This window comes from Nannobrachium achirus (genome assembly GCF_963921795.1).
Source record: "Nannobrachium achirus genome assembly, chromosome: 5".
Classification (NCBI taxonomy): domain Eukaryota; kingdom Metazoa; phylum Chordata; class Actinopteri; order Myctophiformes; family Myctophidae; genus Nannobrachium; species Nannobrachium achirus.
Window position 1 is genome coordinate 54,946,243 of NC_137814.1, and position 56,932 is coordinate 55,003,174.

The window sequence follows — 56,932 nt, forward strand, 5'->3', positions numbered from 1 at the left end:
AGCTCGGGATTGTAGGTCTGCTATCTTCACTAATTTTGCACGCAATTGTTGTGCGACAAAGTAAATACACCTCAAGAGGTTAATCGATTCATTGATATATATAACAAATAACAAAAGTATCAATGTATTTTAAACCTGGTAGGATAGGCATTCATAAGCTTTTTTAGCTTCAGCCTATTCCTTTTGATCACCTTAAAAAGTGATTATGCTTTTGTGGATGTATGACTTGTATAAATGTATGTTGATCAAATAAACTAATCTAAAAAATCACACCCAATGTGAAGTGAGCGGTGGTCGTGCTTGCATAACGTCTTCAGACTAGGATATAAGTCTAGGATGTACAGGCTACAGACACACACATTGCTATGGCAAAAATAGCTGCCAAAATGGCTACAGACACACACACAGCCACTCTATGGAGCGGTTTACCACCGCTAAAAAAAAAAAAGGTTTTTGAACTATGATTATTTGATTAACCGAGAAAGTAATCAACAGGACAACCGAGAAGAAAACAATCGATAGCGAGGCCCTAAGGTTGCCAGCTTACAGCTCGGGTTAATTCAAAACCAGCACCGTTGCATATTTCGTGCCAGTTTTTTTAAATATTGCTCAGACCTTTCCGTCACACTAGTTATTCTTGGGGCTAAATTGCTTTTAGACAACTGTTTCAGACCTCATAAAACTCAGCCAGTGTGTCCTTTCTTCCTCAACACTCTGCTAATGATGTGTGACCTTATTGCGTTGGCAATAAAAGAGAAAAAGCATGACCCAGTGGTGGTGAAATAATTAACGCATTTAGAACGGGTACACATTATTGTGTATCATTATTTTATGCTTTAACTATTGAAAAATAGCAGATCTACAAGCTCACAGCGCGGCACCGAGTGCCGCGCTGCGAGCTTGTAGATCTGCTATTTTTTTTTAAATCGTGAAAATTTGAGTTACAAACGTTCGCTTTGAAAATACATACAGTCAAAGATTTGCACACATTTTCACAACTTTTTCAAAAATAGCAGATCTACAAGCTCGCAGCGCGGCTCTCTGTGCCGCGCTGTGAGCTTGTATATCTGCTATTTTTCACTGGTTAAAGCATTCAACAATTCTAGACCTAAGTGGGTTAAAGTGTAATGGCTCTATGAATATTATTCCAAAATGAACTAATGAAACAAATCTAATCATATGCGACTACTAGCTGCGAGCGAGCACTGACTTGCAGGCCACGCGGCCGCATTGATTTTGTCTGTGCTCTCCGCGGAATATTTAGACGAGGCAAAATGCATGTTGGCAGAGCTAATTGACTCCTTTGAAATGTGTTATATTTGGCTTCATCGATTCAGCTGTCCTCATGGTCACCTGAGGGCAAACTCTGTAGCAACAGTCTAGCGCTCAAATTATATATGCTATTAATATAGGCCGGCTAGGGGCCTTCGGTGTTTTTGTTTTTTGTTAGTTTTTTCAGGCCAAGGACCCCTTGAGCTGAGAGACAGGGGGGGATGAAGCAGGGACCCCCACTACATAACATTGTGTCGCAGATTAAACTTTTTTTCAAATCGATTTCACAGACTTGTTTGACATCGCTATCATCAGTGTTGTGTAAATTCCTTTTTTAGATTGTGTTAATTTGTTTACTCACTATCTTATATCGCTGTCGTCGGGTGGAAACCTCGTATCTCCAAGTTTCAAATTTGTCCGTTCTTTCGCAAAGCAAAGCCCTGCTTCAACATACAAGGCCGTCGCAAAAATGTAGTGAAAACAGCAGATCTACAAGCAATGCAAAACAAGCGGTTTTGGTCATACAAGGTTTTCACCCGACAAAGACGATATGTTGGATTTGTGTTAATGTGGATTTAAGCACTTAAACCCTCAATACTTTATAAACTTTGGCTCAGTACTTGGTCTGCTCTTTTCCCCTCTCTACAACAAACCTCTTTGTGGAAAAATAGCCGCTCTGTTCTATTGTAGATCCATGAATAGGCAGATTCCCGTTAGGAACGCAAGCCCATCCATCCGGTTATGTAATACCTGTTTCACCTGTTACACATTCCTTTTATGGCCATACTGTATGAAGATCTCTGTATGTATCTGTCTGTCTGCCTGTGCCCCTTCTTATGCCCCTATATGGTGATCCCTGATGCGATCAATATGACATCAAAGTACTGACGTTGGCCGGACGGTTCACACAGAGATATCAGGTCTCAGCAGGTCCTCTGTGATGACGATACAATGATACGGCGATTCTGATGTCGATCAGTAGGATCATGGTTATTGAGACAAGTAGGGGACACGTGGACGGACACACATGCATTGACGCAGATTTCACACATTTATAGATATAAATGAAATGATACCATATGATATATAGTACAGCATGATTTTATGACATGTTATTATATGATATGAACTGCATTATATGATATTATATGATATGATATTAGGGATGTCCGATATTATCGGCCTCCCGATATTATCGGCCCGATATTAGCCTTAAAAAAAGATCACTCTCTCGGCTCAGACACAAGGAGGACCCCAATGTAAACAAGCCATTGTGCTTTCTTGGGGTTCAAATCCTATTAGTAGACCTTGTATCTGCACTGTCCTGTCCTGTCCTGTCCTGTACTTTTCCTAAGCAAACTAATAAAGTATTCAATGCACTGTGTATCATGGAGAGGTAGTCTACTCATTTTTGCACGTAGTTGTCTCGAGATGACGTGACATTAAATTACATACAGTATGAGATCCAATATGACATGACATGTAGACAGTGTCCAGCTTGGAAAGATATGACCGCTGCATCTCAGTGTGGTTCAGACCTGTGTGTGTAGAGATAAGCGTCTTGGTTTTGTTCATTTGCATGTAACCTCTCTCATAAGAGCCACGGTACAGCATTTGAATTGCCAAGAACTTTGAAAGTCATCGAAAATGCATCTCGATGTTCATTGTTTGTTCAAAAACACACGTACTGTATGCAATGCCCGAGTCCCCGACGCACGCACATACGCACACGCACACACACACGCACACACACTCACACTCACACTCTCTCTCTCTCTCTCTTTTCACTCTCTCTCTGGCTCAAACAGAGAGATCACATTTGTCTCCATCTGCTCCAGAATGCACCTGTTCCCTCCCGCTCTCTGCTGTGTCACACCGAGTTTGTCTTTCTCCATTAACAGGCTGATGCTCTGGAAACAGCAGAGGATATAGCTAGGCCCTGCATGGATTGGGCACATCGTATTATTCATTACAATGCATTCCCCTCTCTCTCTCTCTCTCTCTCTCTCTCTCTCTCTCTCTCTCTCTCTCTCTCTGTGCTGGTGTCTCTCTGGCTTAAGCACCCGTTCATTATTAAGCAGTCATGCAACAGTAGGGGTGGGGCCATTATGGATTTTTTATGGTGCGCATAGAGAGAAAATGTCATGATTATCACAATCAATACGCGTACATTTTTGAACGGTGCTAACCTACTGTAGGCTGTACGGCGTGTGTGTTGCTGCTCGCTAGCGAGCCTGGCTCTTTGGCTGACTGGTAACATACATGCCATCGGATATCGGGGACCCGGGTTCCCCTCCCGGTCGAGGCTACACTACGTCTGGCTTTGCGATTCCGTAGGCCCATGTCCGTAGTACGAGACTAACGTCATAGAAAGTACGCAGAGAGATCGACATCGCCACAGCTGATGTCACGGACACAACGGCCCATACAAGGAGATATGCACGTGACGTGGGTCCTGTTTGATAGCATGCGAAGTCGCACAGGTAGCGATTGATAGCATGCGAAGTCGCACAGGTAGCGATGTTTTTCCCATAGAATGTGGATGTATCCTTGAAGGGGTTCCAGGGTTTCATCTTGTACATCTGCTATTTTTTATTGTATTTTAACTTTTTTAACCGGGAAAAAACATCCGTGCAAATCTTTATACATGACAATTTAGTTTGGAAAGCCACTGTGTTAAAAAAGAAAGGAGGAAAAAAAAGAAACAGCCTCTTTGTTGGCACCACTTTCAAACCTCCAACATCCAGCACCTATCTGGAAATGTATGAATGAAGCTGAATTTCTTTTGAAAACCCCCCAAAGTCAACAGGATGTTACTTTAAAACCTGGGAGGGAGGTGTGTGTGTGTGTGTGTGTGTGTGTGTGTGTGTGTGTGTGTGTGTGTGTGTGTGTGTGTGTGTGTGTGTGTGTGTGTGTGTGTGTGTGTGTGTGTGTGTGTGTGTGTGTGTGTGTGTGTGTGTGTGTGTGTGTGTGTGTGTGTGTGTGTGTGTGTGTGTGTGTGTGTGTGTGTGTGTGTGTGTGTGTGTGGTGGGAGGTGGCGGGGAGGGGGGTTTCTCTGTCACTGATGATTCAGTGAACACTAAGTGGTTTCCCCCCCGCGACAGGAAGTTGACAGAAGGCTGGGGCGGAAATCAAACCTGTGAAACGTGCAGCCAATATAAAAGATGAGGCATCGGCTGAACCACTGACGGGTTAAGACCTGGCAATTGTGGCCTCCCTCCACGTAAGCAGAACTCAGAGAGAGAGAGAGAGAGAGAGAGAGAGAGAGAGAGAGAGAGAGAGAGAGAGAGAGAGAGAGCAGCATGGAGACACTGGTATTTCTATTTCCTCAATTTAACTTTTTGGCTCCAAAAGAGGAAGCGTGTTTCAAAGTGCTCGGCCCAGAGGACTTGCAGAGAACGAGAATGAAAGACGACACGACCAGGTATGGATTTCCAAAAAAGCTTGAATCGTTTCCAAATAGTTTTCTGTGCTACTACTGCTATACATTATGTGATGTTGAAGAGAGGAGGAGAAGGTAATCAGCCCAAGTACTCCCACTGTACCGTAACGTCTCTGCGATATGAAGATATCCAAGCAATAGATTTCGGGGCAGCAACATTGCTATGTCCGCCGGTAACTTGGTTATTCTGTCTAAACTAAAGGGCTGTATCATCTCAAATCAAATCATAACCTTACACACAGTGCTGTGGCTGTACGTTTTGTGTGTGTGTCTCCTGTGGAAAGTCAAAAGTGGAAAGTCATTTGAGGTGATTTATTTGCTGGCCCTCTCCCTGGGGTCTGATATTTATCAACACAGAGCTGCTACCATCGCTGATCCTGGATGACCTCTTTTTATGTCTGTCCCTTTTTTAAGGAGAAAAGCCAAGAGTGGCTTATTTTGAAGGTTGCCTCTTTATAAATGTCTTTCCACGCAACTGCTCTTTAAGTCTATTGATTGACTTGGAAACAAGGCTGTGGCAGCCGATGCAGGCAGAGACAGGCCTGCACATGATGCACGGTGGAAAGCATTTTTAACGTTTCCATTTCCATCTCCTTCGCAGGCTCAAAGCTGACAGGAAGAGCCGACTCAGCCTGTTGCTCACCAAGTCGGGCTCTCACGAGAACGTCAGTCCGGTTAAAACCACGAACACAGCAGCAGTCAACACGTGAGCCAACGTTCAACTTTATTTTATGTACTCTGAGTCAGTGGTGGAATGTGCATTTACTTAAGTAGGCTACTGTTAGGAGTGGTTCACCCCAAAAACACTTTTCTATCAATTACACCAGGGGTGGGTAACTTTGATGACAGAGAGGGCCACTGTATTTCCACACTCACTCCAGGGGGCCACATTGCATACTGTTGCTTGCTGTCGACAGAAACCTCTCCATATTTTAACGTAACTTATTTTGTAGATTAATGTCCCACTCCATCATTCTACTGTCATGCAAGAGTAGCACATTGAAACTGAAATCATTAATATATCAATATTGTTCGATATTAATCTGTGGGCCACATTAAGTGAAGGTGGGGGCCTCATGTGGCCGGCAGTTGCCCATGTATGAATTAAACATGGAGATTTCTGTCACATTCCTAACATTCCTGTCCGGGTCTCTGGTACTCAATTGACCTGCATTTGAGTGCCGGTCATCAACCTATTTGGAATGCGACAAACACTAAGAAATGCCCCCCTGGGCGGGCAGTAAGTGGACTGAGCCACGCGTCCCAAGCACCGCGGGGACCTGGTGAACCTGAATGGGGGACCAGTCAGGTACACAGGACCAGGCGCCCCGGCCGGACCTGTGTACCCAGCTTTAAGCACCCCTGGGCGGGACATGAATTCAAGGCTTTGGGGTGTGTAATTCATAGAAAATAAGTAATCTTTTGGGTGAACTACTCATTTGAACGTACAATTTTGATGTATTTTGCACGTTTCTATACTTTATACTTATACTCCACTACACCTGAGAGTCAAATAGTGTAGGCTACTTGATCCCTGTTTTAAACTTCAAAACTTAAACTTCAAGTATACTTTTACTAAGCCTTGCCGAGCCATGAGGCCCATAGGGCAGGAGCCTATCTCCTGTTTCTGTAGCGTGAGGCAGCTTGATGTACAAGTATAACCCCTGGACATGACGCTAGTATATGTCACACGTTTACTAATGGTATATAATATATGTTGTTGACAATACTTTGAACTTTTACTAAAGTAACATTTTGAATTATCACTAGTATGTACTGTATTGTGGTATTGCTACGACATATTTTTTATTTTAAACATGTTACAGCGAGCAGGGTGGGCCGTACCGCTACCATTTCTAAACATACTACTTATTAACTGAGAACCAATGTCAATAATATCAACAATATCTGTCAATTGCATAGTAATCATGTTTTCAAGCTATTCAAAATGGATAGAATCATGATTTATTTTTAACATAAATGTGAAAAATGAAAAAAATAAAATAAAAAAAATATATATATTTTTTTTTAAGCAATAATTTCGCGGACCCCCTGCAGTACCTCCGCGGACCCCCTAGGGGTCGCGGATCCCCTGTTGAAGACCCCTGGCCTATAGGTATAAAATAGGGCTAAAGTGGTTAATGTATGTTTTATAATATCATGATTTACATGTGGAAAGTATAACTAGTAACTAAAGTTTTCAAATAATCGTAGTGGAGTTAAAGTCCAATATTTGGATCCGAGATGTAGTGGAGTAGAATTAAAAGTATTGGAAATTGGAAATAAATATACTTAGTTATACTTGTATTACACCACTGCACACTGCAGGAAAAAAAATGGGGAATTGAAAGTTGTGTGCTGCAGGGATGTCTTTGGGGAGGGCCTCACCAAATCTCTTTGGCTTTTTTTTTTTTTTTTTTTTTTGCAGTATCTCAACGGAGGCAGCTTTGACATGGAGCGACTCCTTTGAAGAACTGCTAAAAGATTCAGGTTAGATTGAAGCCCCAAATCTCTCCATTTGCTGTGTCACACTGGCTTTGCTCCCCTGTCAAGCACTCTACATCACTCGCAAAGGAAGCTGTGTTGGTTTGTTGTGAAGCTGATGGGGGAGAGGGTGTTTAAGGGAACAAACAGGACGAGTTTCACTACATCTTTTCAATGTTTGTGTAGCAGACGGAACACAGAAGCTCTTCAACTTCCTCATATGTCCGTGTTTAGCATCATCATTGCCACATTTCTTTTATTTTGTGCCGGAAAATCTGCAGTATTTGGAGGCTTGGTTATATGGGGGGAAGGTGATTCAGCGAAGAATATCCAACCTACAAGCTCACGACGTGTCGCGACCTGATGAGATGTGAGCTTGTAGGTCAGCACACCCCTATTTTTGAAACTATACATAAATCAGGGTTACAGTACATCTATCTAGTACAGGGTTCTTCAACGTTTCATAGATTCCATATTTCATTGTTTGACAGCACAATCATCAGTGTATGTTGGATTCATGTCAATTTGTGTTTTCAGATATATAAGCACTTGAGCCGTCATTACCTAATAAACTTGACCTTTTACTCTGTACTTAGTCTGCTCTTTTTCCCCTCTACACCAAACCCCTTTGCCGAAAATAGCCTATCTATAAAGCTCAATCTGCTATGTTTGGCTACAGTTCTCAGAATATGGTCACTAGGGTTCAAGTTGTTAATATAAAAAGGATTGGAAGATTTGCAGGACCCCCTGTAGTAACTCTGAGGAGCCCCTAGGGGTCCCGGACCCCCTGTTGAAGACCCCTGAGAAACACAGCCACATGGATGGATGGCTGGGGTGTGCACAGGATGGCATTATTCAATGAAACCTTGTACAGTGGTTCTCCAACGTTTTCATGTCAAAGACCCCCATCTGAAAATATGTTGTGCCAGGAACACTCACGAGAGAAGATTTGTGTTGATGAAAGGTTTTCAATATCGGAAGTAATAAAATGGGGTTAAAGATCTTTAAAACAGTTTTGCCCCCCCTGGGAACGCCTTAAACCCCCTCAAGGACCACTGGCCTGGACAATCTAAAACAGGGGTTCCCAAACCTTTTTGGCTCAGGGCACCCCTATAAATATTACCCCTACATTATATGCATAACTTTCACTCCCAGCACCTTATATTTTATTATAGCATATGTTTTTTACACTATTAGTTCTATTTATAGTGGCTCATAGGAATAGACTATGTGACAACCAGGAATAGTTTGGTGACCACCGGAGACTCGGTTGACGGCCGGAATTTAGACGGCACCCGGGAGCAGGTTGGGTTAGCGCCCCAGCCTGTGTCTTCCGTGAGGAAGAAGCCCAACAAATCCACGGTGAGGCCTTTAGGAGGGCCATTCAACTGCAGCAGCTGAATGGAATGTTTGGATTGGGGTCTGGTGCAACGCACAGGTTCTGAACCTGGTGAGAGCAGGAGAGGACCTGGTAAGACGTAGGAGGAGCCCGGCCAGGAGTCAACCCATAGAGCCTAGTTCTTCCACGCGCCAGAATGGCTCCCCAATCCTGGCAGAGTAGTTCCGGTGCTGCACATTGAGTGACCCTGTCTTTCCCTAATAGGACTGATCGTGGATAGCTACTGGGACGTAAGTCGGGACTTGATCAACCCCGGCTGGGTCACCTGGGCGAGGGTGTATGATGTTGCGAGACCCGAAACACCCGTCGACCCCAGGCTACATCACTGATGATACGTCCCAGCTGCATCCTTGTGATGTTTTTTACACTATTAGTTCTATTTATAGTGGCTCATAGGAATAGACTATGTGACAACCAGGAATAGTTTGGTGACCACCGGAGACTCGGTTGACGGCCGGAATTTAGACGGCACCCGGGAGCAGGTTGGGTTAGCGCCCCAGCCTGTGTCTTCCGTGAGGAAGAAGCCCAACAAATCCACGGTGAGGCCTTTAGGAGGGCCATTCAACTGCAGCAGCTGAATGGAATGTTTGGATTGGGGTCTGGTGCAACGCACAGGTTCTGAACCTGGTGAGAGCAGGAGAGGACCTGGTAAGACGTAGGAGGAGCCCGGCCAGGAGTCAACCCATAGAGCCTAGTTCTTCCACGCGCCAGAATGGCTCCCCAATCCTGGCAGAGTAGTTCCGGTGCTGCACATTGAGTGACCCTGTCTTTCCCTAATAGGACTGATCGTGGATAGCTACTGGGACGTAAGTCGGGACTTGATCAACCCCGGCTGGGTCACCTGGGCGAGGGTGTATGATGTTGCGAGACCCGAAACACCCGTCGACCCCAGGCTACATCACTGATGATACGTCCCAGCTGCATCCTTGTGATGTTTTTTACACTATTAGTTCTATTTATAGTGGCTCATAGGAATAGACTATGTGACAACCAGGAATAGTTTGGTGACCACCGGAGACTCGGTTGACGGCCGGAATTTAGACGGCACCCGGGAGCAGGTTGGGTTAGCGCCCCAGCCTGTGTCTTCCGTGAGGAAGAAGCCCAACAAATCCACGGTGAGGCCTTTAGGAGGGCCATTCAACTGCAGCAGCTGAATGGAATGTTTGGATTGGGGTCTGGTGCAACGCACAGGTTCTGAACCTGGTGAGAGCAGGAGAGGACCTGGTAAGACGTAGGAGGAGCCCGGCCAGGAGTCAACCCATAGAGCCTAGTTCTTCCACGCGCCAGAATGGCTCCCCAATCCTGGCAGAGTAGTTCCGGTGCTGCACATTGAGTGACCCTGTCTTTCCCTAATAGGACTGATCGTGGATAGCTACTGGGACGTAAGTCGGGACTTGATCAACCCCGGCTGGGTCACCTGGGCGAGGGTGTATGATGTTGCGAGACCCGAAACACCCGTCGACCCCAGGCTACATCACTGATGATACGTCCCAGCTGCATCCTTGTGATGTTTTATACACTATTAGTTCTATTTATAGTGGCTCATAGGAATAGACTATGTGACAACCAGGAATAGTTTGGTGACCACCGGAGACTCGGTTGACGGCCGGAATTTAGACGGCACCCGGGAGCAGGTTGGGTTAGCGCCCCAGCCTGTGTCTTCCGTGAGGAAGTAGCCCAACAAATCCACGGTGAGGCCTTTAGGAGGGCCATTCAACTGCAGCAGCTGAATGGAATGTTTGGATTGGGGTCTGGTGCAACGCACAGGTTCTGAACCTGGTGAGAGCAGGAGAGGACCTGGTAAGACGTAGGAGGAGCCCGGCCAGGAGTCAACCCATAGAGCCTAGTTCTTCCACGCGCCAGAATGGCTCCCCAATCCTGGCAGAGTAGTTCCGGTGCTGCACATTGAGTGACCCTGTCTTTCCCTAATAGGACTGATCGTGGATAGCTACTGGGACGTAAGTCGGGACTTGATCAACCCCGGCTGGGTCACCTGGGCGAGGGTGTATGATGTTGCGAGACCCGAAACACCCGTCGACCCCAGGCTACATCACTGATGATACGTCCCAGCTGCATCCTTGTGATGTTTTATACACTATTAGTTCTATTTATAGTGGCTCATAGGAATAGACTATGTGACAACCAGGAATAGTTTGGTGACCACCGGAGACTCGGTTGACGGCCGGAATTTAGACGGCACCCGGGAGCAGGTTGGGTTAGCGCCCCAGCCTGTGTCTTCCGTGAGGAAGTAGCCCAACAAATCCACGGTGAGGCCTTTAGGAGGGCCATTCAACTGCAGCAGCTGAATGGAATGTTTGGATTGGGGTCTGGTGCAACGCACAGGTTCTGAACCTGGTGAGAGCAGGAGAGGACCTGGTAAGACGTAGGAGGAGCCCGGCCAGGAGTCAACCCATAGAGCCTAGTTCTTCCACGCGCCAGAATGGCTCCCCAATCCTGGCAGAGTAGTTCCGGTGCTGCACATTGAGTGACCCTGTCTTTCCCTAATAGGACTGATCGTGGATAGCTACTGGGACGTAAGTCGGGACTTGATCAACCCCGGCTGGGTCACCTGGGCGAGGGTGTATGATGTTGCGAGACCCGAAACACCCGTCGACCCCAGGCTACATCACTGATGATACGTCCCAGCTGCATCCTTGTGATGTTTTTTACACTATTAGTTCTATTTATAGTGGCTCATAGGAATAGACTATGTGACAACCAGGAATAGTTTGGTGACCACCGGAGACTCGGTTGACGGCCGGAATTTAGACGGCACCCGGGAGCAGGTTGGGTTAGCGCCCCAGCCTGTGTCTTCCGTGAGGAAGAAGCCCAACAAATCCACGGTGAGGCCTTTAGGAGGGCCATTCAACTGCAGCAGCTGAATGGAATGTTTGGATTGGGGTCTGGTGCAACGCACAGGTTCTGAACCTGGTGAGAGCAGGAGAGGACCTGGTAAGACGTAGGAGGAGCCCGGCCAGGAGTCAACCCATAGAGCCTAGTTCTTCCACGCGCCAGAATGGCTCCCCAATCCTGGCAGAGTAGTTCCGGTGCTGCACATTGAGTGACCCTGTCTTTCCCTAATAGGACTGATCGTGGATAGCTACTGGGACGTAAGTCGGGACTTGATCAACCCCGGCTGGGTCACCTGGGCGAGGGTGTATGATGTTGCGAGACCCGAAACACCCGTCGACCCCAGGCTACATCACTGATGATACGTCCCAGCTGCATCCTTGTGATGTTTTTTACACTAGTGATTATATGTTGTGAGGAAAACGTTGAGATGATAGCCATTTTCGTTAGAACTGACTGAAAATAACTTTGTACTACAAGTTTAAAAATGATACTAAATATTTTTTCAAGTGTCCGAATAAATTCCATATATCATCAAATTATCTCGAGGCACGCCTGGACTGCCGTCACGGCACCCCAGGGTGCCCCGTCACCCACTTTGAAAACCCCTGATCTAAAACACGCAGTCTGACTGAAAGACATAATTGATGGGGTCAGCTCATCAAAAACACAAGTTCCATTTTCCACTCCTTTGGAGTCCTACATCCTTGAGCACATTTCCAATATTCAGCGAGAGCTCTGTCTGATGAACCAAACCATTTGACATTTCCCCCCTTAATAACTCTTTCCTAAACTCTCCCTCTCTTTCCCTCTTTCTTCTCTCTGAACAGTGAACATGGGTCCGTGCACTCTTTGTCATACCATGCACGTGCACACGTGCCCTACGCTCCCTATCAGGGGTGTCGCACCAAATTCTGGGCCCTGGGTACAAGGATTCACTGTGGGGGCCTCTGTGCTTTAACTATTGAAAAATAGCAGATTTACAAGCTTGTAGATCTGCTATTTTTCTTTTTTTTTAATCGTGGAAATCTTTGAATATTTCAAATCACTCTAAGGTTCATTTCTATGTTTCTATGTCAGGGGTGCTCAAACCTTTTCATGTGAAGGACCCCCAAAATGATATGTATTTGCCCACGGACCCCCATCTCAAAATATTTAGATCCAGGGACCCCCCCAGAAGCAGAATTTAAGTTACAAACGTTCGCTTAAAAAATACATATATTCAAAGATTTGCACACATTTTCACGACTTTTCAAAAATAGCAGATCTACAAGCTTGTATATCTGCAAATTTTCAATAGCTAAAGTATAAAATAATTAAGGCCCCCTCCACCTTGGGCCCTAGTAACTCAGTCCCACTTTCCCCCCTCCCCCCCTTTGTGACACCCCTGCTCCCTAGCAAACTTCCACTTTAATTTTATTAAACCTCTTTTATTTAAACATTCATATATACACTTCTGTCCTTTTAGCCTTTGTCTTTCAGCTGTTTATTTAAACCAGACTCTTTTAATTAAACTTAAACTTAAACTTTGTTTAAACTCTCTCCTGTACGGCAGTAGTAATTAGCCAACATTTATCTTAAAAGGGCTTTCTAATATATCCCTCTGCAGAGACCCTGTGAGATTAGAGACTGTTTCACTCGGCTAGAACAACTAGTCCTTACCCGTTCAAAGATATGAGCTCCGAAATGATGTGCAGTGTGTGGATTATGGGATGTGCACTGTGCACACAGTATATGAGGGATGGAAAGTAACTTTAACTGGTGCTTGCATGCTAATATGTAGGAGCATCAATGTAAGAAATACCCGTTCCATTTAACGGCTACAGAGATACTGTGTACCGATCTGCATGATTTTGGACAACATCTGTAACAGGGCCAGAACCACCCCCCCCCCCCCCCCCCGCCCGCCCGCCCGCCCGCCTGCCCGCCTGCACACACACACACTCCCCCCCCCGTGTGTGTGTGTGTGTGTGTGTGTGTGTGTGTGTGGGTTTGTGTGTGATTGTGCATGGCCTGAACAACAGCGCCCCTCCCTTAACATGTGTGGTCACAAAAGGTACTGTAGGCTAAATAGATATAGATACACCATAAAAATGCAATTATACAGCATACGATTTGTGAAAGTGACAAACGGGCTTCACGGTTATGTCAGGTGTGTTCATATGCTGATGGTGATGCGATTTCAGATCAATTGCTCCAGCCACTGAGGAGAAACGCGGTTTCAGACAGACACTCAGACAGACAGACAGACATTCGGAAAATTATATGTTAGATTAGCTGACAGCATGCTAAATTATATAGAAGCTGGGTGTGTGTGTGTGTGTGTGTGTGTGAGGCACTTGAAAGGGTTCCTATAGTGTCTATAGTGTGTTGTGAGTGCAGACCCCTTTTACTCCGTCTGTCTGTCTGTCTGTATGTCTGTCTGTCTGTCTGTGTGTCTAGGAAACAGGCACGTGCACACATAGACAACAAAGGGGGCTTGAGCCCCTGCCCTTTTACCTGTCTGTAAAAAGTGCCCTCTCCAGACCATGAATGCGGTTTTCTCTATGGTGAAAGAAATGCAAATGCCCTCTTTCCATGCCCTACCTGATTAACCTGTCCTGAAGGCAGCATTCAAGAGAATTGCCTTGTCCAAACTCTCCTGAACCTGAATGCAACATCTTGTGTTGAAAGAATTGCCCTCTCTGTGTAGAAATCCATGCCGGGTACGCCACAACTCCAGTATTGGCACCGAAAATAGCCGACCTCCAAGCTCACAACGCATCGCAGTGTGACACGTTGTGAGCTTGGAGGTCAGCTATTTTAGATATTTTCACCAAAAAGGCCCTTTTTGAAATTTCAGCCCCTGCCTCGCTAACATTCTCTGCACGTCCCTGCTAGGAAAGCAAGACATTATATGTAAATGTGTAAATAAACATGTTGCGTCGACCCGTGACACGGTGTGACCTTGTAGATCTTCTATTTCTTTCGTAGAATGTTCGCAGAACTGGGACACTGTAGGGTTCATGTGGTTAATTAGACGAGCATAAATGTGTTAATTTGTTAATTAAGTGGTTAATTAGACCAAGGATATAAACCCCTTGACATGTATCATCTACGTTGTCAAGGTCCTCTTGTGTTTCCCAAACAATGGCTCAGGACCCATTTGTGGGTCACAGACCCATTTTTACCCATTTTTAGTTGATGTTGATTTCGTCGACAAAAACGATGGTGAAAAATGTTCGTCAACAACCTTTTTTCACAGACAAAAACGAAATAAGAACTAATGATAACCAAGCTATGACGACCAAAACTAAGACTAAAATATTGACAATTTGGTCAACAAATAGAAACTACAACTAGACTAAAATGTTAGGGAGGGACTAGTATAGAAGAGATGCAGTAAAACAAAAAGACAAGCCGGTTTGGTTGCTTCTCGGATCTTACGTCCTGAAAATAGCAGATCTACAAGTTCACAACGCGTTGCGTAGATTGCCTATTTTCAGCATGCAACCAAGTGTAAAATCACTAGCCATTACAACGCCATTAAAGCCCACTAAAATACTTTTCTGTCAACAAAATCAACCTTTAGTCGACTATAATCGTATGATATTTAGTCAACTAAAACTAGACTAAAACTAAAGATTTTCAGATGACTAAAGCACAAATTTAAATCTCTTGTCTCTCTTCCCTTTCGGCCCGGCCTACAGATGGCGTGGAGACCTTCACTCAGTTCCTGCGGACGGAGTTCAGTGAGGAGAACATCGAGTTCTGGCAGGCGTGCGAGGAGTTCAAGACCGTCGACACAGAAACCAAGCTGCTCTCCAAGGCCAAGCAGATGTACGCCGTCTTCATCCAGGCCGACGCCCCCAAAGAGGTACGAGTACGAGTGTGATCGTGCATCACAAACACGTCACACACAACACGAGGTTCACACCTGCCTGCCTTTGTGTGGTTGGTTGATGTGGCAACATACAGTGGCAGATGTTTAGAAATTCACACAAAACTGCGTACTTACAAGGAAAAGCCCACCACTTCCGAAGTCAGTTCAGAAAAAGGTAAGGTATGGCAACATGACTGGTGTCTTGCACGCGCGCCTTCGCGCACGCGCAAGACACCAGTCATGTTGCCATACATTAGCAACAGGCATGATGATACATTTATTTTAAGAAGTACATTTTATTTTTTACCCCCGTTTCTACGGTTTCTTGGGCTGGATAAGGCAGCCTGGAACGGTTGTTCAAGTGCAGCTAAACTTGGCATGTTAGTAAACGTGGCACAATTAACAATAATGCATTGCACCTGTGCAGCTGACCTACGGAACCTGGGAATATACCATCGTGTCAAGATGGGGAGAATACAAGTGTGGAGAATATAATTATAATACCTTATTTAAGTGACCATTTTGTTACATTTTGCATTTGTAGTTATTTTACTGTAATTTAACAACATAATAACCAGCACAGATAGACAAAGAGACATTCATGGATTTATATTTAAAAGTAACTTTTATTTTCCCACCTGCACCCAGGGTATGGCAGCTGCATACCCCTGCCATACCCAATTGACACCCCTGATCTGTATGGCAGAGTATTACAATATAGCTAATGATTAGATGTGGTCTCCCTAATCTTCCAGTGAGTGAGTGGGTGAGCGTGTCACCAGACAAAATGTGACCAAACATCAACATGTGACTTGGGTCAAAACAGTCAAACGTTGACTTTTGGGGAATACATTATCTACAATTCTGTCCCTATCGGGACATAACTCGGACGGCGCTGATTCGGCTCAAGCGGACTTCGCAACGTTAGGCACGGCGTCTCACTCGCCTAGCTCGCTCGGCGGTTTCTGTTTTAAGAGGTTTAAGCTCGCTCTGCACCAAATTCTGGGCCCTGGGTACAAGGATTCACTGCGGGCCCCCCATGAATGTTCTTCATAGGGGAGGGAGTGCATTTAGACCGGGAACGCATTATTACGCATTAGTTTGTGCTTTAACTATTGAAAAAAAAACACAGCTTGGCACCAAGTGCGCCTCTGCAAGCTTGTAGATCTGCTATTTTTGAAAAAGTGGTCAGCGGTGCTCAAACTTTTTCATGTGAAGGACCCCCAAAATGATATGTATTTGGCCACGGACCCCCATCTCAAAATATTTACTTCCAGGGACCCCCCCAGAAGCAAAATTTGAGTTACAAATGATTTGCACACATTTTCACGACTTTTCAAAAATAGCAGATCTACAAGCTCGCAGCGCGGCACTCGGTGCCGCGCTGTGAGCTTGTATATCTGCTATTTTTCAATATAGTGGAGCGGCTAACTGCTTTTAATGGTCAGAATCTTTCAGTTGATGATAAAAGCGTGAAAATTGGCATGAACAGTCTCCATGGGTCACTTAACAAGAAAATTGTCCGAGGCAATTGAAATTTCAAGTTGGCGGCCATTTTTCAAGATGGCCACCACCGCAGTGAAGCAATTAAGTGACATAAGTGTTTATTTGCTGATACAAGCATGAAAAGTGGCATGAGCAGTCTCTGTGGGTCACTTGACAATAACCCACCCACAGCTATATGAAATGTCAAGATGGCGGCCATTTTTCAAGATGGCCACCACCTTAGTGGAGAAGTAAAGTGATATACTGGTTTATTTGGTGATGCAAGCATGAAAATTGCCTTGAGCAGTCTCTGTGGGTCACTTGACAATAAGCCACTCACAGCTACTTGAAATTTCAAAATGGCGGCCATTTTTCAGGATGACTGCCGACCGCCATGTGGATCTTTAAATGAATCATTTCCTCATAGAAGTTTATTGGATTCCTCAAAAGGCTCTGTCAAGGAAGGTTGTTTGACTGTGATTTGTCTGACTCCTCGCCCACGACCTGTCCAGTTTGGTAAAACCTGCCAGGAGTTGCCTCCCACCGGAATAGCTCTCAGGGTTCACTGAGGTACACAAGCTCCCTAACCACGACAAGGTATCAGTCACAAGGGAGGTTTTTTTTATTATTATTTTTGTCTTTTTTAGTTTTTTTTTTAGTTTTTTTTTTACTTTTCTTCTTTTTTTTCTTTTTTTTCTTTTTTTTTACGGGGTTGGGAAAATAATATGAATAAATTAGCACAGTTGTGGTACTGAACGGACAGTGCTCCAAAATAATTAATGAGCAATACTGAATGATGCATACTGAGGAACTAAACTGAAAATGTGCAGTGGAAGCAATGTTACAAAGTAACAACTTAAAGTTTCACAGTAATAGACGGGTGAGAAAGTAAAACACGATGCGCCGATGTGGCGAGGGGAAGCCGAGCCACAGGCCTACCACCTGACAACAACAGGGAATAACTCTGGCAAAAGAAACATGCAACTACGTTCTAGCAGGGGCAACTACATAGGCATGTGCAACTGAGTCCATATCTGAAGCACTTACACCTTCCAGTACATGCCTTGGTGCACCCACATTTGGTCAACTCCCAACAACTCTCCGCAATAGGTGGAAGTGGTGTCCAGAAGACTTTCCACTCCTCGTCCTGTTTCACCCATCCCCAGTTGGATGGGCTCGGCATTTGGGGATGTCGCTTCAATGCCTGTCCCCACACGTATCCAGCCTCATAAGAAGCACGTTTGGCATGCTCTTTGAGTGCTGCTTGGGTTGGTGGGATCATGTCATATTGTCTTTGCTTCCTGGCAAAGAGATCAAGCCTAGCCTCGTTCACAGTTGTGACATCACTGGACCTGTCATACATTAGCACAACAAATTTCTCCAAAGCTTGCAGGTCACTATCCTTAACTGCAGAAGGACATTCACTGAGTGCTGCAAATGTGTTTGAGACCTCATCACACACTTCCCATGTTTTCCAGGCAGACTTCTTCGATTTTCCATTGAAGGATGACACAATGTCACAACCACTGAAGGCATGGAAGAAGAGGATACCACGTGTTTTCTCTGGTCCTATGACTGAAACCACCTCATGTATTGGGATCCATCTTGTCTTCTCTCCTTTGCCAAAAGTCACCCACATATTTTCAAGGCCAAGTTGCATCAAAGAGGGCATAACAGAAGTGGCTATGATTACAATATCGGTGTCATTGGCGTCGATCATCATGGATTTGTGTCCTTGTTTCACTGCATGCTGGGCATGAAGGAAAATACGTGTGTCTGCCTCTTCATGACTACACGGGGCTACTTCATCCAGGTTAGCAGCTTGGTTGCTAACAGCATCTTCCCCCTTCGTAACAATGACTATATTGGTTGTTTTCATTTCCGTAATTTTATCAGCAATGAAATGGAACAATTCCTGCTTGTTGTTTTCATCCCTTAGGAAGCTTTGCCAGTTTGACGGAGTTTTGCCTGTGCCTGTTACTCTCCTCCTGATTGCTTTTCCCCGTTTTGACCTTGCCTCAGACTTCAGACTTGACTTCCAGTAAACATCGAACACAATGTCTGTCCGCCTGTATGTATGGCTGTATGTCTCTATTCTTGGAAGTATGTCATGCATTACATATTCATCAAATGTCTTGATAGAACGTGGTGGCAGTGTATTCACCATAGCTGATCCATCCACTATGAGAACATCTGATTCTGGCTTTTTTTCAGGCAATGTCACTTTCGCTTGTAGTATATCAACCAGGTGTGATTTGGTACAAGTGTGGAGTTTCCCTCCATCACTGAGAGAGGCGGGAGCTGATTGGTTCTCATGGATGAAGAACTCTTGTAAGTCACACTGCCTGTTCTGGCAAGAGATGAATAGTCGGGAGAAAAGTTGGAAGTCATCCTTAAGTTCCTTCATCTTGGAATTTGTTCCACTGACAACTGGCTTGTGCTTGAAGAACGTTACCGTATTCTTCTTGATAGGCTTGTAGAAAGAGCATGGACTGTCGGGGTTCTGGAGATCTGTCATGAAAGTCTTGAACTGTTCTTTGCCTTGTTGGTGATGTACTGCTATCAGCTCAGCTGAACCGGCATCAACAATGTCCTTCGTGTCCAACACAAGCAGATCATCTGATTCTTCCATGAAAGGGTTACCCATTTCCCGCATCACTGATGTGAGTCTTTTCACTTTCTCCAAAAATGCTTTTTGGGCAGCCTCTGTTTGTTCATGGTGATGATTACCTTTCTTCACATCTTTAGCTCCTGACACAGCTTCATAGTTTGCAACTAGACGGCTTACCTCTGGACCTGCTAACATCCATCTTCGCAGTGCTGATGGGTTCTCTGTCAGCCCGACTGCTCCCCCATCACCTTTGATCACAGCATTATGCCATTCATGAGCCTGATCAATTGCCACTGCAGAGAAAGCCCTGTCTCACTTATGTACTACAAAGTTCCCCTTATGGAACTCTGCAGCCACTTCTGGATGTTGCTCCTCAATGCACATCATGTCTCGAAGGTGTATTGGAAGCCATCGAGCATAGTTGACATTGTTGTTAGCAAAAAAGTATGGGACAAGTTCAAACAGTGACTCACGGTACAGTCTGAAGTTACCTTCTCGAAATGATCGGATCAACATGAGAAATAGAAACCAGAACTTGAACTGTGGACTTTTCTGCTCTGTACACCACGCTTCAAAAGTGGTGTTGGTGTCATCAGGTGTCTCTTCCCTGTACGCATTGTATGCATCTTTCATGAGCTCATACAGACTGCATACTGTTACCTGATGTGCGTACCGTGTTCTGGTTACACTTGAGGCTGAAAGAAACGAATCTGCTGTACCAGGTGAGGCTACCCCAGCCTCAACGAGGGCACTAGTCCAGCCACTGTCTTTGAGTAGCATTCCTATAGATTTTAACGCTGTCATTTCAATATGTAGACCTCCAAACATGATCACATATTTATCTTCTCCATATTGCTCAGGCCAGTGCCACTGGATCTGCTTTGCAAGAGCATATAGTGGCTGGTCAGCAGCGATGACTGGCGTTTGTCCTGGATTCAGAAAAGCTACAGTCTCCCTAACTTTGTCCATTACATGCTTTATTGTTGCGACAGAGTGGGCCTGGTCTCTGAAGAGGGGAAGCAGTGATGTAATGCAGACATTAAAACCCTGGCTCCTCCTTTGGGATGCATGGTGGGCTGACCATGTTATAGAGGAAGAAGCATCGACTTCTTGGGTTAGGCTAACCTTCTCCAGCCATTCATAATCAGGTGCAAAGTTTCTGCTAAATACAATGGGGTCTGGCAATGGTAGGTTGGCTACAGGACGGGGCTCTGGGTTTTTCTTATTGAAGAAAGCTGGTTGGATGTTAGAGAAGGATTCAGGAATCTCAGGAACCTTGTTTCGTCTGTTATCTGAAAGTTGGAGTGATGGCCTTATCTCGCCACCATTGTTAAGTGTTGGATGTTGGAACATGGAAATACTTGTACCATGAAAGGAGGTATTTGCTGTTGTTGCTGTGGGATTATGGTCAATGTTGTCCATAGCAGATGTGGTGAAGAGTCCCTTTCGCAGAATCGGTGGGCAGACAACCCCATCTACCACATATTGGTTCACCACAGATTCTCCTAGCAGTGCGGAAACTTCCAACACCCTGTCATAGGAGATGCTAATTCCATTCTCATGAAGCATATCAATAAGTTGTCGCTTTCGTGTCTTTGCATGCACCACCATCCCAATGTATACAGCAAATGGAGTTTCGCGGTCTTTTGAGTGTCTATGGGTTGCTGCACCATCTTTGCACTTAGAGTAGCAATTGTATTGCAATAACTGTGCAATTGCAATGTCTGATTTGAATACCCCATGATTCAAATTTGACTTGATATCTACACCATGCTCAATATTACAGATGAACTGAAGAAGCGTTGGTGGAATGGATTCTTCAACAAATCCCTCATGAAATTTGTTGTCAAACTTTGTCTTGTGATTAAGCATCTCTCTACGTATGATGCTGGCAGCCTTAGCTAAGTGAATGGCTTCAGCATCACTGGATTTGCTTACATTTGAAAGAACAGAGCTAATGTCCTTTTTGAATGCAAGCAGTACATCACGTCCTGCCTTGTGTTCTTCTAGCTCAGGAATGCTAGAAAGCAGCTGCTCCTTTAGTCTGGTTGAATTCACATTTGGTGATTCGACACCAAGTTGCTGCAGTCGTTGCTTGTAGAGAGAGACTAGATCTGCAAGTTTGAATATAACTGGTTCTGTGCCATCACTTGTGGTCTTCATGTCCGTGATATAGATGACAAGTTCTGAAAAAACAGAGGGATACCACTTATGGCTAGTTGAGCATTTGAGGCTCTGCTCATGCTTGAGGGCATTGAGATGGTCTCGCTCTCTGTTGTACAGTCCAACGAGACAGGCAGCGTGGTATTTAAATTCCTGTGCAACAACATCACCAGCAATAAGCTTTGCCAGGAGCTTCTTGTCGCTTAGATTCCTGGCACATTCATTAACCCTTTCATTAAGTTTCATTGTCATTGCGTCATGTAAGGGGGACGTTGCACTCTCATCTTCACAGATAAAGCACAAAGCTTTTGAGGGCTGGGACCTTCTTGGCCTCTTGACATGGATATCTTTGGTATCTTCGGTGTCTTCAGCAGCAGTAGATGCTCTCTTTTGGGCCCTTTCCAGCTCTGTGTTGTTGAACTTAAGTCTACAGCTTGAATGATATTTTGCTCTGTGTCTTATCAATGTGCTTTCTATGCCATCACCTTCATCTAGTCGGGCTGGACTAAGTAAGATAGGCAGAGCATTGATCTTATGAAATAATGGAACATTTCTAGCAATGGTATCATAACCAGTACGATCATGCTCTCTGTTGTATAAACTTGGCTGAACTAGTTTTTCCTTGGTGACCTGCTGACAAATGATACATCTGTCCCAGTTAGTTTTCTCAACTGTTATGATGACTTCTGCCATGTCTTAGGCAGAGGCAGAGGGATTATCCTTTTAACAACTTTTACAAATCACTTTAATGTATGGGATACAACTAAGTTCATGCCTTAACCCTACACTTAGTCCGATCGTTCATCCAATGCCATTTAAATCCCGTGCGATCTGTACACCATCCGGTTAACTAAAACCCCATTAACCTTGGCTCGGCTCTCCCGCGCTGGCACAACCTGTCAATTCAGGTGCGGCTATCTAACTGTTTTGGGGTAAATTAGACAGCATTTGGGATACTAACTTTCAATTAGCTGACATTGAACCCCATTCTGAGTTTAACAGCAGTGATATATCACCAGTGTGCCCTGGTAGTGCAGATATTCACTCTTTTCTAATCTGTTTATGATCAACACAATTGTATTTTGATGTGTTAAAAGTTGTTCTTTAGCATAATCTAAAATCAAATGACACCAAATCATCCTTAATGAAAAATACATACATTTCTATGAGATCTTTTGAGGATCCAGGGGGCGGCCATCTTGAAAATAGAAGTTTCAAGTGGTTGGAAGTGTTTTCTTGTCCTAGAGACTGCTCACACCAATGTGCATGCTTGTGTCACTAACTAAACAACTATGTTACTTAACTGCTCCGTTTAGGTGGTGGCAATCTTGAAAAATGGCCGCCATCTTGAAATTTAAAGTGGCTGTGGGTGTTTTCTTGTCAAATGAGCCTTTGAGACAGCTCATGGCAATTTTCATGCTTGTATCACTAAATAAACCATTATATTACATAACTGCTCCAATAAGGTGGTGGCCATCTTGAAAAATGGCCGCCATCTTGAAATTTCAAGTAGTTGTGGGTGGCTTATTGTCAAGTGACCCACAGAGACTGTTCATGCCAATTTTCATGCTTGTATCACCAAATAAACCATTATATTACTTAACTGTTGCACTGAGGTGTTGGCCATCTTGAAAAATGGCCACCATATTGAAATTTCAATTGCCTAGGACAATTTTCTTGTCAAGTGACCCATGGAGACTGCTCATGCCAATTTTCATGCTTTTATCATAAATTGAAAGATCGTAGCACTTAACTGCTCCGCTAATATCTAAACTAAAGTATAAAGTAACTTATGCCCCTCCACCTTGGGCCCTAATAACTCAGTCCCACATCCTCCCCTTGTGACGCCCCTGACTGCTGTGGTTGTAGATGTTCTCCTGCTCAGTTATATCCTGTGGTCGGATATAGGACCGCTATTGTTCGACAATAAGTGCCATCGCACAAAGCTCAAAATCGACCATCCTCTGCTCAAGGCGGCAGACTTTCTGCGTTAGCTCAGCACTAGAAGTTTTTTACGCTCGCGTGCGCGGGGCACCCGGGTTCAGGACCCGGGCGCGACATAAAAGTAACAGATTACGTCGTTAATATTGAAGAACTAATGTAAAATGGATGTTAATAGTAATGTATAAGTAATGAGTAGCCGAGTACGGGAGTTCAATCAATGTAGCAGGAGTGTACGTTAACCCTTTTTAGGCCTAGAATTATTGAATGCTTTAGCTATTGAAAAATAGCAGATATACAAGCTCACAGCGCGGCACCGAGTGCTGCGCTGCGAGCTTGTAGATCTGCTATTTTTGAAAAATCATGATTTGTTTTTGCAAGTCTTTGAATGAATCTATTTAAAAGTGAACATTTGTAACTCAAATATTTGCTTCTGGGGGGTCCCTGGAACAACATATTCTCGGTGCTGCGCTGCAAGCTTGTATATCTGCTATTTTTCAATAGTTAAAGCACAAAATAATGGTTAAAGTGGTTCAAATCTAACGCGACTCGTGCACGTTCCAGGTCTTTGAAGGTTAAAATCCTCGGTGCTGGAAAGGACCCGCGCGGGTCATTTTTATACTCCAACAGATCACTTAACGCGGGGCATTTCGCTGTGTATAGTCCTGATAAATGATGACCATTATCCGGGGTGACAGTCATGGGTGTTCTGAGCACACGGCCGGGATAGTGCATGAAAGGCTGTTGCATAAGTAATATTGATTATGTAAGTAAAAAGAAAGAGGAAAAAGGCAGATAACTGCACTATACTGTAGCCACAGAAAAAAGCAGGGCTCTGTTTGTCGTCGCGGCTCGGTGAAGTATTGCGTGTTATTGTCTGGGGGGAACAACAGAGGTTGTGGATGAGTTGTGTGGTCGTTAACCGCCAGCAGGCTGACCTTTAATTCTTTAATCTATACTGCGTGGGTCTTCAACAGGGGGTCCGGGACTCCTAGGGGGTCCTCAGAGGTACTACAGGGGGTCCTCCAAATCTTTGTGTGATAGAAATGATTTTTTCCCTTTTTTTATATTAATCATTTGAAACCTAGCGTCCATATTCTGAGGACTTTAGTCAAAAATAGCAGATCTACAAGCTCACAACGCCTCGCGCTGCGAGGCGTTGTCAGCTTGTAGATCGGCTATTTTTGGCAAAGAGCTTTGGTGTAGAGGAAGAGCAGACTAAGTACAGAGTGAAAGGTCAAGTTTATTAAGTATTGACGGTTCAAGTGGTTAAATATCTGAAAACACAAATTGACAAGAATCCAAAATACACTGATGATTGTGCTGTCAAACGATGAAACTATATGGAATCTGTGAAGGGTTGTGGGGGTCCCTGCTTCATCTCTCTCTCAACTAAGCGGTCTTTGGCCCGAAAATGTTGAAGACCACTGATCTATACTGTGTCGTATACAGAGGTCAGCGCGCGGTGAAAACAGCCCCGTCTTACGAGCTGGTAACTTTTGTCGCGTTGCAAACTTGTAGATCAGGGTATAGGCCCTATACTCTCAAGTTTGCAACGCGACAAGTGTGTTCCCCGATACTATAGCGTCCGCAGCCAGTGTGTCCCCCTTTTCTCTCTCTAGTGGGTGCCGTGACGCAATCCCAGAGGTGCCTCAGAATACTTTGATAATATTTGGAATTTATCAATATCACTTCAGTTTAACCACTTATACTTAGTAAAACAGACCAGAGTTGCACGCAGTACTTGTTGCAATATTTTTCAGCCTACAGTACACTGTGTCTCCTCAACAAAAAGCAGATCTACAAGCTCTCAAAGCTTGTAGATCTGCTATTTTTGGCTATTTTTGGTGAATGTTCCCCTCCAGAATGAAGGGATTGCTGGGGTTTGGTTTAACGCAACTGTATCTTAGGGGGAAAGATTTACATACTTGACATAATTGTAAGGTACCGTGAAGTAACAATGTCATTCTGGAGTGCTGTGGATTTTTAAAAAACTGGATGAATCTTCTCTTATGATCTAGTACAAAATAGTTCAAACGGGGCGTTGCATTTGTAAATCAGCTTTTTTTCCAGCCACTACTATAGAACGTAAGTTAAACATATACTGTAAGTGTGCCAAATTAAGATATATGATATATAATCATATAACAATATATCACATAATAGTTTAATTAATATTGTTATCATACTCCTGCCCAGTCCATGGTGACACTCATGCTATGTGGAGCTCTTTGCTATCTTGACTCTCACATGCAAGAGAGTGAGTTGTGTGTGTGTGTGTGTGTGTGTGAGAGAGTAAGGATCATATGTGCGGGAGTACATGCTGTATACGTATGTGTAAAAGAACAAAGAATATTGTATTTCTTACTATTTCTTGCCATCTTACCTTTTGCTATGAGAATGAGCCAGGGTAGGGCTCGATAAGCAGTATGCTTCTCCCTACTCCTTTTTTTGGCACCTTGGACACTTTATCATGTCAAATGAACTCTTGAACTTGAACTTTTTCTATATTTATTTATTATCTTTTGATACTACGCTATGTTCAGATGCACGGATATCAGACTTGTATTTGTATTGAACTGTCCGAAAGTCCTGAAAAATAAAACGAACTGAACTGAACTGAACTGAACACCCAGCCTCATTCCTTGAGGAAATTAAAGCTACAATTTGGGGCTTAACTTAATGAATATATTTATATTTGAACCAATCAGTATGGTAGAACCACTGGTGCGTTAGGCTACCCTGGTCTCGCATGCAGTGGCTGGTGTTGTTGCGAAGCGAGGCGAGTCATTTCGTTTGCAATTTCTGCATGTTCCTCATGCATGCACACACTCAAACACACGTACACATGTGTGTGTACACACACACACACACACACACACACACACACACACACACACACACACACACACACACACACACACACACACACACACACACACACACAATTCAATGTAATTCAAAGGAGCTTTATTGGCATGAGAAAACATATGTTTACATTGCCGAAGCAAGTGTCACAAGTAAAATAAAAACAGTTGAAAATGGGGAACATACAGTTGGGGGGGGTACAGCATTGTGTAAGCAGAGCTATGTCGCATTGTGACATTTTATATATATACAGTATAAAGCTTTTGGAACAAATAACAGCATTATTTTTTCTCAAAATGCATTTACTGTAAAGGTAGCAGCTCTGTCTCATACTGTAAGTGCAGTAGGTTTGGTGTCAATCCATGGTTTGTAGTCCTCAGGGTGCTTGTGTTCCAGTCTCTAGCCTTCTTTTGTCGCAACAGTTCACAAATCCTGCTGTTATGTTCGCACATTGTTGTATTTCTCCCAGTAGGTATGGGAGTTTTTCATCATTGGTCATGTTTTCTAACTCACTTCGGGTGTGTGTAATACACACACAGTACACGCACACGCACACGCGCACGCACGCACGCACGCACGCACGCACGCACGCACGCACGCACGCACGCACGCACGCACACACACACACACACACACACACACACACACACACACACACACACACACACACACACACACACACACACACACCATGGGAAGCAGTCTGAGGGTCCCTGAGGGAGTTACCCAGTGGCGTCAGTTCAGCAAAAGCTAAGGTATGGCAACATGACTGGTGTCTTGCACGCGCGCGAGTCATGTTGCCATACCTTAGCAACAGGCACGATGAAAAGTACATTTTAGTATTTCCCCCTGTAGCCAAGGTATGGCAGCTGCCATATAGCTTGCCATACCCAATTGACGCCTCTGGAGTTAACCGTTGGACCACAGGTTGCTTTTGCAGAAGCACGTGGCTGCCGAAGTGGAAGTAACATTCTCTCAGCCAGCCACCCACGCACGTGCATATGAAGAAAAAAAAAAGCACAAAGCAACTTATTATTACAGCGACATGAAAACGCACGCCAGCTCAAGTGATTTCCAAGAAGATCAAAATGCAAATGACAGTAAAATTGCACATTATACAGACTTTCACGGAGGGGTGGGGCGCTGCACTTTGAATGAACATGAATATCTCATCACTGCATGGCTGCTTTGAATATTTTCGGTGCTGTCGGCTATTTAAATAGCTTCCCTAATGCAAATGTTTTAAAGGGCCCGATCCTTGAATTAAAATGCAATTAAAAAAGAAATGATCTGATCTGTGATCTGTTGGATTAGTTCAGTTCATAATAGGGCATTCACGAATAGTGATTTTTAGTATTCGAATTATTCGACCTCAAAGTATTCGAATAGTCGAATATTCGACAGGACTGGCCAAACTGGCAAATATTAAGTAAGCAAGAGGGGGACATTGTGAAAATAGCCGATCTACATGCATGTAGATCTGCTATTTTCACAATATTTATCTGCAGAACTTAGTGCTTGTCAGGGTGGGGGTCCTCAGTTCATATATGTTTTTTCTGTGGGTCACGGCCTAAAAAGGTTTGAGAACCCCTGGTATAGAGCATGAACACATTCATCCACCAGGGGCATTGACAACTCATTCTTATGACTTCCTATCTAGCCAAGCTTTATAAACTATATATTTCTTAAAGAGAAAACAATCAAACAAATTAAAAAAGCGAATATTCGACTTCGGTGAACAACGTCGAATAGTGACTTTGATATTCGAATAGTTCACAATGAACCGGGTGTTATTTCAGAGATCTGATTGTTTGACATTTCACGCCCAAAATGCAATAGTTCCTGGGAATTGTCTCTGAAACACAAGATGCCTGCAGAACTAGGCAGTCCATTTAACTGTTTCACAGTGTTTCTGTCAAAGGGGAACCAAAGCCCTCCATACATGAGTTTGCTGCCATCTAAAGGTTAAAAACCATCTGAAGTTCTGAGGATGAAATGTATGTAAAGCAACACAGCTGCAGCTAATGAAAATGGGTGTGTTTTAGTAGTCCTAACGTGATCATGATCAGTATTGATGATAATATTCAATATTGTACAGTATAGGCTATATGTGTGTGGTCACTGGAATATACTGTAATGCCATACCACAAAAAAGGGAGGCCAGGTTGAACGTTTTGCACCAAGTTTCAAATTTCGCAAAGTAAAGCCCTGCTTCATTATACAAGGCCGTCGCACACAAGTAGTGAAAACAGCAGAACTACAAGCACACAACGGCGTTGTGTGCTTGTAGATCGGCCGTTTTCACTAGTTTAAATCATTTTTAAAAGGTTAAACGCAAAACAAACAGATTTCACCCGACAACGACGATATAGAACACCCATCAAAAACCCGATCTAGAATGAACATTAGAACATAGATGCAATAACTTCTGTCTCAATAATGAAATAAATACATTCTTTCTGACATAACTAGTAACAGAACATTTCTCTCCGCGTGGTCTCTCCTCTCTCTCTCTCGTCGCCAGGTGAACATCGACCACAGCACCAAGGTGGCCATCCAGAAGAACCTGGCCCAGCCCACGACGGCTTGCTTCGACGCGGCCCAGAGCAAAGTGTACGGCCTGATGAAGAAGGACTGCTACCCCCGCTTCCTCAAGTCCGACCACTACCTGCGCCTCACCCGCCGGAGGGCGGTGGGCGCCACCATGTTCCGCCGGAGGTCGCGCTCCTGCGTGTTCAACGAGAGGGGCGAGGAAACGTCGGGCCGGTAGTGGCCTATAGCGGCAGTGGTTTTCAACCCTTTACATTTCGTCGTTGTCGAGTGAAAACCTTGTATGTCCAAAACCGTTCGTTTTGCGTTTATCGTTTTAAAAATGATTTAAAGGAGTAGTTCACTAGAGTTCAATAATATTGTTTGTTTTTTGTCACATTCCTAAGACAAAAAATGTATTCGAGTAAATTTACCCCCGTTGATTCCGGATGGGGACCCGTTTCGAAATGGGTCCCCATCCGGAACGAATGGGGGTAAATTTATTGTTATCACATTTTTGTCTTAGGAATGCGACAAAAAACTAGAAATATTATTGAACTCTAGTCTCCATGGCGTGACTAATCAATAGAAAAAAAGTCATTTTGGGGGTGAACTACTCCTTTAAACTAGTGAAAACAGCCGATCTACAAGCACACAACGCCTCGCTGTGCGAGGCGTTGTGTGCTTGTAGATCGGCTGTTTTCACTACCTTTGTGCGACGGCCTTGTGTGATGAAACAGGGCTTTGCTTTGCGAAAAAACATACAAATTTGAAACTTGGAGGTACGAGGTTTCCGCCCGACAGTGACGATATCAAGGTCCATTATATATTCAGCTTTTGAGCCACGGACCAACATTCGATGAGGTTTTTAGCCTCTCGGACACAAAACGTGTCGTTGGAAACGATTTTATCCACGATTCAATGCTGTATTGATGTGGTAGGACTAGGAGAGATAACAGGCAAACTTTGATCAAAATAACAATTCTTGTACATTCTCTGATTTTGTAAATTAAGTATAATGCAGATGTTTAACAATAATCGAACTCCTGAGAGAGTAAAATGAAACTAAATGGACCTGCAAGAGTTAAAGTTCTATATAAGGGTCCATTTGGTTATCAACTCTCCATCATTTAGCTGGGGACCACCTGGAACCTCCTCAAGGACCACTGGTGGTCCCCGGACCACTGGTTGAAAACCACTGGCCTAGCGACAGCTTTGCTGTCATAATAACAAAAAGGGCTGGATAGATTAAGGCTGCATACGTGGCAGTAACAGTAAGCATCTTTTTTAAACTATTTTAACAATGAAAGAAGTATAATGCAAAAACACACAAAAGGCTTAAACATGTACAGACATACTTGAACGCGTATTTTAATTAATACAATTATGTTTTAACCAATCTGTAAGGTAGAATTATGTTAATAAAGCACATCTGCTCTTCCACTGAGAAATGTAAGGCCGTGACACGCTGACAGCGTCACTAGATTCAAGCGTCACTTGATGCACGTCAAGAAATCCCACCCTTCTGCGTTGCCTTGACTCATTTCGGATGGCGTACATAGATGCCTCCAAAATAGAACCGATCTTTTGAGAGACGCACAAACAGTTTTTGACATGTCCAATTGATGCCTCTGTTGTGGCTGCAGCCTTGGTAAACAACGGGCTCGCTCGTTTGACAACAGGCACGTCTTGGCGCTTGCAATGTGTCAGGGCCTTAGACCCTGCATGGTGTCGGGTATAGGGCATTCACGACTAGTGATTTTTAGTATTCGAATTATTCGACCTCAAAGTATTCGAATAGTCGAATATTCGACAGGACTGGCCAAACTGTCAAATATTAAGTAAGCAAGAGGCGAACATTGTAAAAATAGCTGATCTACATGCTCACAACAAGATCTGCTATTTTCACAATATTTAACTGCGGAACCGAGTCACAAGTAATACCTACAATTCCAAGTGCTTGGGGGTCCCCAGTCCAAATATGTTTATTTTTGTGGGTCACGGCCTAAAAGGTTTTGAGAATCCCTGGTATAGAGCATTTACAAATTCATCCACCAGGGGCATTGACAACTCATTCTTATGACTTCCTATCTAGCCACGCTTTATAAACTATATATATATAAGAGAAAACAATAAAAAAAATAAAGATACGTGAATATTCGACTTCGGTGAACAACGTCGAATAGTGACTTTGATATTAGAATATTCGAATATTTGGTGAATGCCCTAGTGTCGGGTAGTAGGAAACCTAATCAACTAGTACAGCCTGAAGATCACACACACGATTTCTCCCCTGGCCAAGAAATGTGGTCCTTCTTGCAAGGAGACACAATTTGGAATCGTTTGTAGGGGCACAATATACATATACGAATTACCCATTCTCCTCATTATGCTAGGTATAAAATGCTGAAACCACCAGTGCTTTTTTTGCTAAAGCTTTTCCCACAATAACAGGAAAACAGAAAATACTCTAGCACAGAGCCCTGAGAGACTCCACTCAACCATATTGGGATTTAAGTCATCAAGCCCGATTCACTCTTAGTCGCATGCCGGTGTTGTGCGTCCAAAAATAGCCGATCTACAACCGATCTCTGACATCGCAACAAAGTACAAATGCAGCCACAGTACCACAGTGGTTCTCAAATGTTTTAAATGAGAATTACGGATTAGGAGGTTTTCTCACCGTCCAGGTGTATTTTTTTCTTCATAACAGGCAATCTCGTCCATTCGCCTGAACCACAGCTCCAAACAGGAGCGGTGGGTTATAATGTGCTTATTTCTATCGCTCGAAAATCATTTTAGTTTTTCCGTAAATGTCTGTCGTACTGTACGTAATGACACTAGTCACTACACAGTGTCATTGTTGTGTACAGGCCACGGATCTTTGAACTCACGTTTGAAATCTCGTCTCGCGAGACTTCTGGGTGCGCACTGGGTCAATAGCACTGTGGTTGAGTCGGGCGACTGGACAAGATTGCCTGTTAGAAAGATGAGAAAACCTCCTAGTCCGGATTTCTCCTTTAATGTCAAGTACTCCCATAACTCTAGGAGTGTGCAAAATGGAACCAAACTGTGCAGACCTGTGAGGGTCCTTTGGGAAGCCCCCCCCCCCTCGAGTACCCCCGAGGGTTTTCGGACCCCATTTTGAGAACCTTAAACCTTTTCAGAACGGGTACACATTATTGTGTATCATTATTTTATGCTTTAACTATTGAAAAATAGCAGATATACAAGCTCACTGCGAGCTTGTAGATCTGCTATTTTTCATAAATCTTGAAAATTAGAATTTTGACCCGATTCTATAAGTGTCTTTTGAATCCTTCTAAGATTTTTGGAAAACCCTATGTTTCTATGTCAGCAATCTGGCCAGCCATCGTCTAAGAAAACGTCCTTTTCACTTAACTGGAGCTCAGTTAGTCTGTTCTTGAGACACTACTATGTCAGTGGTTCTCAAACCTTTTCATGTGAAAGACCCCCAAAATGATATGTATTTGGCCATGGACCCCCATCTCAAAATATTTAGTTCCAGGGACCACCCAGAAGCAACATTTTTGAAAATACATATATTCGCACACATTTTCACGACTTTTTCAAAAATAGCAGATCTACAAGCTCGCAGCGCGGCACTCGGTGCCGCGCTGTGAGCTTGTATATCTGCTATTTTTCACTGGTTAAAGCATTCAATAATTCTAGGCCTAAATGGGTTTAAACCTTACTTAAACCACATGGTCCACGAGAGAACACGTAGTGTGGCTGGCTGGTTCAAAGGTCGTCCGAATCCAGCAGCCTCGACTCCCAGTCCAGCGATATAGACCTGGACAGAGCATTAATCTTGGTGATGTGTGTTTCAGCACTTTAATTTGATACCCCATTAAAATAGATTCATGATTCTGTGACCCCCCCTAAGTTTGCTCCGGTCTCAGATGTAGCACAAAAGCCTGCAGCAACGGTGACTCCAGCTTATTGCCATCGTTTTAATGAGACATGTCCAGGGAGAGATTATAATATATTTTCTGTTATCAATTAATATTATTCATTTCCTATAGTGAAACAAATGTATCCTGTTTGAATGCTAATATGAAACTAAATCCTCATTTGTTATTGTTTTTCACAGTGTGCCACCGCCGCCGTAATAACTCAATAATTTATGTTCTTTGTAATGACCGTGTACTGTATGTTGGGCTTGCTGTTGTATATTGTACATAGAATCTGTGGAATAATTATTGAAATAAAGATTGTATCATAAAAGGCTTTTTTTTTTTTTTGCATCAAGCTCCTTAGCATCATCAATTATCTCAGATGAATAATATTAAATGTGATAGATAGCCACCACGATATTGCGAAATTATACCACATGGGTAGAAATACAAGAATTTGGAACTCTCCAACCCACAGACAAATTAATAGACCTCATGAAGCGAGTGCCACCACTCCGGGAACAGAATTATTCATGGTATTAGAGTGTGCAGCCCATATTTCTTACAAAGACAAATGCGTGCGCAATCATTTCAACGTGTGAGTGATCACTGAAGCCTGATTCACACTTCACCGAACTATGGCGTTACTCAACCCCCAAATAGCAGAGATCTACAAGCTCACAGAGCCGCCCAGTGTAGATCAGCTATTTTACCAGGCATATATGACTAGAACCATGAAACTGGAAAGGTGCAATTTTGGGGAAATTGCAAGTGTGGCTGCACTGACACGAGTCCCAAGGAATCCACTGGGAAATGAATTCCCTCTTACCAATTATATTGTAATATCGTGATATATCGTCAAGTGAAGCATGACCAATCCTGTCTGATGAGACGTTATGTTGTCCAAGGTATCTGGCCTTACAACCAGATAACTTCAGTTAACAGTTTTACTTTAGCTGGCATAAAAGTTCTCCTAGAGCAATAGGTATGCGATAACGTCTTGCTGCGCGGTCATTATGGCTTATATGGACACGACGGCTGCGAGGCGGAGCCGAGGGGAATTATCAGCCTGAAGTGTCCATATAAGCCATAATGACCAAGCAGCAAGACGTTATAGCACTTATTATCCGGCTAATACATAAAATTAATAATTTGACTCAAAACTAAAAACAACAAAGTATTTCCTTGTTTACAGACGGCTGAAAGTGCGTCCCCCCGAGCGCAACATGGTCGCCTTGGAAAACAAGGAAGTGCTGATCAAATAGAATCCATTTTCTGTTACAGCGTCGTCTATTTCTCGCCTCAAATGTTTTTTAAAACATTCTTCAGAGCAACGTTTGGTTGTAAATGACGCTGTGTGTGTTTACATGTCAGACATGTTGGATACGGCACTAAATCCACGCAGTGAAGCCTGAATACAGCCACTGCTCTGAGCCTTTGATTAGGCAGCGGTGAATTATAGAGCGGAGCGGTCATTATACGCCTATAATTCACCGCTGATTTCAGCGCTCGACCAATCAGAGTCAAGCATCCAAACAAGCCGGGTAATAATTACCAATAGCAACCACTCTAATTACACTAGAAAGATGCAATTCTGGGAGATTGCAAATGTGGTTGCCCTGATGCGAGTCATGAGGAATATGCTGGGAAATGTCATCGTTGCGACCATCAGTTACTATGAAAACCTCCACCTGCTGTCTGTCAGTCAGTCAGTCCCTCTGTCAGTCAGTCTGTCCATGCACGTCACGTCACACTTTTGGCCCTACTCTTATCTCCGGCACCGTTGCCCCTATCCATGCAAAACTTTGCACACACACTCCTTGGCTGACAAACCACAATCTCCGCCCCTGATTTCTCACATGCCCCTCTTCTAGCGCCACCATGAGGTTGCTTTTACTTACTGGTAGTACTACTGACGTGATAGGCTGGCGCTTCACCATAACTCCACATATGGGAACTAGAACTGTACTCTTCCGTCTTGTGCACAAGTAGAGCGCGCCATGAGTTGCGCTCACCACTGGCGTGTAAAGTGCCGCGCGGTAACACCAATTGGATGCAGCGCATCCATTTCCCCCGGTGAGGAAAAAACATTTTCACCCTTCAGCAGCGCCTAGAATTAGAACAGCGTAGTAGCGACGGGCGGGCCGGTGTGGGTTACTTCATTGAAAATAACGGGGCCGTATGTTTTGACGCACTGTGTCTTTGAAGTCTATGAACGTTTGTCACTGTTTCAAGTTTACATGAACCACATGACCGGCACTGTTTCTGACCTCGCATTAACGGAACTCTCTAATACAAGCCTCTGGACCAGCCTAATCGTTGTAATTAGGCCTATACCTATCAGGGGAGAGGAAAAAACTTGTAGCTTTTTAATGTTTTCACACTTTTAGTATTAAACACTGTCTGTCTCTCTCTCACACACACAAACACACGCACATACACGCGCGCGCGTATACACACACACACACACATACAGGTTTGGGTGTTTAGCTCAGCGCCACACACATGTCACAGGCTCCAGTGGCCGTAGGAGTTATGATGAAGCTTAATCTCGGCCCGAGTCGCTGTCATTGTCACCAAAACATGCTTAGCATACCTTGTTCACATTAATTGTGTGTCAATGCAGCAGAGGCCACTGGAGACGTTGCCAGCCTGGTAGTGGCGGCAGCGAGCCAGTGCCTGATCTCTCCTCACAGGAACGCTCTGAAAGGAGGAGAAAGCAAAACAAAAGCAGTGATAACAAAGAAGGCACATGCTCCGATGGCTCGCCAGGTTCTTTCGCAGCTAGAGATTAGTTTCCCTGCTAAGAATCTGCTGCCAGAGTTGCGGCCCCCACCACCCCCCTCCGCTCAGTCTTTTTTCCATTTTTCATTCCACAGTGGTGTTTAACCATCAAAGACCTGGAAGGCGCCCCGAGTCGCGTTCGATTTGAACCACTTTAACCGTTATTTTATGCTTTAACTGTTGAAAAATAGCAGATCTACAAGCTCGCAGCGCGGCACCAAGTGCCGTGAAAATGTGTGCAAGTCTTTGACCCAATCTTTGACCCGACTTCTAAAGTCGGGTCTTGACCCAATCTTTGACCCGACTTCTAAAAATCCTTCCTCTAAATCTGTTCTCAAACTTTTTCATGTCAAGGACCCCCAAAATTACATTTATTTGGCCGCAGACCCCCATCTCAAAACATGTTGTTCCAGGGACCCCCCCCCCCCCCCCCCCAGAAGCAGAGATTTGAGTTACAAAAGTTTGCTTTGAAAAATATATATTGAAAAATGTGCGCACATGTTCACGATTTTTCAAAAATAGCAGATCTACAAGCTCGCAGCACGGCACTCGCTTGTAGATCTGCTATTTTTCAATAGTTAAAGCATTCAATAATTCTAGGCCTAACTGGCTTAAATCTGCAACTGTCTGCTGAAAGCCTCTGAAATCAGCCAGGAGTTGGGGAGGGCAGCGATTAATCAAAATTCCTTCCTTTTTAATTCAGAGCCTTTTGCGTTCAGAGAGACAAAGAGTGCTTCAGATGAGTTTGCCTCGGGAAATATAACAGTGTTGGCGGTGGAGACGGTCCATAATAAAGTGCTTAACAGTGGTCATTTGTAAAGATTTTCTCGGCCAAATGGTCTTTTAACCACTTGAAGTATGCTTCATTGTACGTCAAATAGAGGAAATGGCAGATCTACGCTCGCTACATGTTGCAACAGGCCAGCTTGTAGATCTGCTATTGTCACCGAATGTTCTTCTGTTTTTGAGTGGTGCTCCTGGAAGGAGCTGAGCTCCAACATCTGGCTTTGTCCAAAGTTTGTTGTACGCCCAGCCCAGGGTCACATTGGCCAAGCTTGGCCTACATCTGGCCTACATCGTTGCACAAAGCACCCAAAGTTTGTTGTATGACCAGGATCGCGTTCCACGAAGCCAGGCCACATCTTTGCACAAAGTGTCCAAAGTTTTTTGTACACCCAGGGTCACAATGGCCCAGTGCCGTGGCTAGGTATAAGCAGTATAAGTGACCGCCTAGAACGCAATCTCAAGGGGGGTGCCGCCGACAGTTAATGAGCCACCCAAACCGACCCAAAACTGACTAAAAACACCCAAAAACCAGCAAAAATCTTGTGCGCGCGAGTGGAGAGAGGCGCATTCGAGAGAGCTAGCAGAGAGCGCTGATAAGGCTGGCCACGGGTCTGCATTGGCCAAGCTTCGCGGGACGCTTAATGAAACTAATAAATAGCACTGCTCACTTCACAATAGGTGTGATTTCTATTGCAGCATGTTCGGCTATTATGACATGCTCGGAATATAGAGACGCTAGAGTTCATGTGTTAAGCAATGTGCAGTTTAATGTATTCATGTATTTTTACAAATTTATGTTGTGTATGTCCTACTGTATATTGTAGGCAAGTTGTTAAGAAAGAGTGTATGATTGTTTATATTAATCAGTTCATGAAAAAGGCCAAAAGAAGCTGAACTCTAATCAACCTGAAACACTTCAAGCTACTCCAAAAATCTTGCCTGACACTTTGGGGTCTTACTAGAGTTGTGCTTCCCCTTTGGCTTCTGAGAACACAACCTTCCACTGGAGGGTGATGGAATGCATGGCAGAAGAAGCTTGTGGCGGAAGATTGCTTTCAAGATCTGCAATATGCACTGTCGAATGAGTAATAATCTTCACATGAAACGATGACACCTTAGAGTTTCTACTGCAACCAAAAACACATCTACTGCATTAAGTTCAATCGGGGCTACACTACACTGACTAGAGTTTGGTTAAAATCATCGCTGTGCACCCATTCACCCAACACCAACAGAAGAACAACTTCACCTCTATTTAGTAATTAAAGCAGAAAAGATAGACAGTGAAGAGTCTACACTGTACACTGAAGTTCTTGTATTATCTTTTCTCCTAATATCCTGGTTATTTTCTCCCTGCTAGGCAAGCAAGCACTGGAGCTGTCAGCACTTGCACAGAGTTGCATGTTTGCAGGAAGCCCTTTGAAAGTTATAATGACGGGGGTTCGGTGGAGGACCTACAGCACCACACAGTGGCTGCTCTGGGAAACTGCACCCTGTGATGCCTTGGTTTTGTACTGTATCACTTCTGGTCTGTCTGGAGGTACTGGGACAGACCAGACTCCAGATGCATTGTGTGCTCGTAGATCGGCTATTTTCAAATAGCCAAAATGTAATCTCTCAAGAACAGATTTAGTGCTACGCTAGAACTAAACAGAGAGAGCGCTGTTTTTCCCTTTTCTTTGAGATTGATAAGGCTGGTTGCATGTTTTGTAATAACTAGAATCTACAAAGTAGACTAACTAGTAAAGTTTTCAAATAATTGAAGTGGAGTAAAAGAAAAAATGCTGCCTCTGAGTACACTAGTGGAGTAGAAGTAAAAGTCTCGTAAATCAGACATACTCAAGTAAAGTACAAATACCGTAAAATTGTATTGTGGGGTAGAGTGCAGTAGTGTTTACATACGGTGAGCGATTTACATTATATTAGCCTATGAATTATTGTTTGGAGAGGAGGGGAGCGAGTTGCATTATATTAGGCAATAAATTGTTTAGTGACCTTTTTTAACCGAGAGAAACTAATCATTTCACTGAAAAAAACATTGGCCTGTGCCTAGGGCCCAGTTTCACATTAATACGGCCTGCTTCCTCAAACTTATTATCAGCACAATAAGTATCACCATGTAGAGATGCCTCTAGCATTAAGACATGCTTGCCTTAAGCCAAGAGGCAAGCTAGAGGCTTCCATGCTAGAGGCGGCCATGGGGAATGAATTGGATGCTGCCCTCCCTCCTCCCTCCTCCCTCCCCCCTCCTCCCCCAAGGGCATGCTAGCCTTTTCCATGTAATGTCTGAACGTGGCCTTAGAGCACGTGGTTCCCAAACCTTTTAGCTCAAGAGTTGACGGCAAACTGTCTCTCTTTTGAGACTTGTCTTGAGCCTCAAGTCCCAAAAGAGAGATTGTTTGCCCGGGACCCGCAAACTAGTGAAAATAGCAGAGCTCACAAGATCTACAAGCTCATCGATCTAAGCTCATAAATAGCAGATCTACAAGCTCACAACGTGGCTGCGAAGCGATCAGCTATTTTCACTTCTTTAGCTTTTATTATCTAGTGCCAATCCCGAGAAGACTCGTGAAAAGTACTCGAGTACCCGGAGTGCCAATCCCGAGTATACTCGTGAAAAGTAATATATTACTGTAACGGCGGTTACATTACCGAGTACAATGGCGGAAGGTCCGGAGCCGAAATCCGTCGCTGATTTCTCATCATCACGGCTCCACGAGCACAAAATAGTCATCCCATAACATTGAGGTGGACGGGGGATCTCATCTTTAATGTCCATTATCTCAAAACTACACTTTAGAAGCGAAGATGGAGGCAGATGCTCGCTTATACACATGTATAAAAGCTCCGGTCCGCCATTACACAACTCCACGTGGACTACGATCGCTTCCTGTGAATGACGCGATGACGTCAGACCGGAAGTGTTTACGCTGTGGACTTCTGGCCTTCAAAATAAGATAACGGGAGTGAATGCAGCCTGAGAGTGGCATCGTGGACTTTATAATCCGTTAATTTCAGGAGCACTAAATGAGTTAAATGTAGCTAGGCTATTTATGGAAATTATTGGATTTCTTTAATTTTATTTATCAAACACTTTTGAAAGATATTTGAATTGTTTTGAATAGTTTAAACCTTTTACAATGTTGTCCCTGTTCTCCTCCGTTTCGTTCCTACATGCTCACAGGTTCCCCAATTAGTTTTCCCCAAGGGCCGAATCATGTCTAGGGGCCGAGGGCCACAACATTGCAGTTCAGATATCGTCGTTGTCGGGTGAAAATCTTGTGTGTCCAAAACCATTCGTTTTGCATTTGTCATTTTAAAAATGATTTAAACTAGTGAAAACAGCCGATCTACAAGCACACAGCGCCTCGCACCACAAGGCGTTGTGTGCTTGTAGATCTGCTGTTTTCACTACTTTTGTGCGATGGCCTTGTATGATTTGCAAAAGAACGTACTAGTGTTGTTGCTGCTCTTATACCACCATTATTACTGGGGTTGGTGTGGGCCAGACAGTAGCCCCCCGCGGGCCGCCTATTATGGAACCCTGATGTAGGGTATTGTCACTATATTTCTGCCAGTAATATTTTGACAATTTGTTCGAATTGTTCAAAATAAAAACGTCTGCATCGTGTGTCCGGGTGTCCAGGAACTCAGCGCTCCCCCTGCACGTACTCCATGGATGGAGACATCATGCAGCCAAATCCTTTATTTTTGAAAAACAAATGAGTGGACCTGAACAGCCTGCACACATGCAAATAGAGCTGGTTGGGTGTGTTCCATCACCTGCCAGTATTTACATCCTCTGTGTGTGTGCGTGTGCGTGTGCGTGTGCGTGTGCGTGTGCGTGTGTGTGTGTGTGTGTGTGTGTGTGTGTGTGTGTGTGTGTGTGGCAAAAGTGAACACATTAAATGCATTATATAATTATTATTATCCAATTATGAATGTGAAATGGACCATTCAGCATACTTAGTTTTTATAGGCGTCTGTTAGTGTATTTTGATGCCAATACTTTTGTACACACAAATTATATTGTGGTAATACTTTTACTTAAAGTAACAACTTAAAGGAGTGGTTCACCCCCAAAATGACTTTTTTTGTATTGATTAGTCACGCCATGGAGAGTAGAGTTAAATAATATTCTTTGGTTTTTGTCACATTCCTAAGACAAAAATGTTATTTGAGTAAATTTATTGTTATCACATTTTTGTCTTGGCCCCCTCCTTTTTTCCCCCATCCACACCAAATCTGTTTGCCAAAAATAGACAACCTTACAAACGCACAACGAGCTTGCAGATTGTAGAAGTACTAACATTTTTGAATAAATGAATTCAAGTCTCTATGCCGTCTATGGGGTGAGTAATCCATAGAAAAAAGGTGATTTTGGGGGTGAACTTTCCCTTTAAATATACTGTACTCGAGTAAAATGTACTTAGTCACCATCCACCACCGCTGTATTCTAGTTTAGTGTTTCTAAACCTGTGGGTCGGCATTCTGCCCAAATTATTTTGGGGGTTCCCCAGATGATGTACGCAACATTGTCTTCTCTCTCAACAGTAAACAAACCAACATAGGCCTAAGTCTAAGTGTATAGAGGGTATCTCCACATTTCTAAAGTGACTATTTAGCAATTGGCCAAATTGTCAAATATTAGAGGCAGAAATTGTGAAAATAGACGATCTACATGCCCACAACACCTCGCAACGCAAGGCATTGTGAGCATGTAGATCTGCTAAAAGGTTGAGAACCACTGTTCTAGCTGTGCTGAGAGACAATGTACCCAACAACAATGTACTGTGTTCTAATCTAGAGTCAGTTCACTGTGTGCAACTGAAGGTCACAGAAAGGACTTCCCTCTACACAGAGAAGCTGAGTCATGATGGCAGTATGACAGCTCAACACCATACGCTGCGCTGTCTTAACTGACATGGCATTTAAGTGTGTCAGTATCAGAAACATCTTTTCATTGTTGTCCTCATTGCACTGTGATGGACGGGGAAGGGGGTCATTGGCAATTTTGTTGTTTCTTTTACACATTTGTTATATACTGTAGATTGTGGGGAGTAAGTATAGAGAAAATAAAGGATTTAATATTATTGAACCCGAAATCGCAGAACAGAAACTTAAGTAATGGCAGCTTGATCACGTTCAACCGGCATCCATATCATTATAGGCAAAATATTTCTAAGATTTAGATCTGCTATACGAGATAACGTCTACATGCGCAATGCGACGCGCTGTGAGCCTGTTACAGTAGACCGGCTATTTTCCCTGTGCGATGATAAAGTGGTTTAAAAGTCATTTACTCTACATGAAATAACCATCTTACCTTACCTTGTCGGTAGACTATGAGAAGTATGAATGCACAGAGAGATTCAGAGATTCAAAAAAGAAAAAGAAAAAAGTGTTATTGTTATAATGTTCAATCTAAAAAGATATATAGCCTATACTGTGTGTATATATATATATATATATTAAGACATTTTACTGGGGACCCCCTGGAACCCCCTTAAGGGCCCCTAGGGCCTCAAGGAGGGGTCCTTGAGGTTGGTATTGGACAAGGGGGATGTGGTCTGAGGTCACCTATACAAGCACCATACATGAGCATTCATCTGGCACTGATAAATGATGGAAACAGCAGATATGCAAACGGCAGGATGCAGGGCCTTGTCCTATTTGTTTATGGTCAGGATCTCTCTGTGGGTTTTATAACCATCCATTCTATCCAGCTTTTGAATCGTCAAATCAATGTTTCTCTGTCTCCCTCTCTGTCTATCTTGATGTTGAACATCTAATATTACTCAAAAACACTTTGGTATTTAAGTACAGAGATATTCTGACACATGTGTATCATGCTTCCACGTTAAAACACCTTTCCTCGAAGTATACAGTGCAGGGACGTGCAGAGAATGTTAGAGAGGCAGGGGCTGAAATTTCTTGGCGAAGATATTGAAAATAGCAGACCTCCAAGCTCACAACGCGTCGCGCTGCGACACGTTGTGAGCTTGGAGGTCGGCTATTTTCAGTACTTGATACCACACTAAACTAAGCATAATCAAGTCAATACTGGAGAAGTGGCGTAACAACATGGATTTCTACACAGAGAGAGCAATTCTTTCAACATAGGATGCTGCATTCAAGTTCTGGAGAGTTTGGACAAGGCAATTCTCTTGAATGCTGCCTTCAGGTATGACAGGGAAAGAGGGCATTTGCATTTCTTTCACCATAGAGAAAGAAACTGCATGCATGGTCTGGAGAGGGCACTTTTTACAGACAGATAAATGGGCAGGGTCCCCCTTTGATGTGTATATGTGTGCACGTGTGCTTGATACAGTGTTTACAACGATCCACTCTTCTATTCCTATAGACTCTTCGCCCTCCTGGCTCCCAAACTGTGGAATAAACTGTTGTTGCACTAGAACTACAGACTCGAACTACAGACTCACTCCCTAACTTCCGCTGTGGTCTGAAGACTCACCTATTCAGACTCCACCTTAGCCAATAGCACGTAGCACTTGCCTACCCTCAACGACCCTAATTTAGATAGCATTTTGAATATAATGTGTTATGTTTTTTATACTGAATAGGTGCTTGGTCCACCTGTTTTTCTTATAGATTTGCCAAATGTTTATTTCCATTTGATGTATCGATGTTGATGTACTGATGTACCTTGCTTATTGTAAATCGCTCTGGATTAAATTGTAAATTATTGTGAAGCATACAAAACCGAACCTCAGTTTGAACCTTGTTCATACTCATATTAACGATCATAATAATGCTGGGTTGGACAAAGCTCTCCCGGGCGTGTGGTGGTCATGCTGCCAGGGATGCCCCGTCTCCCCCGACAACAACGCTTTGCATACTGATTTCCATGTATTCCATTCATGTGGAGGAAAGCATCGTTTAGATGTTGTCCAGGCACTTACTCCTAGTATCCAAATAATCGCCGGCTGATCGTGACCCTGGCAGGACCATTATTTTCTCTCTCTCTCCCGCCTCTGAGGACACATGCAGACAATGGCCATAAAGTGAGTTCCTTCATATTTGATTCAAGGGCCCTTTTTTTTAACCATTTTCATCAGGATTCAACTTAAAACGGCAGCAATGTGGAAAACGCCAGGGAGCCTAGCGCTCGTAAGTCTTGTCTTGTCGTATTGCACAGTATATATTGTAGCGTTGTTGTCGGGTGAAAATGTCCAAAACTTTTACAATTTTTTTTTAAATGATTTAAAATAGTGAAAATAGCCGATCTACAAGCACACAACGCCTCGCACAGCGAGGCGTTGTGTGCTTGTAGATCTGCTATTTTCACTACTTTTGTGCGACACTTTTGTATGATGAAGCAGGGCCTTACTTTACAAAAAAACATACAAATTTGAAACTTGGAGATACGAGGTTTCTGCCCGACAGTGACGATAGCATAGGTCGTAAAAGTGTCTCCTTGCGTACCAATTGAATTAAATGATGAAATATTAATATACTAATTAATTCGTTATAGATGGCATATTTGAAGTGATTTACGAGTCAGCATGCATGCAGCAATATTTTATAGCAACCAGTGTGCATTTCACTGATAATTGGACTGGTGATAGATCTCCATGCTCTTTTCAAGGGTAGATTGTGTTGCTTTCCCAAGGATCCGCTGGACGACGTCGAGACTTGGAGCGAATCTGTGGACAAGGTCCTCGGCTGTAAAGGTGAGGACATTTTAAATGGTAAATGGTGCATTTATATATAGCGCCTTTCGGCGGTGTCGCACCAAATTCTGGGCCCTGGGTACAAAAGATTCACTTCAATTATTTTGTGCTTTAACTATTGAAAAATAGCAGATCTACAAGCTCGCAGCGTGGAACTTTTTGAGAAATTGTGAAAGTTTGTGCAAGTCTTTGAATATTTCAAATCCTTCTAAGGTCTTGTGAAAAACCAATGTTTCTATGTCAGTGGTGCTCAAACCTTTTCATGTGAAGGACCTAATGATATGTGGCCACAGACCCCCATCTCAAAATATTTAGTTCCAGGGACCCCCCCAGAAGCAAAGTTTGAGTTACAAATGTTTCCTTAAAAAATTACATATTCAACGATTTGCAATATTCAACGATATTTCACAACTTTTTCAAAAATAGCAGGTCGGTGCCGCGCTGTGAGCTTGTATATCTGCTATTTTTCAATTTACCCAAGGTGCTTTACAGCAACAAAGACACTTGGGGGGTTAGTGTCTTTATAACCATGATAGCGTCCCTGTTCTGGGCATAACGTCATGATAGAAGAACATTTGGTGGGAATAAGCGAACATTCGGCCGAAATAGCAGATCTAAAAGATCACGGCAAGACTTTGTGAGTTTGTAGATTGGCTATTCTCACCGAAGAGATGGTTTAGAGGGGGAAATGAAGGATAGTACAGGCCCCTGGGGGACCCCCGGTCGACAAATGATATGGTTTAAGTGGTTACATTTCTTCTTTGGGGGAGAACTGATTTTCTCTTGTCAAACGCAAGGCTGCTAAAAGACATGCACAATCCAGTTAATTGACTGGTAGATTGTGCAGACGCTGTTATCCTGTATAACTACTATACTACTCACTATACCGCTTAAAATAAAGTACATTTTAATTTGAATTCCTTGGTTTTTATTAGGTGTTGATGCCTTTTTATATAGTGAGGGTGCTGTTGTTGAATTGTGTTTTGAAACCCTTGAAACCCAGCATCCCTATTCTGGGGGGCGGGGCGTCGCACTGTCTGCGACATGTTGCGAGCTTGTAGATCTACTATTTTCTGAGCGCCACCAAGCATAAAATGACTTGTCTTTTAGTTCTACTGGATCTCTTCTCCACTCGTCCCTCCCTAACATTTTTGTCTATTTATTTTTATTTGTTAACGAAATTGTCAATATATTTAGTCATGATAGCTTAAGTAAGTAAGTAAGCCTTGCCGAGCCATGAGGTCCATAGAGTTTGATGTACAAGTAACACTCCCTGGACATGACGCTAGTATGTTGCAGGGACTTACTCCTATAATATATCCACCTGTTTCAGTGAGAATTTACTGTAGAATTATTTGTGGGACACTTCCGGAGAACAGCAGACATACAAGCTCACGTCGCGTCGCAGATGCAACCGTTGTGAGCTTGTAGATCACTCTTGGCTGCGGCGCCAGAACTGCCGCACTCCTTCTGCGCAATATACGATGGAACGTTGGAAAGTTGTGGATAATGCTGAGTGCCAAGCAGGGAGGAACACGGACACTCTAACCACAAGGCCACTGAGCTGGCTTAGTTTTTATTTTGTTTTCATTTAGCCCTAGTTGTCGTCAGTGATAAAAAGGTAGTCGACGAACATTTTTTGTCATAGTTTTTAGACTGATAAGTGGTTGATGTTGCCTGGCTCCAGCCAATAGACCCGCCCACTCTCTGAGTGGACTGCTTCTCTTGGTCTGCAATTGGCATATGACGCGCCTCTTTCTATGGTGTCTTGGCAAACCAACCAATGAAATCAATGCAAGACGGAGGAGGGGTGGGTCTAACTTTTGAAAATCAACAGAAACAGTGGAGGGAGGGGTGGCTCATGCACCAGAGCTCTTAATTGCTCCCTTTGAACTTCAAAGGGGTTCTGAACTGCAGTAATTGATTGAGCCATACAAGTGTCAATAGCTCGTTAGTGCTTCTCTCTAATCAATGAAACATCAAAGACAATGACTTGTTTGATGCCTGTTTTGTGTACAGTCAAACACAACCCCTCCCACCAGATCTCTTGTGATTGGGAATTTCAAATTTTAAATCCCCTCCCCTTTGAAATCTCTTGTCAATGGGACAATGTCAGACTCAAGCTCCAGCGCAGAGTCTGAAATCAGGCTATGGTTGATGTGTGACAATAGAAGTGTTTCTGGTTCTGATTCTGACAACCTCTTCTCCTCTTGTGTGGTCTACAGCCGGGCAGATCGCCTTCCGGGAGTTCCTGAAGTCGGAGTACAGCGAGGAGAACATCCTCTTCTGGCTGGCCTGTGAAGACTACAAGAAGATCAAGACCATCCCTGAGATGATCTCCACTGCAAACAGGATCTACTCGGAGTTTGTGGAAACAGAGGCTCCCAGACAGGTAAACAAACAGAGGCTCCCAGACAGGTAAACAAACATTATCTTCATTTGCACATTGCTATACTGCCCTAGAAAGCCAAAGTGCAGTAACTACTTTTTTTGGACACACCAACTTCTTTGTGGTCCCAAAGTTCAAATTAGCCTTCGTGATTTTGGAGGGTAAACGATTACTTCAAGAACAGATACTGTATATAATTAGTGTCACTTATATGCCGATATCAAATGTATATGCCGATATCTAATTTGGCTGACCAGTTGTAACACGTTTAAACCCATTTATCAGTGTTTTTTACTCCCTTTGAACTTCAAAGGGGTTGTTCACTGAGGTAATTGATTGGGCCATAAAAGTGTCAAGTGCTCGTTAGTGATCTCTCTAATCAATGAAAGCATCAAAGACAAGCTACCTTTGATGCCTGTCAGAGAGGGGAGGAGGAGTGGGGAATGTGTTTGTATACACACAGACTTGCCTAGTTTGCCTTTAAGTGGTGAACAATAAGGAGAGAGCAGCTTTAAGATGAGCAGTTGGACTCATATATTGTTATTGTTTTTCCTAAACCAGATCAACATCGACTGTGGCACCAGAGAGAACATAACCAAGAACATCTCCCAGCCGACCCTGACATCGTTCGACACGGCACAGAAGCTCATCTACAGCCTGATGGCCCGGGATTGTTACCCACGCTTCCTCAAGTCCGAGGTCTACCAGGGCCTGCTGAGGAGGGCGGAGGAAAGGTGAACGTCTGGCTCTTCTTAAACCCATTTAGACCTGCTGAGGCCTATTTTTTTTAAAAAGCCTTCTAAAACCTGACAAAAGAAAAGAAAAAAGAGTGAAACCTTGTATGTCTAAAACCAGAAACGATTACAAAAAGTGAAAATAGAAGATCTACGCACTTGCGAGGCATTATGTGCGCTTGCAGATCTGCTATTTTCACTATACTTTTGTGTGACACTCTTGTATGATGAGGAAAGGCTTTAATGTATGAAAGAAAATATACAAATTTGAAACCAGGACAGTGGCCAGGACATTCTTATACCTTTGAGTCCATATATATATATATATATATATATATATATATATATATATATATATATATATATATATATATATATATATATATATATAAAAAGGACTCAAAGGTATAAGAACATATTGGCTTTCCAGGTCTATGGGTTAAACAGGCCCACTGACTCACAATGTCTGCTTTATATTCTCAACCGTTTTCATTTCAAGGACCAACAGTTTGATACTGTTTGTATATTAGACCACAGACCCCAATGTTTTCTAATCTCTGGGAACCCAACTCTACACTGTAAAATCATCAGTGTTATTTTAACTCTCAGAGCATGCAACTGGAACCAAACAATCAGTTTTCTTTTTTTGATTGATTGATTGATTGATTGATTGATTGATTGAATACTTTATTCGCAGAAAAGCACAGTACAGTACACTTCAGATACAAGGTCTACTAATATGATTTAAACCCAAGAAAGCACAATGGCTTGTTTACATTGGGGTCCTTTGTACTAAATTCATTGAGGTCCCAGTTGTAACACTCGGAGTTACAGAGCCAAAGGGTCCCCTATGCGTTGAGAACCACTGACCTATACTACCATCCCGATGTAGAGAAAGGATTCTGATTCTGAACAGCGTTCGTGCACCCATAGCCGCACAGCAATGGGTGTTAGTTTACTGTAAATAATTTACCCTAGGAGTGCATTTCTACTCTCTAGTCTAGACATAAACATCTTATACTGTATCTATGCACTGTACTGCGACATTGATCATAATATTGTCCAAAACTGTTACTTTTCTGGATTCAAATTTACTTTTGTGTGACACTGTAGTATGACGAAGTAGCCAAGTAGGGCATTCATTTATTTACAAAAAAATAAATCTGGCCGACGTGCAACAGCATTCTTTGTTGATAATGCTTTCTTATCCCCCCCGTCCACGAATGCCTGATTCCTGTAAATAGTATTATCCACTTTTTTTGTCTGATGAGATTTGATTGTTCAAGTCTAATTTATTATTTGCAATTAAAATTAATATATGAATCTATTGTTACATTTCTGTCTCATGTTCAGATTTTGTTCAAATGGATACGTATTGTAGCTATAATAATACAACAAATCAGATGTGACTTGAATCATTATCTCAAACTAGACAGAGTGACTGCAGGTGATGTTGACGTTTGGGTGTGGCCATTTTGAATGAGATGCAAAACATGCTGGTTGGCAGAGGAGGGAGTCGGGAGAAGTACTCATATCATTTATGTAAGTAAAAGTACCAATACAACAAATGCAGTGTTGATTTTGACAGCAACATTTGTTTTTGTCATAGTCGTTTAAATCCCCTTTTTTGCATTTGTGCGTGGAGTTTTTTCTCATATAGTCTTTTGAATAACATTTCATTTAGTTTTAGTCATAATGTTTTAGTTTTAGTCTAGTTTAAGTCGACTAAATCTACAGTTGATTTTGTCGGCTTGTGGTGGGCCTTGATGGCATCTTAATGCCTGATTTTACACTTGATTGTATGCTGAAAATAGCAGATCTATAAGTTCAAAACTAATCGCAGAGCGACACGTTGTGAGCTTGTAGATCCATGCCTATAGTTCTCTATCTATAGTGTTCACACCCAAAATGACTTTTTTTCCTATCGATTACTCACCCCATGGATCGAGTCTTGAATTCATGGATATTTTTTTTGTTTTTTGTCCTATTCCTAAGCCAATAATTTGCGGAGACTTTATGTCACATGCAGGGGCGTAGCCACGGGTGGGCCTGACTAGGCCTAGGCCCACCCATTTCGTTTTTGTGCCCACCCAATTTTATTTATTTATTTATAATCTCTCTGTGATATAGCCTACATTTGTCCTAACAGGAGTGTTGTGTTGTCAATTAAAATAAGCATCTCATGCCGTCATGTTAACAGCTTCTTCTCTAATATGCCATTCTTTTGCATGGTTGGAGGCATTATTAACTGAATGAGTGATTGGTTTAATTTTATTTGTAATGAAATTGAAGGCAAAACAAGCATTAATTGATTATTTAATTATGCAAAGAAACCCGACCCTAATCGCACCAGGATGCCCGATCCGACCCGAAAAACATGGATTTTTTTTTATGCCCACCTGTGCCCACCCAGATGGGCGCAGGCCTAGTCGGTGGTTCAATTCTGTCTACGCCACTGGTCACATGTCATAGGGAACAAATAAGCAGGCTCTTGATCCATAGGGAACCACTGCTGGTCATCAAATTATTGGATTATGCTGCATTCACACTGAGAAAAGCCAAGCTAATGGTTTGCTTGGTAATTCAATGAAATCTCTATGCAAACCAGCTTTTAAAATTTCCATGCTCGAAAAAAAAGCTTGGACATTTTACGAGCTGGTTTCCATAGACATTACATTGAATTACCAAGCCAAGCATTAGCTTGGCTTCTCTCAGTGTGAATGCAGCATTAGGAATCTTACAAAAACTAAAAATATCCATAAATTCATGTCTCCTTAGGATGAGTAATCAATAGGAAAAAAAATGTTTTGGAGGTGAACTATCCCTCAACTCAAGTACTGTATTTGTGTACTGTATACTGTATGTATTAGTTAATTTCCATAATGCCTGTTGTGTGTATGTATGTCTGTAGTGTAGGCCTACAGTACATCATGGCCTTGTAGTCTAGTAAACACCAGATGGCAACAGTGTCATAGCAGCTGGAGAGTAGACAGCTCACAGCTCCAATGCACGGGCAAGGAGAAAAGACCTGACATCAAGTTGCTTATTGGAACCTGCACATTTGAAGTGACTTTTCACCTTTGTGTGATGTGTATTTACAGCAAAAAAAAAAAAAAAGAAATAGAGATTTCCTTTAACCCATTTAGGCCTAGAATTATTGAATGCTTTAACCAGTGAAAAATAGCAGATATACAAGCTCACAGCGCGGCACCGAGTGCCGCGCTGTGAGCTGTGAAAAAAAGAAAGGCTCATCCACAGATGAAAGCACAAAGCAGCACTGTATCAAATAAGGCTTAATTTAGGCCTATAAAATTGAGGCACAAGTGAGGCTTTAGGCTTGAAATGGCAGACAAATTAATATTGCAGTCTTTGGCCTCAAAGCATGTTCAATTGGATTCACGGTGCAAAGAACAGCTCAGTGAAACACAAAGAAAGAATCCTGCAATGTTTTGAGTTTGGGCTGGCGGAGAGATTTGAATGTTTCATGATAGTTGATGACTTTTGCATATATTCATGTCGACCAGTGGTGGGAAGGAAGGCCCTAGAGCAGCTCGGATTCATTTGATGCCTTCAGCCTTAGTCGGGAGGTTTTTATGTACGTCAATGTAAAAAACACATAAAAACTTCCCATTGTTGTGTAGGCTACTTTGCACGTTAAAAAAAGGCCATATTGTAAAAAAAAAAAGGGCCTCTTCTTTACTTCCTTCACAGGTATTACCAATGATTCTAATCAATGATGTTCCAATCTAATCAAACAGAGTCAGGGGTGCTGACATTGCGCATGTTTTTGGCTCTCTGTAAACCTCGAATTGGGGGTCCGGGGGACCCTCATGGTTCCTTATGGCGGTTCCAAATGGCCCCTTATGGGTGTGTAACTCTTATAGTTATGGGGGTCCTTGAAATTAAAGTGTTTGAGAAACACTGTGCTATACACTAAACGGAACAGAGTCTTCCTTAGAATCATTGTTAACACCTATGAGGAAGCCCAATTTATTTGCAATATGGCTGCTGTCTATAGCCTTCCCACCTCTGGTGCTATTGTCCTGCCCCTTGTGATGCACCTGTCCCTTCCTAACTTCACCTGGTTCTCCCTTTCTGTTCATGCAAACAATGTTTTGGTAAGTGTGCAACGTTGGCAGGTAGTCTGGAATAGAGGAGCACTGGACACTGGGGAGAACTGGGCATTGTGCTTACTGGCTCTCGTGTCAATCTGTAGTATTATGTATTTGTCTGAAGCATAATGTTTCATTATTTTAACAACAAGTATCGTATGGCTATGGGTGACCCGACATCGCACAAAAGTCAATGTTCACAATTGTAGGATTCAAATGACATTTTTCACATTTCCATCTGGTCTGTCTATCATGCATTGTGTATTCTGAATCTGAACGCAGCATCTTATGGATGCTTTATGGAGGGCAAAATGCATCTTGCTGTAAATGAAAATGCAGAATGCCAACAATGTGCTTCATTGTTCATGAGTGATTAGAAATGGGTCCTAAAACGTAATATAGGGCAGGGGTTTCCAAAGTGGGTGACGGGGCACCCTGGGGTGCCGTGACGGCAGTCCAGGGGTGCCGCGAGATAATTTGATAATATTTGGAATTCATTTGGACACTTGAAAAAATATTTAGTGTGTACAAAGTACACACTAAATAATGTACAAAGTTATTTTCAGTCAGTTCTGGAACTTCTAACCAAAATGGCTATTATGTCAACGTTTTCCTCACAACATCACTAAAATATTGTCACTGTCGGGCAGAAACCTTGTATCTCCAAGTTTCAAATGTGTACGTCTTTTGGTAAAGCAAAGCCCTGCTTCATCATACAAGACTGTCGCGCATAACTAGTGAAAACAGCAGATCTACAAGCACACAACGCCTCGCATCGCGAGGCGTTGTGTGCTTAGTAGTAGTTTAGTACATTTTATAGATGATAAATACAAAACGAACGGTTTTGGACATACAAGGTTTCCACCCGACAACGACGATATGCTATAAATATAAGGTGCTGGGAGTGAAAATTATAATGTAGGGGTGCCTTGGATTAAAAAACATATTTATGGGGTGCCCTGAGACAAAAACGTTTGAGAACCCCTGATATATGGAATGGGGTCAGTTGCTGCAATTCTCCCCCCAATTGGTGCCCAGTGTTTCTCAAGTGCCCAGTTCTATGGTTACTGTCTGCAGTACTGTAGGTCTGGACGATACATTTTGGAGTACATCACTGATCGTAATAGCTAGCTACTCTTTTGCATGTAAGCGATGTAAAACATGGCATGCAAACCAAGCCAAAAGAAACACACAATCACACACTGTACAAAACAAGTCCAAAAATACATGAACTATTATTATTTATATCATATTATATTGTATTTTTTTTATATATATATATATTGTTGGAAACATGGACATATTGAATTGAATTTATGACCTACAAATACTTTGGATGCTAAAATCACAAAAGGAGTGCTATCTTGCTTTGTTTAACTAGACCAGGTCACCTGGTTCTGCCAGACCCGCAATGAAAATCAGAATGCAAGGAAGGGGGGGGGGGGGGGGGGGGGTTTCACTAGTATGGCACTGAACTAACACATGAACACACAGGATTGTATAGGCTGAGCAGCTGGAAATGTTTCTGAGCTTGTAGATGGGCTGAGGAATTTATAGTGTCAGCAGCTCGTCAGCCAACTCAACTCAGCTGGTCCTGTACAGGTGACGGCACTCAAGGCAATCAGCCGAGCAAGGGAAGGGAGGGGCAGATGAGCAGTCAGAGGCAAACACAGGCACACTGAGGAAAAGAGGGACCGACAGACCGACAGACCGACAAAGCCTTTTGTAGGCCGACCCCCTGGGTCTGGCAAAAATAAATACAACGTGTGTATTTTGCATTATAGGTAAGTGTGCCATCACAGAGTATCTGGTATCAAACATATTGAGTGAGTTGCTGCGTAGGGAAAGTGGAAGTGGGAACTGTTTGGTTTCTCACCATGTGACCATGCCGACTGCCAGTACGTGGGAGTGGGACATTTTGTTTTGGGTGTTTTGCCGTGAGCGACTGCTGAATGGATCATCAGATTATGCATCTGTACTTCACAGACTTAACCGCAACTTCCCCTTGAGTGTCGAAAACTCCAGTTGCATGCGCCTCTCTGTGGATGTGGGGAGAAGACAAACTTTATAGATAGCACGAAAGAAAAAGTTTCAAAGACTATGCACAAAACAATTTAGAAGTACGGTAATGAGCTGGCTTTACTAAAAAACTTGTATTGAAAAAAAAAAAACACTGTATTGATGACTGGAAACAAAAGAACATAAACATTGTGCTAAACAGAAATCCAGGATGTCTTGCTTGATAAATAGTCCCCCAGACTCTGCAGCACTTAGGGACTGTTTTATCAAGACGTCCTGGATTCCGTTCGTTCTGCATGTCTTCACCTGCTGCCCTGATAAAGAGCACCTGTCATATGAGCCGTCAGAAGCATGCAGCGCTAACCCTCTTCTTCCGTTAAATATAACCTATATACCGTCGCCGTCGGGCGGAGACCTTGTATGTCCAAAACTGTTACTTTTTTGAAAAATAAAAAAATTAAATCGGTGTTCCAATGGAGCCAATGTATTCACAAGCTCTTGTTGATACTTTCTCAGTGGTTCAATATAGCCACCCACAGACAGACTTTCACATTCACTCATTTTACTTATTTATATTGAGGCCTGCTGGCCTACTGGTCTATAGGTGCTGATCTAGGCGCATACCACATAGGCATTGCCACATAGGCATTGATGCCTGACGGCATCGCCGGTTCGATTCCCGATCCAGACGACCTTTGTCGCTTTTCACTCCCCATCTCTCCCCATTTCCTGTCAGTCTACTGTCCTATCCAATAAAAGCCCAAAAACAAATCTTTAAAAAAAAGAAAAAATAACTAATTGCAGATCTATAAGCTCACAGCACGCCGCGACGCAACGCATTGTGCGCCATGTCGATCGTGCAATTTTTTACTACTTTTGTTTGACGCCATAGTTTGACAAAACTAGGGCATTAATTTAGGACAAAACACAACAAAACAATATATGGAGATACAAGGTTGTGTCAGCCCTGCGACAATATTATGTTGTAAAAATATCACCTATCACCTAGTCCCATGTCCTCTCTGCAGCTAATAGGAGTGTCTGTGGCACTCTCGTCTCCACTTCCTGTTCATGCAAACAGTGCTGCGGAGGCTGACATACTTTGCTGCTTGCTGACACCTGATAAACAAGTGCATGTCTACAGGAAAGCAGATACAGTAAACGCTTCCACTTTGGGTGAATTTGAACGCACCCATTTGAGTCTTATACCGACCGAGACGAATAGTGCCTGATGAAGCAATGGAGGAAACCACTTAAACACCTACAGTATATTCTCTGTTTACCGAGCTTACTTAAACACTTATTTTCTCCTCTACACTAGAGATGGTGTGGTTAAAAGAGTGTCACTAACCCTTAAGGACCTTAACCCTAACCAAAATTGAGTCTTATAGAACACAATAAAAATGTGAACAGAATATCAATGGGAATTATCTAATTGTCGCTCATAATACAATATAGAAGAAAACAACCTTACAGAATGAGATATAGACCTAATGTATGTTACAATACTTACAATACTTTATTTATTGATATGACGTAATAAACGGTTACCCGCACCCACAGTCCAAAGGTTAAACATTTGCCAAAAAAGGTCAAAATGCCCATCCCTATACAGTACATTTTACACCAAATCTACTCTACAATCTCACAATGCATCGTCACATCGTGCCGTGTTGGAAGTGCGTAGATTCGTCTATGCTATTACGACATATGGGTTCAATATGGGTTCAAGTGACTAAAAGGCACTACACTACTGTTGAATGTTTGAACTTGAATGTTTTCATTTCATGAAACGTCATAATAATACACCAACATGTATTCTTCCCCACTATTTCTCTAAAGGAACCTGCTCACATGCAGCAAAGCTCTTATTCTACACTGATGAATTAAATCAAATGTGTATTGGCACTGCAGCACAAGGACATTGGGTTCTGTTCTTTTTTCCTATTCTATATGATGAGTTTAAAAGGCATCTTTCTTCCAGTGTGCAGTTCTGAATGTGCATTCATACTCCCAGGCACGATGAGCAGTGGTGAAAAAAGTAGGCTACTCACATGTTTACTTAAGTAAAAGTATCAATACTGCAATGTAGAAGTGTTCCGTAATACGGAATTCAAAATGTACTTGAGTAAAAGTACAGAAGTATTACGGTAGCATCAAGATGTACTTGAAGTACCCAAAGTAAAAGTACTAGTTGAAGGCTTTTGAAAATAGCAGATCTACAAGCTCACAATGCGTCGCGAAGCGATGCGCTGTGAGCTTGTAGATAAGCTTGTAGATGAGCTTGTAGATGTATGTTTTTTTTTAATAATAATCAAAATATCCAAAGTAACTAGTACCTAAAGTGTTCAAATAAATGTAGTGGAGTAAAAGTTTGATCCGAGATGTTTTGGAGTAGAAGTACAAGTAGGCCTATTGGAAATATTCAAGTAAAGTACACCTAAATGTTGTTCTTGAGTAAATCTACTTAGTTACTTTACACCACTGCAGGCATGGTGAGGCCTTTGGCTGCATGCAAATTCATTCAAATGTAAATGTTCCTGCTCTGTATCAGCACCATGATGTACGTGCTGTACAGTATGTACAGTATGTGCACCTTCTGCACAAACTTTAAAAACGTCATCGTCACAAAACAGCTGCTGATAAATGTTGGCTGGTGACTAAGGCTTTCATCACTAACGTCATCAATACGCCACAACTTGAGGAGGAGAGGTTGGAGAGGTTTTAGTTGTATGTTGGCGTGACATGCTCTACAGACCATAACAAACAAGATATAGCAAGAGGGTATAATACAGGTTATACGGAAAAGTAAACAAGTACAAACTTTATAAAGAGAAATGTACAGAAAATGGATTTGATTTTTATATACAGAATAATACAGTCTACAATGCAACGTACAATATGTGCAGGAGATTGTACCCCAAAAGAAAAATAATAAAAAACAAGTATGCTTACAGAAGGAATAATGTTTGACATACCAGTTTACAGAAGACATATTGAATTAGTGATATATGTTATTACATTGAATGTTATGTAAAACAACATAACAAACTGAACATGCTATTATCTTCAGAATCAGACTGTTACGTCTAAAGGGGTTCCCCGTGCTGCTAATGGTGATATCACAACAGTTAGACATGGATGATGATGGCACCCATTGTTCAAAGGTTCCACCAAATAACATGAACACGTGCTGAAATTCCCTCCATCATTGAAGGAAAGCAGTGTTAGAAGAAGTATAGGTTACTTATATTTGGTAATTAAATCAAAGTATTAATACCACAAGGTAGAACACTGTTACAACTGAAAGTCTGGTATTTTACTTGAGTAAAAGTATATTTTGTCATCAAAATATACTTAAAGGCCTAAAAGTAAAAGCCCTCGTTTTGCAGAACATCCCATTTCACAAGTTTTGCAAATGTAGTAATCTTTTGAAATGGCCTAAAACTGCCAAAGTATAGGCCTACATTGTTGCATTGGTTAATGTTAATGTATGCTTTGTATGTCGGCAAAAGTTAGGGTTAGTGGAGTGGAGTAAAAGTACTATCATAGCCTATTTGGGGCTAAAGTATTGAAAAATGGAAGCGCTCC

The 56,932-nt window shown here is 42.9% G+C and overlaps 2 protein-coding genes across 2 annotated transcripts; both read left to right on the plus strand.

The window, feature by feature from the left end:
* Nucleotides 1–4,574: 4,574 nt before the first annotated feature.
* Nucleotides 4,575–29,217, plus strand: rgs18 (regulator of G protein signaling 18; the record flags this gene model as incomplete). The annotated part of the gene is made up of 5 exons (XM_080726207.1): nucleotides 4,575–4,696; nucleotides 5,316–5,420; nucleotides 7,143–7,204; nucleotides 15,137–15,303; nucleotides 28,902–29,217. The coding sequence occupies 5 exons, from the start codon at nucleotides 4,575–4,577 to the stop codon at nucleotides 29,145–29,147; spliced, it is 702 nt and encodes a 233-aa protein (XP_080582333.1). The 3' UTR covers nucleotides 29,148–29,217.
* A 14,277-nt stretch (nucleotides 29,218–43,494) lies between these two features.
* On the plus strand, nucleotides 43,495–47,214 carry LOC308286106 (regulator of G-protein signaling 21-like; the record flags this gene model as incomplete). The annotated part of the gene is made up of 4 exons (XM_080727063.1): nucleotides 43,495–43,524; nucleotides 44,003–44,087; nucleotides 46,313–46,479; nucleotides 47,038–47,214. 4 exons carry the CDS (start codon nucleotides 43,495–43,497, stop codon nucleotides 47,212–47,214), a joined length of 459 nt encoding a protein of 152 aa, XP_080583189.1.
* Between the last annotated feature and the right edge of the window lie 9,718 nt (nucleotides 47,215–56,932).